The following is a 72,089-nucleotide window of genomic DNA, read 5'->3' as shown; positions in this document are numbered from 1 at the left end:
CCACTATAAATCAAGATTGACCTAATAAGAAAATTTTATATGAATATGTAATGAATTATAAGACATAATACTTGTTAGTGAATAGGAAATAGAAATATGAATTTGTTTGTTTTTATGTGAATATGTTAGGGTCTCCTGCCCTGTGCTGCCACGTCGTCATGGCAACCGGGAGACAAGTGCTAGCGGAGTAACCTGAGCGCAGCTGATACTCCGGTTCGGGTCTTTTGCTGTGCAGTGGTTACAGGCAGGGGATCCGGTGCTGGTTTTTGTGCTCACAGTCTGTGAGGTCTGAGTGGGGCGTGGACAGCACCTGCTTTATAAGGCCTCTTCTCAGATTAAGCAGATGCTGCTGAATCTTTGTTGGTTAGTCAGTTCCTGAAAGTTAGCCAGTACTGTGTAGCTTTGTATTTGTTGTTGCTTACTGCAAATAGGCCTGGGGATTTGGTACTACACTCTGCCAATCCAGACCTAGCAGTAAGACTGGAGTCAGTCATTTAGCCTGCTGAGGTTCTTTTGCTATTCTGTGAACCCAGCAGGTTTGTGGCTGTACTTTCAGACCTGCATGCTTAATCCTCTCTCACTGTGCAGGGCGTCCATGTGTCAGTTTAGTGGCAGTAAGCTGAACCTGTGCCCTGCAAGTGAGAATTAGGATTGTGGAGACTCTCCTTGTGTCTACTATTCCATATCTGACCAAGGAGTTTACTGCCACACCCGTTGGTAACCCTTTAGGGTTTTGCTGTTGCCCTTAGCAACAGCATTTCGGGTTCTCTACGTATTAAAACACAACATCTTGCTTTTTCCATCTGAGCATTTCTAATACTAGGGAGACACCCAGTTTCTTAGCCTCTGGGCTTCTCTGTTCACTTTGTGTTGGTTTTGTTACCCTATCACCTCCTGTGTACGTAATGTCATATTTCCCAGTCTGTCTGTGAGTTCATTTGTTTTGCATCCCTCTCTGTTCAGACACCAGTACATTCCTGCAGGCACTGGTGTGCATAACAGTTCAAATACCAGTACATTCCTGCAGGCACTGGTGTGCATAACATATTCAGCAGCCCAATACTCCTGTTGAAATTTTGTGGGAATATGGAGCATACCCCTCAAAATACGTTGCAACAGGTGGTCGATCAGGTGCAGGTCCTGACTCAACAATTTAATGATTTGTCCATTAAAATGCACACCTCCCAGGCCGCTGGCGGAGCTCCCGCAGCAGCAGCACCTTCAGGGGTTAAGGAGCCGAAAGTAAATCTTCCGGATCGTTTTTCTGGAGATCGCTCGCAGTTCTTTTGTTTCAAGGAGAGCTGCAAGCTATATTTCCAGCTTAGGCCTCAGTCTTCTGGGTTGGAGATTCAGCGGGTGGGCATAGTGATTTCCTTGCTACAAGGAGACCCACAGGTCTGGGCATATGGGTTGCAGCCTGACTGTCCGTCGCTTAAAAGTGTTGATGTTTTTTTACGGCACTGGGCATGATGACCCTGACAAGACAGCCTCAGCCGAGGCTCAGATTTCGATCCTTAAGCAAGGGCGAAGGCCAGTTGAGGTTTACTGTACGGAGTTTCGGAGGTTGGCCCATGATACCCAGTGGAATGACCCAGCCCTGAGACACCAGTACCAAAGAGGTCTTTCTAACCAGATAAAAGACCAACTGGTACAATATCCCTTGCCTGATAGCTTGGATCAGCTCATGCAGTTATCCATCCGGGTGGATAGACGGCTGAGAGAGCGTAGGCTTGAAAGGGAGACCGAGGTTTCCTTCTTTCCCAAGGGAACCTCAGACTCTGAGGAATTTTCCGAGGAGCCTATGCAGATTGGGGCTACCCGCCTCTCCTCGCGTGAGAACACGCGGAGGAGACAGCAGGGGTTGTGTTTGTACTGTGGGAATAAGGGTCATGTGGTAGTATCATGCCCAGAAAAGCCGGAAAACTTCAGGGCCTGAGGGTGATGGGAAATATCCTGTCAAGTCTTCCCAAGAAGACTTTTATCATTCCGGTGACCTTGAAGATCCTCGGTCAAACTGTCAAGACTGAGGCCTTTGTGGACAGTGGGGCCGACGGGGTTTTTATGGACCGCCAATTCGCCCTGAAACACTCTGTTTCCATAGTACCCTTGGCGTCGGAAATTGAGATCTGTGGGTTAAACGGGGAACCATTATCCCAGGGTAAAATTACCTCTTGCACTAGCCAGATTTCTTTGTTTATTGGAGCCACACACTTTTATGTGACTGTCTGTACTTTTGCCCCATTGGTGTTGGGGTTACCCTGGTTAAGGGCCCACAATCCTCAATTTGACTGGGTCTCTGGGGAGATTCTTAGTTGGGGTACTGATTGTTTCAGGAGTTGCTTGAGCCTTCCAGTCAGGCTCTCGCAGCTAAGTTTGCCAGGATTGCCAGGGTGTTATGCAGATTTTGCGGACGTGTTCTCCAAAAAAGTTGCAGAGGTACTACCTCCCCATCGCCCCTATGACTGTGCCATTAATTTGTTGCCGAATGCTAAGCTTCCCAAGAGCAGGTTGTACTCCCTGTCGCGTCCTGAGACTCAGGCTATGGCAGAGTACATTCAGGAGAACTTGGCTAAAGGATTTATCAGACCTTCACAGTCTCCAGTTGGGTCGGGGTTCTTCTTCGTGGGTAAAAAGGACGGTTCATTGCGACCCTGCATCGACTTCAGGGAATTGAACCGTATCACGATTAAAAACTCATACCCACTGCCTCTTATTTCGGTCTTGTTTGACCAGCTTCGTACTGCCACCATTTTTTCTAAGATTGACCTACGCGGTGCGTACAATCTAATCCGAATAAGAGAGGGGGATGAATGGAAGACTGCCTTTAATACCCACTCAGGGCATTATGAATATTTGGTGATGCCTTTTGGGCTCTGTAATGCCCCGGCAGTCTTCCAGGATTTCATGAACGATGTGCTCAGGGAATATTTGGATAGATTCTTAGTCGTATTCTTAGATGACATCCTAATCTTCTCCCATTCCCTGGAGGAACATCGGAAGCATGTACGCTTAGTCCTCCAGAAACTCAGAGACCACCGGCTTGGGGCGAAGCTGGAGAAGTGCAAATTTGAAGTTCAGCAAATCGCATTTCTAGGATATATTATCTCCCCAGAAGGTTTCCAAATGGAGGGTTCCAAGGTACAGGCAGTCCTGGATTGGGTGCAGCCCACTAGTTTGAAGGCGCTTCAGCGTTTCCTGGGCTTTGCAAATTTTTATAGACGATTTATCGCTGGATTTTCGTCTATAGTGGCGCCCTTGGTGGCACTCACTAAGAAAGGGGCGGATGTTGCTCACTGGTCTCGTGAGGCCAAATCGGCTTTTGCCCGTCTCAAAAGGGCATTTGTCTCGGCCAAGGTGCTGCGACACCCAGATCCAGAGCGTCCTTTTGTGGTGGAGGTGGATGCCTCTGAGATGGGTATTGGGGCAGTGCTCTCTCAGATGGGAGTGTCTGATAATCGGCTTCATCCTTGTGCTTACTTTTCCCGTAAATTTTCGCCTGCCGAGATGAATTATGACGTGGGTAACCGGGAATTGTTGGCTATTAAGGATGCACTCGAGGAGTGGAGACACTGGCTTGAGGGGGCTAAGTTTGTGGTCTCAATTCTCACCGACCATAAGAATTTGGCATATTTAGAGTCAGCGAAGCGTCTCAATGCCAGGCAGGCACGATGGGCTTTGTTTTTTGCTCGCTTTAATTTTTTGATAACATATCGCCCTGGGTCAAAAAACATCAAGGCTGATGCGCTCTCGCAGAGTTTTGCTCCAATCCAAGAGACCACGAGGAGCCGTTGCCCATTGTGTCCCCATCATGTATTAAAGTGGGCATTACCCAGGACCTCTTGTCATTATTCCTTAGAGCACAGGAGCAGGCTCCTCCAGACCTTCCGGTAGGTCTTTTGTTTGTGCTTCCTAGGTTAAGACAGCGAGTGTTCCTGGAATTCCATGCCAAGAAGTCGGCAGGTCACCCGGGTATTGCCAGAACTCGGGAGTTGCTATCTAGGGCGGTGTGGTGGCCCTCTGTGGCTAAGGATGTGGATCAGTGGGTTTGGGCATGTGACATCTGTGCCCAAAATAAGACTCCTAGAGGGGTTCCTGTTGGCCCATTACATCCACTCTCTATTCCATCTAAGCCATGGACCCACATTTCAATGGATTTTGTGGTGGACTTGCCCAAATCCTCGGGGATGACAGCCATCTGGGTTGTCGTTGACAGGTTTTCGAAGATGGCGCACTTCGTTCCACTGGTTGGGATGCCATCGGCCAGACGCCTGTCTGAATTATTTATGCTGCATGTTGTGCGTCTCCACGGGTTGCCACTTGATGTGGTCTCTGACCGCGGATCCCAGTTTGTGGCCAAATTCTGGAGGCATTTTGTTCCGATCTCCAGATTTCTGTCAGCTTGTCGTCAGGCTACCATCCGCAGTCTAATGGGCAGACTGAAAGGGTGAACCAGTCCTTGGAGCAGTTCCTCAGGTGTTATGTCTCCAAGTGTCAGACTGACTGGGTTGCTCATCTGTCCATGGCGGAGTTTGCCTATAACAACGCGGCTCACTCTGCTACAGGGATATCTCCCTTCCTTTGTGTATGGGCATCATCCTAAGGCGAATTCTTTTGACCCCCTGGACTCCACGCCTGGTGGTTCCTCTGTCGTTTCGGTCCTTAGAGGTATTTGGAGGAAAGTGAAGAAAGCCCTTGTGTCTGTGTCATTAGTGACCAAAAGGGTTTTTGATAAGCGGAAAAGACCCTGCAGCTTCAAATTAGGAGACTTCGTCTGGTTGTCTACCAAGAATTTGAAGTTGAGACAGCCATCTCATAAGTTAGGCCCCCGGTTCATCGGCCCTTATAAGATCACCAGGGTTATCAATCCGGTGGCATTTCAGTTAGATCTGCCCCGTTCTTTGGGTATCAATAAAACATTTCATTGTTCCCTTTTAAAACGGGCGATTAGTAATCCTTCTTCCAGAGGAAGACCTTCCCCTCTTCTGATACGTGGCCAGAGGGAGTTTGTTGTTGAAAGGATTCTTGACTCCAAGATGGTTCGGGGTCGGCTGTCATTTTTGTGCACTGGAAGGGGTATGGCCCGGAGGAGCGGTCATGGGTGCGCAGTTGTGATCTTCATGCCCCCAGACTGATACGCTCTTTCTTCTCGCAGTTCCCCGATAAACCCGGTGGTAGGGGTTCTTTGACCCCTCGTCAGAGGGGGGGTACTGTTAGGGTCTCCTGCCCTGTGCTGCCACGTCGTCATGGCAACCGGGAGACAAGTGCTAGCGGAGTAACCTGAGCGCAGCTGATACTCCGGTTCGGGTCTTTTGCTGTGCAGTGGTTACAGGCAGGGGATCCGGTGCTGGTTTTTGTGCTCACAGTCTGTGAGGTCTGAGTGGGGCGTGGACAGCACCTGCTATATAAGGCCTCTTCTCATATTAAGCAGATGCTGCTGAATCTTTGTTGGTTAGTCAGTTCCTGAAAATTAGCCAGTACTGTGTAGCTTTGTATTTGTTATTGCTTACTGCAAATAGGCCTGGGGATTTGGTACTACACTCTGCCAATCCAGACCTAGCAGTAAGACTGGAGTCAGTCGTTTAGCCTGCTGAGGTTCTTTTGCTATTCTGTGAACACAGCAGGTTTGTGGCTGTACTTTCAGACCTGCATGCTTAATCCTCTCTCACTGTGCAGGGCGTCCATGTGTCAGTTTAGTGGCAGTAAGCTGAACCTGGGCCCTGCAAGTGAGAATTAGGATTGTGGAGACTCTCCTTGTGTCTACTATTCCATCTCTGACCAAGGAGTTTGCTGCCACACCCGTTGGTAACCCTTTAGGGTTTTGCTGTTGCCCGTAGCAACAGCATTTCGGGTTCTCTACGTATTAAAACACAACATCTTGCTTTTTCCATCTGAGCATTTCTAATACAAGGGAGACACCCAGTTTCTTAGCCTCTGGGCTTCTCTGTTCACTTTGTGTTTGGTTTTGTTACCCTATCACCTCCTGTGTACGTAATGTCATATTTCCCAGTCTGTCTGTGAGTTCATTTGTTTTGCATCCCTCTCTGTTCAGATACCAGTACATTCCTGCAGGCACTGGTGTGCATAACAGTTCAAACACAAGTACATTCCTGCAGGCACTGGTGTGCATAACAGAATACTTTTAATTTGGGACATCGGAAATTGATGTTTCACTTCTGGGTTAATTTTAGTATCAAAAAGGCATGCAGGTAGGGATCATTCTGCCCTGAGGAAGAGTTTACCATAACTCGAAACGCGTTGGCGGCTAATTGATCCATCTACCTGCATCCACATCTGGAAAGGAACTTACCTGGTCCGGCTACCGGTGTTTAGCCTGGAAGGAGTAAGGAGGAATTCCGGAGACTCCAATTTTTTGCTCTTTCAATTGCTCCATGCTAGGAGCTTGGCACGGTACGGTTCCAATCATATTTATATAAAGTGAAGGACCACACTTTTAATTGGATGAAAGAAAAAGTTTTTATATATTTTTTTGCCATATGAAATAAATGTGACTTTTTTTATACAAAATACTACACTATGTTATTTTTCTCTCTATTTGCATGGATATATACTTATAAGGAATTTCACGGTCTGAAGAATTTTGGAGGAAAGCAAGAGAAACGATCTGGGACATTTGAATAGACTTTATTACTACTCCTCCATATCATAATTGATATGTGTTATTTCAATCCTTTCTCTGCAACTTAACATAAGGTGGTAGCGCCAAAGATATCTTCAAATATTTGTCTTTTTACTGTTTTGTTTATAGTGATTGGGAATCACTAGAATATATCTAGGCTGCTTCTTTCCACCAAGCGCTATTTTCTAATCCATATATTTATTTGTATCATGGACTGGCTCCTGCCACACCAAACAAAAAACTGATTTGCCTGAGCCAGGAGGTGGGGATATATGGATGGGCCCACTGCATGCTGGGAGGCCAAAAGCTTTGACCGTTTGGTGCCCACCATCGATAGTAGCTGTGTAGATACTGTGTTCCAAATCACTCAGTCACAGTGGTAGATGAAAAACCAACAATGGTTTATTGAACAGAATGTATTATAAACAGCTCAGCACACCTCTGTAATCCAATTCCACATGACAATTCCCACCACAAACTCCTGACACAACATCACTTCTTAGTCAAGGAGCATAGAATCTCTTTCAGCTCTCTGGTTAGCTCTACTTATACCCCCAGAAGCTTGATATTACATGGGGTGTGTGTGACTTCTTTGACTAAGGATCTTACAGCATTGGAATACAATACATATTCTAATCAAGGTTATTACGTCAGCCAGAGAGCAACCATGTCTGGTCAGATCACTGTTGGACAATAGGGAGCAAACAAAAAGGGACAATGGTACCTTATATGACTCACCCTTTGAGTGTCCACTGTGGTGGTAGTAAACAATAGAAAACTAGGTCTAACTTGAATACATTATCTAAAGGGTAACAGATAACGTAACACAATTGCATATATTATTAAGGTTGATTTAAACACAATATTAGGTGAGCAGTAATGGACATGTTACGGAGAATGAGCAAACAGATGAATTGAATGTATAGGGATATGAGGATAAAAAGTACATATTTGACATGAGAAATGAGGCATAGCTATATTGTAACAGACCTCTCATTTTCTCACAGTAGCCATGGGCCAGATGTTATTTCCCATCATTTACAGACTTCTGCCGCTGCACCAAGATAATAGGCTGTCAGCCAGTAGCCCTGCTCCGCTCCGGCTCTTACAAATAGTGTGCTCTTTCAGCTGGGAATGGGATACCCCATCCACCTCACTGATGTGACAGGCTCAGCTGTCAGTGATGCAGCCCCACTGCGCCCACTCTCTCCGTACTCATACATACATGCCTTTCTGGGAGTGTCTCATCCTGGTTATCAGTGAGACAGTATCTCTGGCACAGCTGTGTAATCATGATGTGTGTGTGCTGAGTAGTGAGTAATGCTAGCAGCAAGCCTCACAGCTTAACTGCAGTGAAGCAGTGTGGTAGGGGTGGGTGGACCAAGGGGGTTGCTACACCAATGAGTAAAGGAATGGAGTAGTTAAATGGGACTCACAGAGCAGGTGGTGTAAAGCTTAAAAAGTAGGAGTGGTTGGAAGGGGAAGGATCTGGTAGGTTCAGAAGGGATTAGTGAGGGTAAGGACTCTCAAGGAAAATTAGAGTGGGATCCCACAGGTATCAAACTGGGTAAAGAGCAGCTTTTAGGAAGGAAATTGGTGAGCCAGTCCCTCTGGTTGACCCTTCTCTGCCTCATGTGGGGTGGATCCTTGGACTTTCCAGATCCTGGGGATTCTTCTTGCCCTCTACCTGGTGGTTCTGTGGTCATCTCAGGCCATAAACCTCCCAGATGCCTGGCGTCCAGATAAACATGAAATGGTCATGGAGACGGTCCTGGGCTCTGTGAAGGAGGAGGTGGAACAAGCAAAGGAAAGTTGTGTCCCTTCTGAAGGGGCAATGTTGTACATTGTGAATGGTGAAGGGAATGTTTTTGTGGGCAAAGAGGGAGTTATGCCGTATATCCCAGAAGCATGGGTCTTCAGCCTATATGATGTGCCACCATTAATGTGGCTTCTGTCTTGTGCAACCAAGCTTGATTTATGGGCATTGTTATTTTTTTAAGCAGGATAAAGGCTGATTTTTTTATTTTTGCAGTAGACTAGAATAAGCCCAGACAGTCCCACTTCCATTATACGTATACAGATGTGGATAAATCCACCGGGAACTAGCGCTCAAACCCTATTTGTAGTGGTGAATGATACGGTTATAAAGTGAAACTAAAATCAATAATGAAAAAGCAGGTAATATACTTAAGGTTGTTTAGTCTAAGATGCTGAGATACTTTCTTTCCCAAAAGGTATAAATTCGGTTTAAAAGACAATTAGTGATTGGAGCACGCTCCTGGTTTGAGCTTAAATTCTGAAGTGCAAGGTTCAATTGAAAGAACAAATGCTGTACTCTTTGTAAAGTCGAAAAAAAGAAAAAGAAAAATGCCACAAAAAAATAATAATGATAACATGTACTAAAGTCCAAACGGTTTACAAGTCTATACAGACTGCGGTATCCCGCTAATCTGTGCTCTGAAGTGAAGGATTCTCTTGTGAAGTGATGAACAGTTCACAGCGGTAGTGTATGCTTTGGTTAGAGTGGAGAATAAGGACCCTGGACTGGCGCTATTCCTCCTGCAGCACGTCCCACAGTAGAGTGCCCGAATAAGGCCCTCTCGCGGGGCCGCTGACCTGGGGTGTGCGCCTGTCATGGAGGTGAAGTGGACCATGCCGGAGCTCTCCGAGCGGCTGGCCGCGCCTCTCCTCCTCCTACAGGGACTTACCTTCTCCCTTCCCCTCCGCCTTCCACTCTACGCTGTCTCGGGCTTCTTCCGTCGCCTGGCAACCGGTTGCTTCCGAAACTCCGGATCACGTGACCGGATGGTTTGCGGAAAGGATTAGCAGTACTGTCCTTCTTTGCAGTGAACATTCATCCTCAGTCCAATGTAGTATAGATGGGTAGCTCCAACGCATTTCGACCTGTTAGGGTCTTCCTCTGGGAGTCATTTGTGTGTTTAGGTTGCAGGAATTTAAGGTGTCCTGATAGGGTGGGATCAATTCCCATTGGTCCTCTGATCTGGCTTTGAATCATCATGCACAGTTCTCATGTGTAGGTTGTAAGGTAACCAATTCCAGGAGTACTACACCAACATATAGCATAATATCTGAGGCGAATACACATGAGTATAAGATAAGGGATAGGTTGACATGCCACAGCAAGGGCATTATATACATCCTCCAATGCCCATGTGTTAAACAATACGTAGGAAGAACAATACGACCACTGAAAGTCAGAATTGGGGAACACGTACGCAACATTAGGAACGGCACAGAAGACCACCCATTATCCCAACATTTCAAAGAGTTTCACAACTCAAACCCTGCTCTACTTAAGTTCACTGGTGTAAAAGAGGTCAAAAAGAACTGGAGAGGAGGTGATTACATCTCCAGAATCAATAAGTAAGAACTGTGCATGATGATTAATTTAGGGACACTGGCCCCCAAAGGGCTCAACATGGACAACGAAATTAGGTCTGTCATATGCAAATGAAGACATATCCCATTTCAAGTCAATGCAACAGCAGCTACATTCACTATTCTATGATATCTTACACCAAAGTAGTGGCAGGCATTGGTTAATGCTGTAGAGGGTTAATCATTATTCTCATGCATTTGAACATAGCATCAAAATATCCCAAGGTTCATTATTTTGAGCATTAACACCATTCTGCAAGATTGATTCATATAACTGCTATATTGTAACTTTATATATATCCTTTTCACTACGGATATATTTTTCCATTATTTTCCTATTTTTAATACTGGGCACACTCTAAAGCACTGTGATGATGTCACATCCTCCCATAAACTTCGATTGACAAGCTGTGAGCCAATCACAAAGCCAGATCAGAGGACCAATGGGAATTGATCCCACCCTATCAGGACACCTTAAATTCCTGCAACCTAAACACACAAATGACTCCCAGAGGAAGACCCTAACAGGTCGAAATGCGTTGGAGCTACCCATCTATACTACATTGGACTGAGGATGAATGTTCACTGCAAAGAAGGACAGTACTGCTAATCCTTTCCACAAACCATCTGGTCACGTGATCCGGAGTTCCGGAAGCAACCGGTTGCCAGGCGACGGAAGAAGCCCGAGACAGCGTAGAGTGGAAGGCGGAGGGGAAGGGAGAAGGTAAGTCCCTGTAGGAGGAGGAGAGGCGCGGCCAGCCGCTCGGAGAGCTCCGGCAGGGTCCACTTCGCCTCCATGACAGGCGCACACCCCAGGTCAGCGGCCCCGCAGAGAGGGCCTGATTAGGGCGCTCTACTGTGGGACGTGCTGCAGGAGGAATAGCGCCAGTCCAGGGTCCTTATTCTCCACTCTAACCAAAGCATACACTACCGCTGTCAACTGTTCATCACTTCACAAGAGAATCCTTCACTTCAGAGCACAGATTAGCGGGACGCCGCAGTCTGTATAGACTTGTAAACCGTTTGGACTTTAGTACATATTATCATTATTATTTTTTTGTGGCATTTTTCTTTTTCTTTTTTTCGACTTACAAAGAGTACAGCATTTGTTCTTTCAATTGAACCTTGCACTTCAGAATTTAAGCTCACACCAGGAGCGTGCTCCAATCACTGATTGACTTTTAAACCGAATTTATACCTTTTAGGAAAGAAAGTATCTCAGCATCTTAGAATAAACAACCTTAAGTATATTACCTGCTTTTTCATTATTGTTTCTAGTTTAACTTTATAACCGTATCATTCACCACTACAAATAGGGTATGAGCTCTGGTTCCTGTGGATTTATCCACATCTGTATACTTACCATTTAAGGGGGGGTGGGACACCCCTCATTACCAGCAGCACACCCCGCCTCAGACTAACAGAGAACAAATTTCTGTACACTTCCATTATACCACCTGAATGTGACGGACAGTGACTACCGTGCCATCACTTACCTGTATGCTTACACGAAACAGAATGATGGAACACTTACACGGTTTCTTTACATCTTCTGGGGTCCACTCCGAGATTAGACATTATGGTGTAATTACTCTGACGGGAATATAAAACAGATAAAAAAATAAAAGCTTTAATGTAATAATTAGATGCAAACAAAAGCTTTTATTATGAAATCATACAGGGGAGTATCCGCACCATATAGATGTAACATACAACAAACCACTGCAGATGGAACCTGGGTGACTCTAATGCACATGGTAATGTACAGGGTATATATGGATAGGATCTTGTATCAGAAAACACTCAACACTCCTTATCAAGATGAGTGTCAGCAACAAGTTAGGCAAACTAGAAGAAGTGAAAACACATTCCAATGGTCACCATATTGTCGTGCAGCAATACAGATTGTGGAAACTGGTATTAGACATTCACATTTACACAAAGCACAAGATACAAAATAAACAGCAGAAAAAAGACCTAAGCATTTGGGATGTATTATTTAGGAAGTAAATAGAGGTACATTAATGAAAAGCGTGAGTAACAGTCACCAGTCTGCTTGTGAAGGTCTCTAGAGTGGAGGCCTCTTGGACTGTGCAAGGCAGTGAGTTCCATGGTCAGGGCTGCAAAACTAAACATTCAACCCTTAAATGAATGACAGGAGATTCTTGGTACTGCTGGTAACAGTCCTTCATCTGTAGAAGCAAGCAAGCAGGGCAGTAAGGAGGCAGAAGCTGCTTCTAGTACCTTGGACCATGTAATGTTGGGCTGGGAAGGTCAGTTAGCCAATTATGAAATAGATTTGTCATCTTACAGGCAGCCGGTGAAGGGAGTAGAGAATGGGTGTTATGCGGCAGGAACGGGTTAGGTAACAGCTTGGCTGCTGCATTCTGTACTAGCTGCAAGCTCTGTAATTCTTTTGCTGGGTGACCCAGGTAGATGGCATTGCAGTAGTCTATGAACTTCTGAGGGAATCAAGAGCTTGATTCTGGCTATGGTCCACAGATGGAAGAATGAGTATTTGTATGTGGCGGATACCTGATGTCTGTGTCAGCCACATACCAGGACAACACAAAGATTCAGCACATGTTCAGTATTTTGCAATTCTGAACACCAAAGCATAAATCCAGATGGTTGGTAAAGCTGTAGTCTTGTCCTTTGTTGGGGAGCTTCTATTATGTTTCACAAAGACTGAATCACAGCCAACTGGCATCATCCACCCCTGGCGCTCAGCTAGACAACCATTTAGGATTGGTATTAGGTTCTCAGTACATGGAGCAAAAAGCAGGTAATCAGCATAGCAGTGGTAGACCAGGCTATGACGTCTGATTATATCACCCAGTGGTAGCATTTATATTTTATAAAGCTTAGGAGATAGGATTGACCCTTGAGGAACATTGCATGACAGTGATAATTATACTACAGAAGATTTAAATAGTTCCGTACTTGGGTAATGTCTAATATGTTCAACAAGAGCGGATTTATTTCTCTCACGGCATGAAAATGGCTTCTCACCTGTGTGACTCCTCTGATGTGTAACAAGATGTGATTTTGATGAAAAACATTTCCCACACTCAGAACATGGAAATGGCTTCTCACCTGTGTGACTTCTCTGATGTGTAACAAGAGCTGATTTATATGCGAAACATTTCTCACACTCAGAACAGGAAAATGGCCTCTCACCTGTGTGAGCATGCTGATGAGTAACAAAATGTGATCTCTGTGCAAAACATTTCCCACACTCAGAGCAGGAAAATGGCTTCTCACCTGTGTGACTTCTCTGATGTGTAACAAGAGCTGATGTCTGTGAGAAACATTTCCCACACTCAGAACAGGAATATGGCTTCTCACCTGTGTGACTTCTCTGATGTGTAACAAGAGCTGATTTATGTGAGAAACATTTCCCACACTCAGAACAGGAATATGGCTTCTCACCTGTGTGACTTCTCTGATGTGTAACAAGAGCGGATTTATGTGCGAAATATTTCCCACACTCAGAACAGGAAAATGGCCTCTCACCTGTGTGAGCATGCTGATGAGTAACAAAATGTGATCTCTGTGCAAAACATTTCCCACACTCAGAGCAGGAATATGGCTTCTCACCTGTGTGACTTCTCTGATGTGTAACAAGAGCTGATGTCTGTGAGAAACATTTCCCACACACAGAACAGGAATACGGCTTCTCACGTGTGTGACTTCTCTGATGTGTAACAAGATGTGATTTCGATGAAAAACATTTCCCACACTCAGAACATGGAAATGGCTTCTCACCTATGTGACTTCTCTGATGTCTAACAAGAGCTGATTTATATGCGAAACATTTCTCACACTCAGAACAGGAAAATGGCCTCTCACCTGTGTGAGCATGCTGATGAGTAACAAAATGTGATCTCTGTGCAAAATATTTCCCACACTCAGAGCAGGAAAATGGCTTCACACCTGTGTGACTTCTCTGATGTGTAACAAGAACTGATTTATGTGCGAAACATTTCCCACACTCAGAACAGGAAAATGGCCTCTCACCTGTGTGACTTCTCTGATGTGTAACAAGAGCTGATTTATGTGCGAAACATTTCCCACACTCAGAACAGGAAAATGGCCTCTCACCTGTGTGAGCATGCTGATGAGTAACAAAATGTGATCTCTTTGCAAAACATTTCCCACACTCAGAGCAGGAAAATGGCTTCTCACCTGTGTGACTTCTCTGATGTGTAACAAGAGCTGATGTCTGTGAGAAACATTTCCCACACTCAGAACAGGAATATGGCTTCTCACCTGTGTGAATTCTCTTATGTACAACAAGAGCTGATTTGTGTGTAAAACATTTCCCACACACAGAACATGGAAATGGCTTCTCACCTGTGTGACTTCTCTGATGTGTAACAAGATTTGATTTATATGTAAAACATTTCCCACATTCAGAGCAAGAAAATGGCCTGTCACCTGCCTTAGCTGGCTGATGAGTAATAAGGTTTGTGTTCTGTGTAAAACATTTGGCATCTATAGAACAGGGAAACACTGTATCTACTCTCAGAGCTCTAACAGATGCACCAATATCAGAGTGATCAGGAGAACATTTCCCAGGATCAGAGGGACCAGCTGATAGAGCTGGATGTATAATTGGGATAATGAGATTAGTTCCTGGAGAATCCTGTCTACTGTCATCTTTTATGTCACAATCCGGGGATAACATTAGATGTCCTTCTGAGATATTCCTGCTTGTGTGTCCATCTGCTGGAAATAAAATACATTAATAAATATAAAATGAGTCGACAAGACACAGGGTGTTACAGGATACAATATATAATTCTATAACTGACATGTTTTACCTGTAATCATTGCTTTTATGTTTATTAAAAAAAACAAAAAAAAGATAGGATGCTTAGACTGGAGCTTGATCAACACTGAATCCTCACGTGGGATTACTAGAGGTGACATGGGCGCTCATGTGGGATTACTAGAGGTGACATGGGCGCTCATGTTTGATTACTAGAGGTGACATGGACACTCATGTGGGATTACTAGAGGTGACATGGACGCTCATGTGGGATTACTAGAGGTGACATGGGCGCTCATGTGGGATTACTAGAGGTGACATGGACGCTCATGTGGGATTACTAGAGGTGACATGGACGCTCATGTGGGATTACTAGAGGTGACATGGACGCTCATGTGGGATTACTAGAGGTGACATGGACGCTCATGTGGGATTACTAGAGGTGACATGGACGCTCATGTGGGATTACTAGAGGTGACATGGACGCTCATGTGGGATTACTAGAGGTGACATGGACGCTCATGTGGGATTACTAGAGGTGACATGGACGCTCATGTTTGATTACTAGAGGTAACATGGACGCTCATGTGGGATTACTAGAGGTGACATGGACGCTCATGTTTGATTACTAGAGGTGACACGGACGCTGATGTGGGATTACTAGAGGTGACATGGACGCTCATGTGGGATTACTAGAGGCGACATGGACGCTCATGTGGGATTACTAGAGGCGACATGGGCGCTCATGTTTGATTACTAGAGGTGACATGGACGCTCATGTGGGATTACTAGAGGTGACATGGACGCTCATGTGGGATTACTAGAGGTTACATGGACGCTCATGTGGGATTACTAGAGGTGACACGGACGCTCATGTGGGATTACTAGAGGTGACATGGACGCTCATGTGGGATTACTAGAGGTGACATGGACGCTCATTTAGTATTACTAGAGGTGACACGGACGCTCTTGTGGGATTACTAGAGGTGACACGGGCGCTCATGTGCGATTACTAGATGTGACACGGACGCTCATGTGGGATTACTGGAGGAGACATGGACGCTCGTGTGGGATTACTAGAGGTGACATGGATGCTCATGTGGGATTACTAGAGGAGACATGGGCGCTCATGTGGGATTACTAGAGGTAACATGGACGCTCATGTGGGATTACTAGAGGTAACATGGACGCTCATGTGGGATTACTAGAGGTGACCTGGACGCTCATGTGGGATTACTAGAGGTGACATGGACGCTCATGTTTGATTACTAGAGGTAACATGGACGCTCATGTGGGATTACTAGAGGTGACACGGACGCTCATGTGGGATTACTAGAGGTGACATGGACGCTCATGTGGGATTTCTAGAGGCGCCATGGACGCTCATGTGGGATTACTAGAGGCGACATGGGTGCTCATGTTTGATTACTAGAGGTGACATGGACGCTCATGTGGGATTACTAGAGGTGACATGGACGCTCATGTGGGATTACTAGAGGTGACATGGACGCTCATGTTTGATTACTAGAGGTAACATGGACGCTCATGTGGGATTACTAGAGGTGACACGGACGCTCATGTTTGATTACTAGAGGTGACACGGACGCTCATGTGGGATTACTAGAGGTGACATGGACGCTCATGTGGGATTACTAGAGGCGTCATGGACGCTCATGTGGGATTACTAGAGGCGACATGGGCGCTCATGTTTGATTACTAGAGGTGACATGGACGCTCATGTGGGATTACTAGAGGTGACATGGACGCTTATGTGGGATTACTAGAGGTTACATGGACGCTCATGTGGGATTACTAGAGGTGACACGGGCGCTCATGTGGGATTACTAGAGGTGACACGGACGCTCATGTGGGATTACTAGAGGTGACATGGACGCTCATTTGGTATTACTAGAGGTGACACGGACGCTCTTGTGGGATTACTAGAGGTGACACGGGCGCTCATGTGGGATTACTAGAGGTGACACGGACGCTCATGTGGGATTACTGGAGGAGACATGGACGCTCGTGTGGGATTACTAGAGGTAACATGGACGCTCATGTGCGATTACTAGATGTGACACAGACGCTCATGTGGGATTACTGGAGGAGACATGGACGCTCGTGTGGGATTACTAGAGGTGACATGGACGCTCATGTGGGATTACTGGAGGTGACATGGACGCTCGTGTGGGATTACTAGAGGTGACATGGACACTCATGTGGGATTACTAGAGGTGACATGGACGCTCATGTGGGATTACTAGAGGTGACATGGACGCTCATGTGGGATTACTAGAGGTGACATGGACGCTCATGTGGGATTACTAGAGGTGACATGGACGCTCATGTGGGATTACTAGAGGCGACATGGACGCTCATGTGGGATTACTAGAGGAGACATGGGCGCTCATGTGGGATTACTAGAGGTAACATGGACGCTCATGTGGGATTACTAGAGGTGATGTGGGCGCTCATGTGGGATTACTAGAGGTAACATGGACGCTCATGTGGGATTACTAGAGGTAACATGGACGCTCATGTGGGATTACTAGAGGTGACCTGGACGCTCATGTGGGATTACTAGAGGTGACATGGACGCTCATGTTTGATTACTAGAGGTAACATGGACGCTCATGTGGGATTACTAGAGGTGACACGGACGCTCATGTGGGATTACTAGAGGTGACATGGACGCTCATGTGGGATTTCTAGAGGCGCCATGGACGCTCATGTGGGATTACTAGAGGCGACATGGGTGCTCATGTTTGATTACTAGAGGTGACATGGACGCTCATGTGGGATTACTAGAGGTGACATGGACGCTCATGTGGGATTACTAGAGGTGACATGGACGCTCATGTTTGATTACTAGAGGTAACATGGACGCTCATGTGGGATTACTAGAGGTGACACGGACGCTCATGTTTGATTACTAGAGGTGACACGGACGCTCATGTGGGATTACTAGAGGTGACATGGACGCTCATGTGGGATTACTAGAGGCGTCATGGACGCTCATGTGGGATTACTAGAGGCGACATGGGCGCTCATGTTTGATTACTAGAGGTGACATGGACGCTCATGTGGGATTACTAGAGGTGACATGGACGCTTATGTGGGATTACTAGAGGTTACATGGACGCTCATGTGGGATTACTAGAGGTGACACGGGCGCTCATGTGGGATTACTAGAGGTGACACGGACGCTCATGTGGGATTACTAGAGGTGACATGGACGCTCATTTGGTATTACTAGAGGTGACACGGACGCTCTTGTGGGATTACTAGAGGTGACACGGGCGCTCATGTGGGATTACTAGAGGTGACACGGACGCTCATGTGGGATTACTGGAGGAGACATGGACGCTCGTGTGGGATTACTAGAGGTGACATGGACGCTCATGTGGGATTACTGGAGGTGACATGGACGCTCGTGTGGGATTACTAGAGGTGACATGGACACTCATGTGGGATTACTAGAGGTGACATGGACGCTCATGTGGGATTACTAGAGGTGACATGGACGCTCATGTGGGATTACTAGAGGTGACATGGACGCTCATGTGGGATTACTAGAGGTGACATGGACGCTCATGTGGGATTACTAGAGGCGACATGGACGCTCATGTGGGATTACTAGAGGAGACATGGGCGCTCATGTGGGATTACTAGAGGTAACATGGACGCTCATGTGGGATTACTAGAGGTGATGTGGGCGCTCATGTGGGATTACTAGAGGTAACATGGACGCTCATGTGGGATTACTAGAGGTAACATGGAAGCTCATGTGGGATTACTAGAGGTGACATGGACGCTCATGTGGGATTACTAGAGGTGACATGGACGCTCATGTTTGATTACTAGAGGTAACATGGACGCTCATGTGGGATTACTAGAGGTGACATGGACGCTCATGTTTGATTACTAGAGGTGACACGGACGCTCATGTGGGATTACTAGAGGTGACATGGACGCTCATGTGGGATTACTAGAGGCGACATGGACGCTCATGTGGAATTACTAGAGGCGACATGGGCGCTCATGTTTGATTACTAGAGGTGACATGGACGCTCATGTGGGATTACTAGAGGTGACATGGACGCTTATGTGGGATTACTAGAGGTTACATGGACGCTCATGTGGGATTACTAGAGGTGACACGGACGCTCATGTGGGATTACTAGAGGTGACATGGGCGCTCATGTTTGATTACTAGAGGTGACATGGACGCTCATGTGGGATTACTAGAGGTGACATGGACGCTTATGTGGGATTACTAGAGGTTACATGGACGCTCATGTGGGATTACTAGAGGTGACACGGACGCTCATGTGGGATTACTAGAGGTGACATGGACGCTCATTTGGTATTACTAGAGGTGACACGGACGCTCTTGTGGGATTACTAGAGGTGACATGGACGCTCATTTGGTATTACTAGAGGTGACACGGACGCTCTTGTGGGATTACTAGAGGTGACACGGACGCTCATGTGCGATTACTAGATGTGACACGGACGCTCATGTGGGATTACTGGAGGAGACATGGACGCTCGTGTGGGATTACTAGAGGTGACATGGACGCTCATGTGGGATTACTGGAGGAGACATGGACGCTCGTGTGGGATTACTAGAGGCGACATGGATGCGCACTAATAAATAATAGGATTTTAATACCTACCGGTAAATCCTTTTCTCTGAGTCCGTAGAGGATGCTGGGGTCATCAATAGAACCATGGGGTATAGACAGGATCCGCAGGAGACATGGGCACTTTAAGACTTTAATAAGGGCGTGAACTGGCTCCTCCCTCTATGCCCCTCCTCCAGACCTCAGTTATAGGAACTGTGCCCAGGGAGACGGACATTTTGAGGAAAGGATTTATGATTTATTTTTAAGGTGAGATACATACCAGCTCACACCACAACCATGCCGTACAACGTGGCATTCCATAGAACACAAGCCAACAGCACCAACAATGTCAGCAACAGGCTGAACATAACTAGAACACAACTAGATGTGTGTAACCAGAACAAACAAACAAACAAACAAACCAGATAACTTCCCAAAAAAACTAAGTGTATATACAGGCAGGCACCTAACATCAGTAGTGCCTTGGTAAGGGGCGCAATACCCCCAGTGAAATCTCTTCCTACTATTAAATCAAAAGGGTTTTTCCGCTGCGGCACGTGCATGGGATGCCGAACCATAAGGGGTGACGGCAGCAGCAAGATTAGTGTATTGACAATAAATGGAAAAAAAAGATCACCGTGAGGGAATTCATTACTTGTAACACCAAGAATGTGGTGTATGCTGTAGAATGCACGTGCGGCCTCTTTTACATAGGGAGGACCTCGAGACCCTTGAAGGTCCGGATAAGTGAACATGTAAGAAATATTAGGAACGGGCTGACAATACACGCCCTATCCGACCATTTTCGCTTAATTCATAATAAGTGTCCATCTGCGATTAAAAGGTTTATAGGAATCCAATGGATAAAAGGACATTAGAGACAGAGGGATCCGTCTACCCAATGTTAGGGTCTCCTGTCCTGTGCTGCCACATCGTCATGGCAACCGGGAGGCAAGTGCTAGCGGAGTAACCTGAGCGCAGCTGATACTCCGGTTCGGGTCTTTTGCTGTGCAGTGGTTACAGGCTCTGTGCACGGCAGGGGATTCGGTGCTGGTGTTTGTGCTCACAGTCTGCGAGGTTTGAGTGGGGTGTGGACAGCACCTGCTTTATAAACCCTCTTCTCAGGTTAAGCAGATGCTGCTGAATCTTTGTTGGTTAGTCAGTTTCTGAAAGTTAGCCAGTACTGTGTAACTTTGTATTTGTTTGTTGCTTACTGCAAATAGGCCTTGGGATTTGGTACTACACTCTTTCAATCCAGACCTAGCAGTAAGACTGGAGTCAGTCGTTTAACTTGCTGGGGTTCTTTTGCTACTCTGTGAACTTAGCAAGTTTGCGGCTGTATTCTCAGACTTGCCTGCCAAAATCCTTTCTCACTGTGCAAGGTGTTCAGGTGTCAGCTTAGTGGCAGTAAACTGAACCAGTGCACTACAAGTGAGGACTAGGATTGTGGAGACTCTCCTTGTGTCTATTATTCCATCTCTGACCAAGGAGTTTACTGCCACACCCGTTGGTAACCCTTTAGGGTTTTGCTGTTGCCCTTAGCAACAGCATTTCGGGTTCTCTACGTATTAAAACACAACATCTCGCTTCATTCCATCTGAGCATTTCTAATACTAGGGAGACACCCAGTTTCTTAGCCTCTGGGCTTCTCTGTTCACTTTGTGTTTATTTTGTTACCCTATCACCTTCTGTGTACGTAATGTCATATTCCCCCGTCTGTCTGTGAGTTCATTTGTTTTGCATCCCTCTCCGTTAAGACACCAGTACATTCCTGCAGGCACTGGTGTGCATAACAGTTCAGACACCAGTACATTCCTGCAGGCACTGGTGTGCATAACATATTCAGCAGCCCAAATACTCCTGTTGAAATTTTGTGGGAATATGGAGCATACCCCTCAAAATACTTTGCAACAGGTGGTTGATCAGGTGCAGGTCTTGACTAGACAATTTAATGATTTGTCCATTAAAATGCACACCTCCCAGGCCGCTGGTGGAGCTCCCGCAGCAGCAGCACATTCAGGGCTTAAGGAGCCGAAAGTAAATCTCCCAGATCGTTTTTCTGGAGATCGCTCGCAGTTCTTTTGTTTCATGGAGAGCTGCAAGCTATATTTCCAGCTTAGGCCTCAGTCTTCTGGGTCGGAGATTCAGCGGGTGGGCATATGATTTTCTTGCTACAAGGAGACCCACAGGTCTGGGCATATGGGTTGCAGCCTGACTGTCCGTCGCTTAAAAGTGTTGATGCTTTTTTTACGGCACTGGGCATGTTGTATGATGACCCTGACAAGACGGCCTCAGCCGAGGCTCAGATTTCGATCCTTAAGCAAGGGCAAAGGCCAGTTGAGGTTTACTGTACGGTGTTTCGGAGGTTGGCCCATGATACCCAGTGGAATGACCCAGCCCTGAGACACCAGTACCGAAGAGGTCTTTCTAACCAGATAAAAGACCAACTGGTACAATATCCCTTGCCCTATAGCTTGGATCAGCTCATGCAGTTATCCATCCGGGTGGATAGACGGCTGAGAGAGCGTAGGCTTGAAAGGGAGACTGAGGTTTCCTTCTTTCCCAAGGGAACCTCAGACTCTGAGGATTTTCCGAGGAGCCTATACAGATTGGGGCTACTCGCCTCTCCTCGCGTGAGAAGACAGCAGGGGTTGTGTTTGTACTGTGGGAATAAAGGTCATGTGGTAGTATCATGCCCAGAAAAGCCGGAAAACTTCAGGGCCTGAGGGTAATGGGAAATATCCTGTCAGGCCAGAAGTCAGAATTTCCCAAGAAGACTTTTATCATTCCGGTGACCTTGTAGATCCTCGGTCAAACTGTCAAGACTGAGGCCTTTGTGGACAGTGGGGCCGACAGGGTTTTTATGGACCGCCAATTCGCCCTGAAACACTGTTCCCTTAGTACCCCTGGCATCGGAAATTGAGATCTGTGGGTTAAACGGGGAACCATTATCCCAGGGTAAAATTACCTCTTGCACTAGCCAGATTTCTTTGTTTATTGGAGCCACACACTCTGAAGAATTGTCCTTTTATGTGACTGTCTGTACTTTTGCCCCATTGGTGTTTGGGTTACCCTGGTTAAGGGCCCACAATCCTCAATTTGACTGGGTCTCTGGGGAGATTCTTAGTTGGGGTACGGATTGTTTCAGGAGTTGCTTGAGCCTTCCAGTCAGGCTTTTGCAGCTAAGTTTGCCAGGATTGCCAGGATGTTATGCAGATTTTGCGGACGTGTTCTCCAAAAAGTTGCAGAGGTACTACCTCCCCATCGCCCCTATGACTGTGCCATTGATTTGTTGCCGAATGCTAAGCTTCCCAAGAGCAGGTTGTACTCCCTGTCACGTCCTGAGACTCAGGCTATGGCAGAGTACATTCAGGAGAACTTGGCTAAGGGATTTATCAGACCTTCACAGTCTCCAGTTGGGTCGGGGTTCTTCTTCGTGGGTAAAAAGGACGATTCGTTGAACCGTATCACGATTAAAAACTCATACCCACTGCCTCTCATTTCGGTCTTGTTTGACCAGCTTCGTACTGCCACCATTTTTTCTAGGATTGACCTACGCGGTGCGTACAATCTAATCCGAATAAGAGAGGGGGGTGAATGGAAGACTGCCTTTAATACCCACTCAGGGCATTAGGAATATTTGGTGATGCCTTTTGGGCTCTGTAATGCCCCGGCAGACTTCCAGGATTTCATGAACGATGTGCTCAGGGAATATTTGGGTAGATTCTGAGTTGTATACTTAGATGACATCCTAATCTTCTCCCATTCCCTGGAGGAACATCGGAAGCATGTACGCTTAGTCCTCTAGAAACTCAGAGACCACCGGCTTGGGGCAAAGCTGGAGAAGTGCGAATTTGAAGTTCAGCAAATCGCATTTCTAGGATATATTATCTCCCCAGAAGGTTTCCAAATGGAGGGTTCCAAGGTACAGGCAGTCCTGGATTGGGTGCAGCCCACTAGTTTGAAGGCGCTTCAGCGTTTCCTGGGCTTTGCAAATTTTTATAGACGATTTATCGCTGGATTTTCATCTATAGTGGCGCCCTTGATGGCACTCACTAAGAAAGGGGCGGATGTTGCTCACTGGTCTTGTGAGGCCAAAGCGGCTTTTGCCCGTCTCAAAAGGGCATTTGTCGTCTCGGCCAAGGTGCTGCGACACCCAGATCCAGAGCGTCCTTTTGTGGTGGAGGTGGATGCCTCTGAGATGGGTATTGGGGCAGTGCTCTCTCAGATGGGAGTGTCTGATAATCGCCTTCATCCCTGTGCTTACTTTTCCCATAAATTTTCGCCTGCCGAGATGAATTATGACGTGGGTAACCAGGAATTGTTGGCTATTAAGGATGCACTCGAGGAGTGGAGACACTGGCTTGAGGGGGCTAAGTTTGTGGTCTCAATTCTCACCGACCATAAGAATTTGGCATATTTAGAGTCAGCGAAGCGTCTCAATGCCAGGCAGGCACGATGGGCTTTGTTTTTTGCTTGCTTTAATTTTTTGATAACATTTCGCCCTGGGTCAAAAAACATCAAGGCTGGTGCGCTCTCGCTGAGTTTTTCTCCAATCCAGGAGACCACCGAGGAGCCATTGCCCATTGTGCATTACCCAGGACCTCTTGTCATTAGTCCTTAGAGCACAGGAGCAGGCTCCTCCAGACCTTCCGGTAGGTCTTTTGTTTGTGCCTCCTAGGTTAAGACAGCGAGTGTTCCTGGAATTCCATGCCAAGAAGTCGGCAGGTCACCCGGGTATTGCCAGAACTCGGGAGTTGCTATCTAGGGCGGTGTGGTGGCCCTCGGTGGCTAAGAATGTGGATCAGTGGGTTCGGGCATGTGACATCTGTGCCCAAAATAAGACTCCTAGAGGGGTTCCTGTTGGCCCATTACATCCACTCTCTATTCCATCTAAGCCATGGACCCACATTTCAATGGATTTTGTGGTGGACTTGCCCAAATCCTCGGGGATGACAGCCATCTGGGTTGTCGTTGACAGGTTTTCGAAAATGGCGCACTTCGTTCCACTGGTTGGGCTGCCATCGGCCAGACGCCTGTCTGAATTATTTATGCTGCATGTTGTGCGCCTCCACGAGTTGCCACTTGATGTGGTCTCTGACCGCGGATCCCAGTTTGGGGCCAATTCTGGAGGGCATTTTGTTCCGATCTCCATATTTCTGTCAGCTTGTCGTCAGGCTACCATCCGCAGTCTAATGGGCAGACTGAAAGGGTGAACCAGTCCTTGGAGCAGTTCCTCAGGTGTTATGTCTCCAAGTGTCAGACTGACTGGGTTGCTCATCTGTCCATGGCGGAGTTTGCCTATAACAACGCGGCTCACTCTGCTACAGGGATCTCTCCCTTCCTTTGTGTGTATGGGCATCATCCTAAGGCCAAAGCTGTAATGCTGAGACCCCTCGGGCAGCCGCTCAGGATGAGCCCACCTTCCTAGTGGAATGGGCCTTTACCGATTTTGGCAACGGCAATCCAGCCGTTGAATGAGCCTGCTGAATCGTATGACAGATCTAGCGTGCAATAGTCTGCTTGGAAGCAGGACACCCAATCCTGTTGGGAGCATACAGGACAACTAGAGCCTCTGTTTTCCTAATCTGAGCCGTTCTGGCGACATAGATTTTTAAAGCTCTGACCACACCCAGAGACTTTGACTCCGCTAAAGTGTCAGTAGCCACTGGCACCACAATAGGTTGCTTTATATGAAAAGAGGAAACCACCTTCGGCAGAAACTGTTGACGAGTTCTCAACTCTGCTCTATCTTCATGGAAGATCAAATAAGGGCTCTTGTGAGACAAGGCCGCCAATTCAGACACCCGCCGTGTGGATGCCAAGGCCAATAAAATGACCACTTTCCAAGTGAGGAATTTCAAATCCACCTTTTGTAAAGGTTCAAACCAATGAGATTGAAGGAACTGTAACACCATGTTAAGGTCCCAAGGTGCCACAGGAGGCACAAAAAGAGGTTGGATGTGTAACACCCCCTTTACAAACGTTTGCACCTCAGGAAGTGAGGTCAATTGTTTCTGAAAGAAAACTGACAATGCAGAAATCTGTACTTTAATTGATCCTAATTTAAGGCCCGCATCCACTCCAGCTTGTAAAGAGTGGAGAAAACGTCCAAGTAAAATTTTTTCCGCATAAGCCTTCTTGGACTCGCACCAGGAAATATATTTCCTCCAAATACGGTGATAGTGTTTTGACGTAACACCCTTTCTAGCCTGAATAAGAGTGGGAATGACTTCACTGGGAATACCCTTCTGGGTTAGAATCTGGCGTTCAACCGCCATGCCGTCAAACGTAGCCGCGGTAAATCTTGATACTGACATGGCCCCTGCTGTAACAGGTCCTCTCGTAGAGGAAGCGTCCAGGGATTTCCTATGCGTAAATCCTGAAGATCAGGATACCAAGCCCTCCTTGGCCAATCTGGAACAATGAGGATCGTCTGAACCTTTCTTCTTCTTATAATTTTTAACACTCTCGGAATGAGAGGAAGTGGAGGGAACACATACCGACTGAAACACCCACGGTGTCACCAGAGCTGGCGCAATAATTTTGGAGTTTCTTGTTGAGACGAGACGCCATCATGTCTACTTCGGGAGTACCCCAGCGACTTGTCACTTCTGTGAAGACTTCTGGATGAAGTCTCCACTCTCCTGGATGGAGATCGTGTCTGCTGAGGAAGTCTGCTTCCCAGTTGTCCACTCCTGGAATGAAGATAGCTGACAGAGCGCTTAGATGTTTCTCCGCCCAGCGGAGAATCCTTGTGGCTTCTGCCATTGCTGCTCTGCTTTTTGTTCCGCCCTGGCGGTTGATGTAAGCTGCTGCTGTTACATTGTCCGACTGGATGAGGACGGGTCGACTTTGAAGAAGGCGTTCCGTTTGTAGAAGGCCATTGTAAATGGCCCTTAATTCCAGAACGTTTATGTGGAGACAAGTCTCCTGACTTGACCATCTTCCTTGGAAGTTTTCCCTGTGTGACTGCACCCCAACCCCGGAGACTTGCATCCATGGTCACTAGAATCCAATCCTGAATTCCGAACCTGCATCCCTCGAGGAGGTGAGAACTGTGCAGCCACCACAGGAGTGATATCCTTGTCTTTGAGGACAGGACTATCGTCCGTTGCATGTGTAGATGGGAACCGGACCACTTGTCCAACAGGTCCCTCTGGAATACTTTGGCATGGAATCTGCAACTGAATGGCCTCATAGGCCGCCACCATCTTTCCCAGCAAGCGAGTGCATTGATGGATCGACACTGGTTGATTTTAAGATTTGTTTTACCAGAGTCTGAAGTTCCCAAGCTTTTTCTTCTGGAAGAAAAACTCTCTGTCCAGATTCATCCCCAGAAACGACAGGCGGGTCGTAGGGATCAACGGAGATTTCGGCAGGTTGAGTAGCCAGCCATGTTGTTGCAACACCTTCAGGGACAGTGCAATTTTCTCTAACAACTTGTCCCTGCATCTGGCTTTCATCAGGAGATCGTCCAAGTATGTGATAATCATGACACCTTGCATGCAAAGAAGAATCATCATCTCCGCCACCACTTTGGTGAAAATCCTCGGAGCCGTGGACAGCCCAAACGGCAACGTCTGAAATTGGTAATGACAATCCTGAACCGCAAAGCGCAGGAAGGCCTGATGAGGAGGATAAATGGGAACATGTAGGTAGGCATCCTTTATGTCTAAGGAGACCATAAAGTCCCCTTCCTCCAGACTGGAGATCACTGCTCTGAGAGACTCCATCTTGAATTTGAATTTCTGCAGAAAGAAATTTAGGTCTTTTAGGTTGAGGATCGGTCTGACCGAGCCGTCCGGCTTCGGAACCACGAATAAGCTGGAATAAAAGCCTTGGCCCTGTTGCGCAGGGGGAACTGTGATAATGACCTGGTTCTGACACAATTTTTGTATTGCGTCGCACACTACCTCTCTGCCAGTCAGAGAAGCTGGCAAGGCTGATTTGAAAAATAGGCGAGGGGGAATGTCTTAAAATTCTAGTTTGTACCCTTGTGACACAATTTTTTAAATCCAAGGTTCCAGGCCCGAGCGAACCCAGACCTGGCTGAAGAGCTTGAGATGTGCCCCAACCGGCGAGGACTCCCGCAGGGGAGCCCCAGCGTCATGCGATGGACTTGGCAGAAGCCGTGGAGGACTTCTGTTCTTGGAAGGCAGAGAAGCCTGGGTTTCTTTTACCTCTTCCCCTGCCTCTAGCAGCAAGGAAGGCAGAGCCTCTTCCTCTTCGGTATCTATTGGGCCGAAAGGACTGCATTTGATAATAATGCATTTTCTTATGTTTTGGGGGAACATAAGGTAAAAATGACAATTTTCCTGCGGTAGCTGTAGAGACGAGGTCTGTAAGGTCGTCCCCAAACAACGCACCTCCTTTATAAGGCAAAGATTCCATATTTCTTTTGGAATCAGAATCCGCATTCCACTGGTGAATCCACAATGCTCGCCTAGCAGCTACCGCCATTGCATTGGCTTTTGCTCCCAGCGTCCTTGATGTAACCCAGCGTCAGCATTATGCTGTTTCTGTCTAGGGTATCTATATCCGTTAACAAGGAATCTGCCCATTTCTCAATAGCACTACTGACCCACGCAGAAGCAATGACCGGCCTGAGTTGTGTACCCGTGGTCGCATAGATGGATTTAAGAGTAGCTTCCTGCTTACGATCCGCAGGGTCTTTAAGGGTCGTTGTACCAGAGGACGATAAAGCCACCTGTTTTGATAAATGCGACAGGGCCTTATCAACCGCAGGGACCGATTCCCATTTTTCCCGATCAGCAGTGGGGAAAGGATATGCCACTGGAATTCTTTTGGGAATCTGAAATTTCTTGTCAGGAGTGTCCCATATCTTCTCAAAAAGAGCGTTCAGTTCATGAGAAGGGGGAAACGTTACCTCAGTTTTCTTCCCCTTATACATACAGACCCTAGTATCAGGAACAGTCGGGTCGTCTTTTATATGTAAAATATCTTTAACAGCAACAATCATGTACTGAATGCTCTTAGCTAATTTTGGATCCAATCTAGAATCAGCATAATCGACACTGGAGTCAGTATCCGTGTCGGTATTGGCATCAGCTAACTGGTCAAATGTACGCTTACGTGACCCCGCAGAGTCCTGAACCTGAGACAATACATCATCCACAGATTTCTTATAAGCTTGGGTCTGAGCCTCAGCCTTATCCAACCTCTTATTAATAAGAGCCATATTCACATTTAAAGCATTCAAGACATTATTAGCCCAGTCAGGAGTCGGCTGTGTCGACGGGGCCACCCCTAATGTTATCTGTGCTCCCAGTACAGGCTCTTCCTGGGAAGAGCATTCAACCTCAGACATTTTCACCACACGTGTACAAACACCTCCTTCTTGCTTGAACTTCCATATTACTCTGGGCAGGAGTGACACCGGAGGGAACATGTACGGCAGCCGAAAGTTCCATGAAATTGCCAGAGCATCCACGAACGCTGCTTGAGGATCCCTCGGCCTTGCTCCGAAGACCGGAACCTTGTGATTGTGTCGAGACGCCATCAGGTCTACATCTGGTAGGTCCCACTTGTCCACTATGAGTTGAAATACTACCGAATGAAGGCTCCACTCTACGGCGTGTACGTCACGACGACTGAGATAGTTGGCTTCCCAGTTGAGGACTCCCGGAATGAACACTGCGGATATGGCCGGCAGATGGCGTTCTGCCCACTGAAGAATCCATGATACATCCCTCATTGCCATGCGGCTTCAAGTGCCGCCTTGATGATTTATGTAGGCCACCGTGGTGGCGTTGTCCGACTGTACTTGAACAGGCCTGTTCTGTACCAAATACTGGGCCAGGTTCAGTACATTGGACACTGCCTGCATTTCCAGAATGTTGATCGGGAGGAGAGACTCCTCCTTGGTCCACCGACCCTGAAGGGGGTGTTGCTCCAACACCACGCTCCCAACCTCTCAGACTGGCATCAGTCGTCAGCAGGACCCAGCTGGATATCCAGAAGGGACGACCCCTGCTCAATCGTTGGTCCTGAAGCCACCAGCTCAGTGACATACAGACCTCCAGAGACAAGGAGATATCATTTGAGATCTGATCCGGTGAGGAAGGCGTCCCACTTGGCAAGAATCAGCCTCTGCAGAGAGCGAGAATGGAATTGAGCGTACTCCACCATGTCGAATGCCGACACCATGAGACCTAGTGCTTGCATTGCCGAATGTATCGACACTTGCGGATAGGAAGCAACGAATCTTATCCTGAAGTTTCAGGGCTTTCTCCTGAGACAAGAACAACCGCTGGTTGTGAGTGTCCAATAACGCTCCCAGGTGCACAGGAGAACTTCTGGAGAATTTGCTAGGATCAACAAATCGTCCAAATACGGCAGGATCCTGACTCCTTGACGGCGGAGTGCAGCCATCATCACCGCCATAACTTTGGTGAAAACACGAGGAGCCGTTGTCAAACCAAAAGGCAACACCCGAAATTGGTAATGGAGGTTGCCCACTGCAAACCGCAGGCACTGCTGATGTGACAGTGCAATAGGAATATGGAGGCAGGCATCCTGTATGTCCAGGAAGACCATATAGTCCCCAGGCTCCAAGGCCAGAACAATAGAGCGGAGAGTTTCCATACGAAACTTGGAGACTTCCACATACTTGTTTAATGCCTTGAGATTGAGAATGGGCAGAGAGGACCCATTCGGTTTCGGGACTAGGAACAGTGGTGAATAGTACCCCTTGCCTCTGAGTCAGAGGCACCTGTACCCACCACTCCTGTAGTCAGGAGGGAATGTACTACCTAATGAAGAGTGTTTGCTTTTACCGGATCCAGAGGGACATCTGTCAGGCAAAATCATTGAGGGGGATGTTTCTTGAAGGATACGGCGTAACCTCGAGTGACGAATTCCCAGACCCAGGCATCTGAAGTGGTCTTCAACCATTCCTGGGCAAAACCTAGAAGTCAGTCCCCTACTCTGGGATCCCCCAGGGGGAGGCCCGCCCCGTCATGCGGCCAGCTTGTCAGTCTTGGAAGCAGGCTGATGGGCAGGCCCGCTTAGGTCCGGGCTTGGCAGGTTTGGAAGCACAAGCTTGTTTCGGGTATGCCTGACCTTTTGCTTTTCCTGGAGGATGAAAGGGATGAGGGAAAAGTACTTTTAGCCTTCGGAGCAGTACTAAGTAGGCAGGCTGTTTGTGCGGAAGCCAGATCAGCCACAATCTTATTGAGGTCTCCAAAGAGAATGTCTCCCTTTGGAAGCACCGCCAGGGTTTTCTTGGAATCCATATCCACCAACTAGGATCTCAACCAAAGGATACGTCTGGCCAAGACGGACGTAGTAGTAGCCTTGGCCGCCAGCACCCTGGCATCGGAGGCCGCCTCCTTAAGGTACCGAGAAGCCGTGGCAATATAAGAGAGACATTGTCGAGCATGCTCAGATGCGTTGGAAGGCAGCTCCGCTTCTAGTTCTGGAGCCCACGCCTCAACTTTAGCAGCCCATGTTGCTGCAATGGTTGGCCTATGCACAGCCCCCGTTCTGGTGTAAATCGCTTTTAAACAACCCTCCACACGTCTATCCTTTGGTGCCCTCAGAGAGGAGACGGTAGTTACTGGCAGAGCAGAGGAAACTACCATGCGTGCCACATGAGAATCTACAGGCGGAGGAATTTCCCAATTTTTACATAGCTCTGCAGAGAGAGGATAGCGAGCCAACAGTCTCTTATGCAGTGTGAATTTTGTTCCCGGCTTTTCACAGGATTCCTGAAGTATGTCAGCCAAGTGTTGAAAAAGAGGTAAAACCTGTTTAACCATTTTCATACGTTTAAATCTGTCCGGATTTTTAGAGACAGCCACAGGCCCAGGTTCATCAGAGACCTAAGAATGAGCCCGAAAGCCTCCACAAATCAGGGACATCCACCATAGACTTTCCTACCCCATCAGAAGCATCTGAGTCAGTGTCTGTGGGATCAGTATATGCACCATCCTCCTCAGAGGATGTGTACAGGACAGCGGTGGATTGGGAGGAGGTAATAACCCGTTTAGAAGGCGTCTTAGGTGGGCGAGAGTGAGATTTAGATCTAGTCAGTGATCGGTTCAAGTGCTGTAACTGAGTTGAGATTCGATCCGCCCATGGCATATAGACTGCAGGGACCATAAACTGCTGCACTGGCACAGGTGGTCCCACAGGGGGCGCCCGTTTAGTTACCAGCGTATGTAACAACGTGTACCACTACTGCACCCATCCTGCACCTATCTTACCCCCTGCTACCACTACTGCACCCATCCTGCACCTATCTTACCCCCTGCTACCACTACTGCACCCATCCTGCCCCCTGCTACTACCACTACTGCACCCATCCTGCCCCCTACCACTGCTGCACCTATCCTATCCCCTGCTACCATTACTGCACCCATCCTGCCCCCTGCTACCACTACTGCACCTATCCTATCCCCTGCTACCACTACTGCACCTATCCTATCCCCTGCTACCACTACTGCACCTATCCTATCCCCTGCTACCACTACTGCACCCATCCTGCACCTATCTTACCCCCTGCTACCACTACTGCACCTATCCTATCCCCTGCTACCACTACTGCACCCATCCTGCACCTATCTTACCCCCTGCTACCACTACTGCACCCATCCTGCACCTATCTTACCCCCTGCTACCACTACTGCACCCATCCTGCCCCCTGCTACTACCACTACTGCACCCATCCTGCCCCCTACCACTGCTGCACCTATCTTACCCCCTGCTACCATTACTGCACCCATCCTGCCCCCTGCTACCACTACTGCACCTATCCTACCCCCTGCTACCACTACTGCACCTATCCTACCCCCTACCACTACTGCACCTATCCTGCCCCCTACCACTGCTGCACCCATCCTACCCCCTGCTACCACTACTGCCCCTATCCTACCCCCTGCTACCACTACTGCACCTATACTACCCCCTGCTACCACTACTGCACCTATCCTACCCCATACCACTACTGCACCTATCCTGCCCCCTGCTACCACTACTGCACCTATCCTGCCCCCTACCACTACTGCACCTATCCTACCCCCTACCACTACTGCACCTATCCTGCCCCCTACCACTGCTGCACCTATCTTACCCCCTGCTACCATTACTGCACCCATCCTGCCCCCTGCTACCACTACTGCACCTATCCTACCCCCTGCTACCACTACTGCACCTATCCTACCCCCTGCTACCACTACTGCACCCATCCTACCCCCTGCTACCACTACTGCCCCTATCCTACCCCCTACTACCACTACTGCACCTATCCTACCCCCTGCCACTACTGCACCCATCCTGCTACCACCACTACTGCACCTATCCTACCCCCTACCACTACTGCACCTATCCTACCCCATACCACTACTGCACCTATCCTACCCCCTGCTACCACTACTGCACCTATCTTACCCCCTACCACTACTGCACCTATCCTACCCCATACCACTACTGCACCTATCCTGCCCCCTGCTACCACTACTGCACCTATCCTACCCCCTGCTACCACTACTGCACCTATCCTACCCCCTGCTACCACTACTGCACCTATCCTGCCCCCTACCACTGCTGCACCTATCCTACTCCCTGCTACCACTACTGCACCTATCCTGCCCCCTACCACTGCTGCACCTATCTTACCCCCTGCTACCATTACTGCACCCATCCTGCCCCCTGCTACCACTACTGCACCCATCCTGCCCCCTGCTACCACTACTGCACCTATCCTACCCCCTGCTACCACTACTGCACCTATCCTACCCCCTGCTACCACTACTGCACCCATCCTACCCCCTGCTACCACTACTGCCCCTATCCTACCCCCTACTACCACTACTGCACCTATCCTACCCCCTGCCACTACTGCACCCATCCTGCTACCACCACTACTGCACCTATCCTACCCCCTACCACTACTGCACCTATCCTACCCCATACCACTACTGCACCTATCCTACCCCCTGCTACCACTACTGCACCTATCTTACCCCCTACCACTACTGCACCTATCCTACCCCATACCACTACTGCACCTATCCTGCCCCCTGCTACCACTACTGCACCTATCCTACCCCCTGCTACCACTACTGCACCTATCCTACCCCCTGCTACCACTACTGCACCTATCCTGCCCCCTACCACTGCTGCACCTATCCTACTCCCTGCTACCACTACTGCACCTATCCTGCCCCCTACCACTGCTGCACCTATCTTACCCCCTGCTACCATTACTGCACCCATCCTGCCCCCTGCTACCACTACTGCACCCATCCTGCCCCCTGCTACCACTACTGCACCTATCCTACCCCCTGCTACCACTACTGCACCTATCCTACCCCCTGCTACCACTACTGCACCCATCCTACCCCCTGCTACCACTACTGCCCCTATCCTACCCCCTACTACCACTACTGCACCTATCCTACCCCCTGCCACTACTGCACCCATCCTGCTACCACCACTACTGCACCTATCCTACCCCCTACCACTACTGCACCTATCCTACCCCATACCACTACTGCACCTATCCTACCCCCTGCTACCACTACTGCACCTATCTTACCCCCTACCACTACTGCACCTATCCTACCCCATACCACTACTGCACCTATCCTGCCCCCTGCTACCACTACTGCACCTATCCTACCCCCTGCTACCACTACTGCACCTATCCTACCCCCTGCTACCACTACTGCACCTATCCTGCCCCCTACCACTGCTGCACCTATCCTACTCCCTGCTACCACTACTGCACCTATCCTGCCCCCTACCACTGCTGCACCTATCTTACCCCCTGCTACCATTACTGCACCCATCCTGCCCCCTGCTACCACTACTGCACCCATCCTGCCCCCTGCTACCACTACTGCACCTATCCTACCCCCTGCTACCACTACTGCACCTATCCTACCCCCTGCTACCACTACTGCACCCATCCTACCCCCTGCCACTACTGCACCCATCCTGCTACCACCACTACTGCACCTATCCTACCCCCTACCACTACTGCACCTATCCTACCCCATACCACTACTGCACCTATCCTACCCCCTGCTACCACTACTGCACCTATCTTACCCCCTACCACTACTGCACCTATCCTACCCCATACCACTACTGCACCTATCCTGCCCCCTGCTACCACTACTGCACCTATCCTACCCCCTGCTACCACTACTGCACCTATCCTACCCCCTGCTACCACTACTGCACCTATCCTGCCCCCTGCTACCACTACTGCACCTATCCTACCCCCTGCCACTGCTGCACCCGTCCTACCCCCTGCTACCACTACTGCCCCTATCCTACCCCCTACTACCACTACTGCACCTATCCTACCCCCTGCTACCACTACTGCACCTATCCTACCCCCTGCTACCACTGCTGCACCTATCCTACTCCCTGCTACCACTACTGCACCTATCCTGCCCCCTACCACTGCTGCACCTATCTTACCCCCTGCTACCATTACTGCACCCATCCTGCCCCCTGCTACCACTACTGCACCCATCCTGCCCCCTGCTACCACTACTGCACCTATCCTACCCCCTGCTACCACTACTGCACCTATCCTACCCCCTGCTACCACTACTGCACCCATCCTACCCCCTGCTACCACTACTGCCCCTATCCTACCCCCTACTACCACTACTGCACCTATCCTACCCCCTGCCACTACTGCACCCATCCTGCTACCACCACTACTGCACCTATCCTACCCCCTACCACTACTGCACCTATCCTACCCCATACCACTACTGCACCTATCCTACCCCCTGCTACCACTACTGCACCTATCTTACCCCCTACCACTACTGCACCTATCCTACCCCATACCACTACTGCACCTATCCTGCCCCCTGCTACCACTACTGCACCTATCCTACCCCCTGCTACCACTACTGCACCTATCCTACCCCCTGCTACCACTACTGCACCTATCCTGCCCCCTACCACTGCTGCACCTATCCTACTCCCTGCTACCACTACTGCACCTATCCTGCCCCCTACCACTGCTGCACCTATCTTACCCCCTGCTACCATTACTGCACCCATCCTGCCCCCTGCTACCACTACTGCACCCATCCTGCCCCCTGCTACCACTACTGCACCTATCCTACCCCCTGCTACCACTACTGCACCTATCCTACCCCCTGCTACCACTACTGCACCTATCCTACCCCATACCACTACTGCACCTATCCTGCCCCCTGCTACCACTACTGCACCTATCTTACCCCCTACCACTACTGCACCTATCCTACCCCCTGCTACCACTACTGCACCTATCCTGCCCCCTGCTACCACTACTGCACCCATCCTACCCCCTGCCACTACTGCACCCATCCTGCTACCACCACTACTGCACCTATCCTACCCCCTACCACTACTGCACCTATCCTACCCCCTGCTACCACTACTGCACCTATCTTACCCCCTACCACTACTGCACCTATCCTACCCCATACCACTACTGCACCTATCCTGCCCCCTGCTACCACTACTGCACCTATCCTACCCCCTGCTACCACTACTGCACCTATCCTACCCCCTGCTACCATTACTGCACCCATCCTGCCCCCTGCTACCACTACTGCACCCATCCTGCCCCATGCTACCACTACTGCACCTATCCTACCCCCTACCACTACTGCACCTATCCTGCCCCCTACCACTGCTGCACCTATCTTACCCCCTGCTACCATTACTGCACCCATCCTGCCCCATGCTACCACTACTGCACCTATCCTACCCCCTACCACTACTGCACCTATCCTGCCCCCTACCACTGCTGCACCTATCCTGCCCCCTGCTACCATTACTGCACCCATCCTGCCCCCTGCTACCACTACTGCACCCATCCTGCCCCATGCTACCACTACTGCACCTATCCTACCCCCTACCACTACTGCACCTATCCTGCCCCCTACCACTGCTGCACCTATCTTACCCCCTGCTACCATTACTGCACCCATCCTGCCCCCTGCTACCACTACTGCACCTATCCTACCCCCTACCACTACTGCACCTATCCTGCCCCCTACCACTGCTGCACCTATCTTACCCCCTGCTACCATTACTGCACCCATCCTGCCCCCTGCTACCACTACTGCACCTATCCTACCCCCTGCTACCACTACTGCACCTATCCTGCCCCCTACCACTGCTGCACCTATCCTGCCCCCTGCTACCATTACTGCACCCATCCTGCCCCCTGCTACCACTACTGCACCCATCCTGCCCCATGCTACCACTACTGCACCTATCCTACCCCCTGCTACCACTACTGCACCTATCCTACCCCCTGCTACCACTACTGCACCCATCCTACCCCCTGCTACCACTACTGCCCCTATCCTACCCCCTACTACCACTACTGCACCTATCCTACCCCCTGCCACTACTGCACCCATCCTGCTACCACTACTGCACCTATCCTACCCCCTACCACTACTGCACCTATCCTACCCCATACCACTACTGCACCTATCCTACCCCCTGCTACCACTACTGCACCTATCTTACCCCCTACCACTACTGCACCTATCCTACCCCATACCACTACTGCACCTATCCTGCCCCCTGCTACCACTACTGCACCTATCCTACCCCCTGCTACCACTACTGCACCTATCCTACCCCCTGCTACCACTACTGCACCTATCCTACCCCATACCACTACTGCACCTATCCTGCCCCCTGCTACCACTACTGCACCTATCCTACCCCATACCACTACTGCCCCTATCCTGCCCCCTGCTACCACTACTGCACCTATCCTGCCCCCTGCTACCACTACTGCACCTATCCTACCCCCTGCTACCACTACTGCACCTATCCTACCCCATACCACTACTGCACCTATCCTGCCCCCTGCTACCACTACTGCACCTATCTTACCCCCTACCACTACTGCACCTATCCTACCCCCTGCTACCACTACTGCACCTATCCTACCCCCTGCTACCACTACTGCACCTATCCTACCCCCTGCTAACACTACTGCACCTATCTTAACCCCTGCTACCACTACTGCACCTATCCTACCCCATACCACTACTGCACCTATCCTGCCCCCTGCTACCACTACTGCACCTATCCTGCCCCCTGCTACCACTACTGCACCTATCCTACCCCCTACCACTACTGCACCCATCCTGCCCCCTGCTACTACCACTACTGCACCCATCCTGCCCCCTACCACTGCTGCACCTATCTTACCCCCTGCTACCATTACTGCACCCATCCTGCCCCCTGCTACCACTACTGCACCTATCCTACCCCCTGCTACCACTACTGCACCTATCCTACCCCATACCACTGCTGCACCTATCCTGCCCCCTGCTACCACTACTGCACCTATCCTGCCCCCTGCTACCACTACTGCACCTATCCTACCCCCTGCTACCACTACTGCACCTATCCTACCCCATACCACTACTGCACCTATCCTGCCCCCTGCTACCACTACTGCACCTATCCTGCCCCCTGCTACCACTACTGCACCTATCCTACCCCCTACCACTGCTGCACCTATCCTACCCCCTGCTACCACTACTGCCCCTATCCTACCCCCTACTACCACTACTGCACCTATCCTACCCCCTACCACTACTGCACCCATCCTGCACCTATCTTACCCCCTGCTACCACTACTGCACCCATCCTGCCCCCTGCTACTACCACTACTGCACCCATCCTGCCCCCTACCACTGCTGCACCTATCTTACCCCCTGCTACCATTACTGCACCCATCCTGCCCCATGCTACCACTACTGCACCTATCCTACCCCCTGCTACCACTACTGCACCTATCCTGCCCCCTACCACTGCTGCACCTATCTTACCCCCTGCTACCATTACTGCACCCATCCTGCCCCCTGCTACCACTACTGCACCTATCCTACCCCCTGCTACCACTACTGCACCAATCCTACCCCCTGCTACCACTACTGCACCCATCCTACCCCCTGCTACCACTACTGCCCCTATCCTACCCCCTACTACCACTACTGCACCTATCCTACCCCCTGCCACTACTGCACCCATCCTGCTACCACCACTACTGCACCTATCCTACCCCCTACCACTACTGCACCTATCCTACCCCCTACCACTACTGCACCTATCCTACCCCATACCACTACTGCACCTATCCTACCCCCTGCTACCACTACTGCACCTATCTTACCCCCTACCACTACTGCACCTATCCTACCCCATACCACTACTGCACCTATCCTGCCCCCTGCTACCACTACTGCACCTATCCTACCCCCTGCTACCACTACTGCACCTATCCTACCCCCTGCTACCACTACTGCACCTATCCTGCCCCCTACCACTGCTGCACCTATCCTACTCCCTGCTACCACTACTGCACCTATTCTGCCCCCTACCACTGCTGTACCTATCTTACCCCCTGCTACCATTACTGCACCCATCCTGCCCCCTGCTACCACTACTGCACCTATCCTACCCCCTGCTACCACTACTGCACCTATCCTACCCCCTGCTACCACTACTGCACCCATCCTACCCCCTGCCACTACTGCACCCATCCTGCTACCACCACTACTGCACCTATCCTACCCCCTACCACTACTGCACCTATCCTACCCCATACCACTACTGCACCTATCCTACCCCCTGCTACCACTACTGCACCTATCTTACCCCCTACCACTACTGCACATATCCTACCCCATACCACTACTGCACCTATCCTGCCCCCTGCTACCACTACTGCACCTATCCTACCCCCTGCTACCACTACTGCACCTATCCTACCCCCTGCTACCACTACTGCACCTATCCTACCCCCTGCTACCACCACTGCACCTATCCTGCCCCCTACCACTGCTGCACCTATCCTGCCCCCTGCTACCACTACTGCCCCTATCCTACTCCCTGCTACCACTACTGCACCTATCCTGCCCCCTACCACTGCTGCACCTATCTTACCCCCTGCTACCATTACTGCACCCATCCTGCCCCCTGCTACCACTACTGCACCCATCCTACCCCTGCTACCACTACTGCACCTATCCTACCCCCTGCTACCACTACTGCACCTATCCTACCCCCTGCTACCACTACTGCACCCATCCTACCCCCTGCTACCACTACTGCCCCTATCCTACCCCCTACTACCACTACTGCACCTATCCTACCCCCTGCCACTACTGCACCCATCCTGCTACCACCACTACTGCACCTATCTTACCCCCTACCACTACTGCACCTATCCTACCCCATACCACTACTGCACCTATCCTGCCCCCTGCTACCACTACTGCACCTATCCTACCCCCTGCTACCACTACTGCACCTATCCTACCCCCTGCTACCACTACTGCACCTATCCTACCCCATACCACTACTGCACCTATCCTGCCCCCTGCTACCACTACTACACCTATCCTGCCCCCTGCTACCACTACTGCACCTATCCTACCCCCTGCTACCATTACTGCACCTATCCTACCCCATACCACTACTGCACCTATCCTGCCCCCTGCTACCACTACTGCACCTATCTTACCCCCTACCACTACTGCACCTATCCTACCCCCTGCTACCACTACTGCACCTATCCTACCCCCTGCTACCACTACTGCACCTATCCTACCCCCTGCTACCACTACTGCACCTATCCTACCCCCTGCTACCACTACTGCACCTATCTTACCCCCTGCTACCACTACTGCACCTATCCTACCCCATACCACTACTGCACCTATCCTGCCCCCTGCTACCACTACTGCACCTATCCTGCCCCCTGCTACCACTACTGCACCTATCCTACCCCCTACCACTACTGCACCCATCCTGCCCCCTGCTACTACCACTACTGCACCCATCCTGCCCCCTACCACTGCTGCACCTATCTTACCCCCTGCTACCATTACTGCACCCATCCTGCCCCCTGCTACCACTACTGCACCTATCCTACCCCATGCTACCACTACTGCACCTATCCTACCCCATACCACTACTGCACCTATCCTGCCCCCTGCTACCACTACTGCACCTACCCTGCCCCCTGCTACCACTACTGCACCTATTCTACCCCCTGCTACCACTACTGCACCTATCCTACCCCATACCACTACTGCACCTATCCTGCCCCCTGCTACCACTACTGCACCTATCCTGCCCCCTGCTACCACTACTGCACCTATCCTACCCCCTACCACTGCTGCACCTATCCTACCCCCTGCTACCACTACTGCCCCTATCCTACTCCCTACTACCACTACTGCACCTATCCTACCCCCTACCACTACTGCACCCATCCTGCACCTATCTTACCCCCTGCTACCATTACTGCACCCATCCTGCCCCCTGCTACCACTACTGCACCTATCCTACCCCCTGCTACCACTACTGCACCTATCCTACCCCCTGCTACCACTACTGCACCCATCCTACCCCCGCTACCACTACTGCCCCTATCCTACCCCCTACTACCACTACTGCACCTATCCTACCCCCTGCCACTACTGCACCCATCCTGCTACCACCACTACTGCACCTATCCTACCCCCTACCACTACTGCACCTATCCTACCCCATACCACTACTGCACCTATCCTACCCCCTGCTACCACTACTGCACCTATCTTACCCCCTACCACTACTGCACCTATCCTACCCCATACCACTACTGCACCTATCCTGCCCCCTGCTACCACTACTGCACCTATCCTACCCCCTGCTACCACTACTGCACCTATCCTACCCCCTGCTACCACTACTGCACCTATCCTGCCCCCTACCACTGCTGCACCTATCCTACTCCCTGCTACCACTACTGCACCTATTCTGCCCCCTGCTACCACTACTGCCCCTATCTTACCCCCTACTACCACTACTGCACCTATCCTACCCCCTGCTACCACTACTGCACCTATCCTACCCCCTGCTACCACTACTGCACCCATCCTACCCCCTGCCACTACTGCACCCATCCTGCTACCACCACTACTGCACCTATCCTACCCCCTACCACTACTGCACCTATCCTACCCCATACCACTACTGCACCTATCCTACCCCCTGCTACCACTACTGCACCTATCTTACCCCCTACCACTACTGCACCTATCCTACCCCATACCCCTACTGCACCTATCCTGCCCCCTGCTACCACTACTGCACCTATCCTACCCCCTGCTACCACTACTGCACCTATCCTACCCCCTGCTACCACTACTGCACCTATCCTACCCCCTGCTACCACTACTGCACCTATCCTGCCCCCTACCACTGCTGCACCTATCCTGCCCCCTGCTACCACTACTGCCCCTATCCTACTCCCTGCTACCACTACTGCACCTATCCTGCCCCCTACCACTGCTGCACCTATCTTACCCCCTGCTACCATTACTGCACCCATCCTGCCCCCTGCTACCACTACTGCACCCATCCTGCCCCCTGCTACCACTACTGCACCTATCCTACCCCCTGCTACCACTACTGCACCTATCCTACCCCCTGCTACCACTACTGCACCCATCCTACCCCCTGCTACCACTACTGCCCCTATCCTACCCCCTACTACCACTACTGCACCTATCCTACCCCCTGCCACTACTGCACCCATCCTGCTACCACCACTACTGCACCTATCTTACCCCCTACCACTACTGCACCTATCCTACCCCATACCACTACTGCACCTATCCTACCCCCTGCTACCACTACTGCACCTATCCTACCCCCTGCTACCACTACTGCACCTATCCTACCCCCTGCTACCACTACTGCACCTATCCTACCCCCTGCTACCACTACTGCACCTATCCTACCCCCTGCTACCACTACTGCACCTATCCTACCCCATACCACTACTGCACCTATCCTGCCCCCTGCTACCACTACTGCACCTATCCTGCCCCCTGCTACCACTACTGCACCTATCCTACCCCCTGCTACCATTACTGCACCTATCCTACCCCATACCACTACTGCACCTATCCTGCCCCCTGCTACCACTACTGCACCTATCTTACCCCCTACCACTACTGCACCTATCCTACCCCCTGCTACCACTACTGCACCTATCCTACCCCCTGCTACCACTACTGCACCTATCCTACCCCCTGCTACCACTACTGCACCTATCCTACCCCCTGCTACCACTACTGCACCTATCTTACCCCCTGCTACCACTACTGCACCTATCCTACCCCATACCACTACTGCACCTATCCTGCCCCCTGCTACCACTACAGCACCTATCCTGCACCCTGCTACCACTACTGCACCTATCCTACCCCCTACCACTACTGCACCCATCCTGCCCCCTGCTACTACCACTACTGCACCCATCCTGCCCCCTACCACTGCTGCACCTATCTTACCCCCTGCTACCATTACTGCACCCATCCTGCCCCCTGCTACCACTACTGCACCTATCCTACCCCCTGCTACCACTACTGCACCTATCCTACCCCATACCACTACTGCACCTATCCTGCCCCCTGCTACCACTACTGCACCTATCCTGCCCCCTGCTACCACTACTGCACCTATCCTACCCCCTGCTACCACTACTGCACCTATCCTACCCCATACCACTACTGCACCTATCCTGCCCCCTGCTACCACTACTGCACCTATCCTGCCCCCTGCTACCACTACTGCACCTATCCTACCCCCTACCACTGCTGCACCTATCCTACCCCCTGCTACCACTACTGCCCCTATCCTACCCCCTACTACCACTACTGCACCTATCCTACCCCCTACCACTACTGCACCCATCCTGCACCTATCTTACCCCCTGCTACCACTACTGCACCCATCCTGCCCCCTGCTACTACCACTACTGCACCCATCCTGCCCCCTACCACTGCTGCACCTATCTTACCCCCTGCTACCATTACTGCACCCATCCTGCCCCCTGCTACCACTACTGCACCTATCCTACCCCCTGCTACCACTACTGCACCTATCCTGCCCCCTACCACTGCTGCACCTATCTTACCCCCTGCTACCATTACTGCACCCATCCTGCCCCCTGCTACCACTACTGCACCCATCCTGCCCCCTGCTACCACTACTGCACCTATCCTACCCCCTGCTACCATTACTGCACCTATCCTACCCCCTGCTACCACTACTGCACCTATCCTACCCCCTGCTACCACTACTGCACCCATCCTACCCCCTGCTACCACTACTGCCCCTATCCTACCCCCTACTACCACTACTGCACCTATCCTACCCCCTGCCACTACTGCACCCATCCTGCTACCACCACTACTGCACCTATCCTACCCCCTACCACTACTGCACCTATCCTACCCCATACCACTACTGCACCTATCCTACCCCCTGCTACCACTACTGCACCTATCTTACCCCCTACCACTACTGCACCTATCCTACCCCATACCACTACTGCACCTATCCTGCCCCCTGCTACCACTACTGCACCTATCCTACCCCCTGCTACCACTACTGCACCTATCCTACCCCCTGCTACCACTACTGCACCTATCCTACCCCCTGCTACCACTACTGCACCTATCCTGCCCCCTACCACTGCTGCACCTATCCTGCCCCCTGCTACCACTACTGCCCCTATCCTACTCCCTGCTACCACTACTGCACCTATCCTGCCCCCTACCACTGCTGCACCTATCTTACCCCCTGCTACCATTACTGCACCCATCCTGCCCCCTGCTACCACTACTGCACCCATCCTGCCCCCTGCTACCACTACTGCACCTATCCTACCCCCTGCTACCACTACTGCACCTATCCTACCCCCTGCTACCACTACTGCACCCATCCTACCCCCTGCTACCACTACTGCCCCTATCCTACCCCCTACTACCACTACTGCACCTATCCTACCCCCTGCCACTACTGCACCCATCCTGCTACCACCACTACTGCACCTATCCTACCCCCTACCACTACTGCACCTATCCTACCCCATACCACTACTGCACCTATCCTACCCCCTGCTACCACTACTGCACCTATCTTACCCCCTACCACTACTGCACCTATCCTACCCCATACCACTACTGCACCTATCCTGCCCCCTGCTACCACTACTGCACCTATCCTACCTCCTGCTACCACTACTGCACCTATCCTACCCCCTGCTACCACTACTGCACCTATCTTACCCCCTGCTACCACTACTGCACCTATCTTACCCCCTACCACTACTGCACCTATCCTACCCCATACCACTACTGCACCTATCCTGCCCCCTGCTACCACTACTGCACCTATCTTAGCCCCTACCACTACTGCACCTATCCTACCCCCTGCTACCACTACTGCACCTATCCTACCCCCTGCTACCAATACTGCACCTATCCTACCCCCTGCTACCACTACTGCACCTATCCTACCCCCTGCTACCACTACTGCACCTATCTTACCCCCTGCTACCACTACTGCACCTATCCTACCCCATACCACTACTGCACCTATCCTGCCCCCTGCTACCACTACTGCACCTATCCTGCCCCCTGCTACCACTACTGCACCTATCCTACCCCCTACCACTACTGCACCCATCCTGCCCCCTGCTACTACCACTACTGCACCCATCCTGCCCCCTACCACTGCTGCACCTATCTTACCCCTGCTACCATTACTGCACCTATCCTGCCCCCTGCTACCACTACTGCACCTATCCTGCCCCCTGCTACCACTACTGCACCTATCCTACCCCCTGCTACCACTACTGCACCTATCCTACCCCATACCACTACTGCACCTATCCTGCCCCCTGCTACCACTACTGCACCTATCCTGCCCCCTGCTACCACTACTGCACCTATCCTACCCCCTACCACTGCTGCACCTATCCTACCCCCTGCTACCACTACTGCCCCTATCCTACCCCCTACTACCACTACTGCACCTATCCTACCCCCTACCACTACTGCACCCATCCTGCACCTATCTTACCCCCTGCTACCACTACTGCACCCATCCTGCCCCCTACTACCACTACTGCACCCATCCTGCCCCCTGCTACCACTACTGCACCCATCCTGCCCCCTGCTACCACTACTGCACCTATCCTACCCCCTGCTACCACTACTGCACCTATCCTACCCCCTGCTACCACTACTGCACCCATCCTACCCCCTGCTACCACTACTGCACCTATCCTACCCCCTGCCACTACTGCACCCATCCTGCTACCACCACTACTGCACCTATCCTACCCCCTACCACTACTGCACCTATCCTACCCCATACCACTACTGCACCTATCCTACCCCCTGCTACCACTACTGCACCTATCTTACCCCCTACCACTACTGCACCTATCCTACCCCATACCACTACTGCACCTATCCTGCCCCCTGCTACCACTACTGCACCTATCCTACCCCCTGCTACCACTACTGCACCTATACTACCCCCTGCTACCACTACTGCACCTATCCTACCCCATACCACTACTGCACCTATCCTGCCCCCTGCTACCACTACTGCACCTATCCTGCCCCCTGCTACCACTACTGCACCTATCCTACCCCCTGCTACCACTACTGCACCTATCCTACCCCCTGCTACCACTACTGCACCTATCCTGCCCCCTGCTACCACTACTGCACCTATCTTACCCCCTACCACTACTGCACCTATCCTACCCCCTGCTACCACTACTGCACCTATCCTACCCCCTGCTACCACTACTGCACCTATCCTACCCCCTGCTACCACTACTGCACCTATCCTACTCCCTGCTACCACTACTGCACCTATCTTACCCCCTGCTACCACTACTGCACCTATCCTACCCCATACCACTACTGCACCTATCCTGCCCCCTGCTACCACTACTGCACCTATCCTGCCCCCTGCTACCACTACTGCACCTATCCTACCCCCTACCACTACTGCACACATCCTGCCCCCAGCTACTACCACTACTGCACCCATCCTGCCCCCTACCACTGCTGCACCTATCTTACCCCCTGCTACCATTACTGCACCCATCCTGCCCCCTGCTACCACTACTGCACCTATCCTGCAACCTGCTACCACTACTGCACCTATCCTCACCCCTGCTACCACTACTGCACCTATCCTACCCCCTACTACCACTACTGCACCTATCCTACCCCCTGCTACCACTACTGCACCTATCCTACCCCCTGCCACTACTGCACCCATCCTGCTACCACCACTACTGCACCTATCCTACCCCCTACCACTACTGCACCTATCCTACCCCCTGCTACCACTACTGCACCTATCCTGCCCCCTGCTACCACTACTGCACCTATCCTGCCCCCTGCTACCACTACTGCACCTATCCTACCCCCTACCACTGCTGCACCTATCCTACCCCCTGCTACCACTACTGCCCCTATCCTACCCCCTACTACCACTACTGCACCTATCCTACCCCCTACCACTACTGCACCCATCCTGCACCTATCTTACCCCCTGCTACCACTACTGCACCCATCCTGCCCCCTGCTACTACCACTACTGCACCTATCCTGCCCCCTACCACTGCTGCACCTATCTTACCCCCTGCTACCATTACTGCACCCATCCTGCCCCCTGCTACCACTACTGCACCTATCCTACCCCCTGCTACCACTACTGCACCTATCCTACCCCATACCACTACTGCACCTATCCTGCCCCCCGCTACCACTACTGCACCTATCCTGCCCCCTGCTACCACTACTGCACCTATCCTACCCCCTACCACTACTGCACCCATCCTGCCCCCTGCTACTACCACTACTGCACCCATCCTGCCCCCTACCACTGCTGCACCTATCTTACCCCCTGCTACCATTACTGCACCCATCCTGCCCCCTGCTACCACTACTGCACCTATCCTACCCCCTGCTACCACTACTGCACCTATCCTACCCCATACCACTACTGCACCTATCCTGCCCCCTGCTACCACTACTGCACCTATCCTGCCCCCTGCTACCACTACTGCACCTATCCTACCCCCTGCTACCACTACTGCACCTCTCCTACCCCATACCACTACTGCACCTATCCTGCCCCCTGCTACCACTACTGCACCTATCCTACCCCCTACCACTGCTGCACCTATCCTACCCCCTGCTACCACTACTGCACCTATCCTACCCCATACCACTACTGCACCTATCCTGCCCCCTGCTACCACTACTGCACCTATCTTACCCCCTACCACTACTGCCCCTATCCTACCCCCTACTACCACTACTGCACCTATCCTACCCCCTACCACTACTGCACCCATCCTGCCCCCTGCTACTACCACTACTGCACCCATCCTGCCCCATACCACTGCTGCACCTATCTTACCCCCTGCTACCATTACTGCACCCATCCTGCCCCCTGCTACCACTACTGCACCCATCCTGCCCCCTGCTACTACCACTACTGCACCCATCCTGCCCCCTGCTACCACTACTGCCCCTATCCTACCCCCTACCACTGCTGCACCTATCCTACCCCCTGCTACCACTACTGCCCCTATCCTACCCCCTACTACCACTACTGCACCTATCCTACCCCCTACCACTACTGCACCCATCCTGCACCTATCTTACCCCCTGCTACCACTACTGCACCCATCCTGCCCCCTGCTACTACCACTACTGCACCCATCCTGCCCCCTGCTACTACCACTACTGCACCCATCCTGCCCCCTACCACTGCTGCACCTATCTTACCCCCTGCTACCATTACTGCACCCATCCTGCCCCCTGCTAAAAATACTGCACCCATCCTGCCCCCTGCTACTACCACTACTGCACCCATCCTGCCCCCTACAACTGCTGCACCTATCTTACCCCATGCTACCATTACTGCACCCATCCTGCCCCCTGCTACCACTACTGCACCTATCCTACCCCCTGCTACCACTACTGCACCTATCCTACCCCATACCACTACTGCACCTATCCTACCCCCTACCACTACTGCACCTATCCTGCCCCCTGCTACCACTACTGCACCTATCCTACCCCCTACCACTGCTGCACCTATCCTACCCCCTGCTACCACTACTGCCCCTATCCTACCCCCTACTACCACTACTGCACCTATCCTACCCCCTACCACTACTGCACCCATCCTGCACCTATCTTACCCCCTGCTACCACTACTGCACCCATCCTGCCCCCTGCTACTACCACTACTGCACCCATCCTGCCCCCTGCTACTACCACTACTGCACCCATCCTGCCCCCTACCACTGCTGCACCTATCTTACCCCCTGCTACCATTACTGCACCCATCCTGCCCCCTGCTACTACCACTACTGCACCCATCCTGCCCCCTGCTACCATTACTGCACCCATCCTGCCCCCTGCTACCACTACTGCACCTATCCTACCCCCTGCTACCACTGCTGCACCTATCCTACCCCATGCTACCACCACTACTGCCCCTATCCTACCCCCTACCACTACTGCACCTATCCTACCCCTTACCACTACTGCACCTATTCTACCCCCTGCTACCACTACTGCCCCTATCCTACCGCCTGCTACCACTACTGCACCTATCCTACCCCCTACCACTACTGCACCTATCCTACCCCTTACCACTACTGCACCTATCCTACCCCCTGCTACCACTACTGCCCCTATCCTACCCCCTACTACCACTACTGCACCTATCCTGCCCCCTGCTACCACTACTGCACCTATCCTACCCCCTGCTACCACTACTGCACCTATCCTACCCCCTGCTACCACTACTGCACCTATCCTACCCCCTGCTACCACTACTGCACCTATCCTACCCCCTACCACTACTGCACCTATCCTACCCCTTACCACTACTGCACCTATCCTACCCCCTGCTACCACTACTGCCCCTATCCTACCCCCTGCTACCACTACTGCACCTATCCTACCCCCTACCACTACTGCACCTATCTTACCCCTGCTACCACTACTGCACCTATCCTACCCCCTACCACTACTGCACACATCCTGCCCCCTGCTACTACCACTACTGCACCCATCCTGCCCCCTACCACTGCTGCACCTATCTTACCCCCTGCTACCATTACTGCACCCATCCTGCCCCCTGCTACCACTACTGCACCTATCCTACCCCCTGCTACCATTACTGCACCCATCCTGCCCCCTGCTACCACTACTGCACCTATCCTACCCCCTGCTACCACTACTGCACCTATCTTACCCCCTGCTACCACTACTGCACCTATCCTACCCCTTACCACTACTGCACCTATCCTACCCCCTGCTACCACTACTGCCCCTATCCTACCCCCTACTACCACTACTGCACCTATCCTACCCCCTGCTACCACTACTGCACCTATCCTACCCCCTACCACTACTGCACCTATCCTACCCCTTACCACTACTGCACCTATCCTACCCTCTGCTACCACTACTGCCCCTATCCTACCCCCTACTACCACTACTGCACCTATCCTACCCCCTACCACTACTGCACCTATCTTACCCCTGCTACCACTACTGCACCTATCCTACCCCCTACCACTACTGCACCCATCCTGCACCTATCTTACCCCCTGCTACCACTACTGCACCCATCCTGTCCCCTGCTACTACCACTACTGCACCCATCCTGCCCCCTACCACTGCTGCACCTATCTTACCCCCTGCTACCATTACTGCACCTATCCTGCCCCCTGCTACTACCACTACTGCACCCATCCTGCCCCCTGCTACCATTACTGCACCCATCCTGCCCCCTGCTACCACTACTGCACCTATCCTACCCCCTGCTACCACTACTGCACCTATCTTACCCCCTGCTACCATTACTGCACCCATCCTGCCCCCTACCACTGCTGCACCTATCTTACCCCCTGCTACCATTACTGCACCCATCCTGCCCCCTGCTACCACTACTGCACCTATCCTACCCCCTACTACCACTACTGCACCTGTCCTACCCCCTGCTACCACTACTGCACCTATCCTACCCCATACTACCACTACTGCACCTATCCTACCCCCTGCTACCACTACTGCACCTATCCTACCCCTTACCACTACTGCACCTATCCTACCCCCTGCTACCACTACTGCCCCTATCCTACCCCCTACTACCACTACTGCACCTATCCTACCCCCTACCACTACTGCACCCATCCTGCTACCACCACTACTGCACCTATCCTACCCCCTACCACTACTGCACCTATCCTACCCCTTACCACTACTGCACCCATCCTACCCCCTTCTACCACTACTGCCCCTATCCTACCCCCTGCTACCACTACTGCACCTATCATACCTCCTACCACTACTGCACCTATCTTACCCCTGCTACCACTACTGCACCTATCCTACCCCCTACCACTACTGCACCTATCTTACCCCCTGCTACCACTACTGCACCTATCCTACCGCCTGCTACCACTACTGCACCTATCTTACCCCCTGCTACCACTACTGCACCTATCTTACTCCCTGCTACCACTACTGCACCTATCCTACCCCCTGCTACCACTACTGCACCTATCTTACCCCCTGCTACCACTACTGCACCTATCCTACCGCCTGCTACCACTACTGCACCTATCTTACCCCCTGCTACCACTACTGCACCTATCTTACTCCCTGCTACCACTACTGCACCTATCCTACCCCCTGCTACCACTACTGCACCTATCTTACCCCCTGCTACCACTACTGCACCTATCCTACCCCCTGCTACCACTACTGCACCTATCCTACCCCCTACTACCACTACTGCACCCATCCTGATATCACTACTGCACCTATCCTACCCCCTACCACTACTGCACCTATCCTACCCCCTGCTACCACTACTGCACCTATCCTACCCCCTGCTACCACTACTGCACCTATCCTGCCCCCTGCTACCACTACTGCACCCATCCTGCCCCCTGCTACCATTACTGCACCAATCCTGCCCCCTGCTACCACTACTGCACCTATCCTACCCCCTGCTACCACTACTGCACCTGTCCTACCCCCTGCTACCACTACTGCACCTATCCTACCCCATACCACTACTGCACCTATCCTACCCCTTACCACTACTGCACCTATCCTACCCCTTACCACTACTGCGCCTATCCTACCCCCTGCTACCACTACTGCCCCTATCCTACCCCCTACTACCACTACTGCACCTATCCTACCCCCTACCACTACTGCACCCATCCTGCTACCACCACTACTGCACCTATCCTACCCCCTACCACTACTGCACCTATCCTACCCCTTACCACTACTGCACCCATCCTACCCCTTACCACTACTGCACCCATCCTACCCCCTTCTACCACTACTGCCCCTATCCTACCCCCTGCTACCACTACTGCACCTATCATACCTCCTACCACTACTGCACCTATCTTACTCCCTGCTACCACTACTGCACCTATCCTACCCCCTGCTACCACTACTGCACCCATCCTGCCCCCTGCTACCATTACTGCACCCATCCTGCCCCCTGCTACCACTACTGCACCTATCCTACCGCCTGCTACCACTACTGCACCTATCCTCCCCCCTGCTACCACTACTGCACCTATCCTACCCCCTGCTACCACTACTGCACCTATCCTACCCCATACCACTACTGCACCTATCCTGCCCCCTGCTACCACTACTGCACCTATCCTGCCCCCTGCTACCACTACTGCACCTATCCTACCCCCTACCACTGCTGCACCTATCCTACCCCCTGCTACCACTACTGCCCCTATCCTACCCCCTACTACCACTACTGCACCTATCCTACCCCCTACCACTACTGCACCCATCCTGCACCTATCTTACCCCCTGCTACCACTACTGCACCCATCCTGCCCCCTGCTACTACCACTACTGCACCTATCCTGCCCCCTACCACTGCTGCACCTATCTTACCCCCTGCTACCATTACTGCACCCATCCTGCCCCCTGCTACCACTACTGCACCTATCCTACCCCCTGCTACCACTACTGCACCTATCCTACCCCATACCACTACTGCACCTATCCTGCCCCCTGCTACCACTACTGCACCTATCCTGCCCCCTGCTACCACTACTGCACCTATCCTACCCCCTACCACTACTGCACCCATCCTGCCCCCTGCTACTACCACTACTGCACCCATCCTGCCCCCTACCACTGCTGCACCTATCTTACCCCCTGCTACCATTACTGCACCCATCCTGCCCCCTGCTAACACTACTGCACCTATCCTACCCCCTGCTACCACTACTGCACCTATCCTACCCCATACCACTACTGCACCTATCCTGCCCCCTGCTACCACTACTGCAGCTATCCTGCCCCCTGCTACCACTACTGCACCTATCCTGCCCCCTACCACTGCTGCACCTATCCTACCCCCTGCTACCACTACTGCACCTATCCTACCCCCTGCTACCACTACTGCACCTATCCTACCCCATACCACTACTGCACCTATCCTGCCCCCTGCTACCACTACTGCACCTATCCTACCCCCTACCACTGCTGCACCTATCCTACCCCCTGCTACCACTACTGCACCTATCCTACCCCATACCACTACTGCAGCTATCCTGCCCCCTGCTACCACTACTGCACCTATCTTACCCCCTACCACTACTGCCCCTATCCTACCCCCTACTACCACTACTGCACCTATCCTACCCCCTACCACTACTGCACCCATCCTGCACCTATCTTACCCCCTGCTACCACTACTGCACCCATCCTGCCCCCTGCTACTACCACTACTGCACCCATCCTGCCCCATACCACTGCTGCACCTATCTTACCCCCTGCTACCATTACTGCACCCATCCTGCCCCCTGCTACCACTACTGCACCCATCCTGCCCCCTGCTACTACCACTACTGCACCCATCCTGCCCCCTGCTACCACTACTGCCCCTATCCTACCCCCTACCACTGCTGCACCTATCCTACCCCCTGCTACCACTACTGCCCCTATCCTACCCCCTACTACCACTACTGCACCTATCCTACCCCCTACCACTACTGCATCCATCCTGCACCTATCTTACCCCCTGCTACCACTACTGCACCCATCCTGCCCCCTGCTACTACCACTACTGCACCCATCCTGCCCCCTGCTACTACCACTACTGCACCCATCCTGCCCCCTACCACTGCTGCACCTATCTTACCCCCTGCTACCATTACTGCACCCATCCTGCCCCCTGCTAAAACTACTGCACCCATCCTGCCCCCTGCTACTACCACTACTGCACCCATCCTGCCCCCTACAACTGCTGCACCTATCTTACCCCATGCTACCATTACTGCACCCATCCTGCCCCCTGCTACCACTACTGCACCTATCCTACCCCCTGCTACCACTACTGCACCTATCCTACCCCATACCACTACTGCACCTATCCTACCCCCTACCACTACTGCACCTATCCTGCCCCCTGCTACCACTACTGCACCTATCCTACCCCCTACCACTGCTGCATCTATCCTACCCCCTGCTACCACTACTGCCCCTATCCTACCCCCTACTACCACTACTGCACCTATCCTACCCCCTACCACTACTGCACCCATCCTGCACCTATCTTACCCCCTGCTACCACTACTGCACCCATCCTGCCCCCTGCTACTACCACTACTGCACCCATCCTGCCCCCTGCTACTACCACTACTGCACCCATCCTGCCCCCTACCACTGCTGCACCTATCTTACCCCCTGCTACCATTACTGCACCCATCCTGCCCCCTGCTACTACCACTACTGCACCCATCCTGCCCCCTGCTACCATTACTGCACCCATCCTGCCCCCTGCTACCACTACTGCACCTATCCTACCCCCTGCTACCACTGCTGCACCTATCCTACCCCATGCTACCACCACTACTGCCCCTATCCTACCCCCTACCACTACTGCACCTATCCTACCCCTTACCACTACTGCACCTATCCTACCCCCTGCTACCACTACTGCCCCTATCCTACCGCCTGCTACCACTACTGCACCTATCCTACCCCCTACCACTACTGCACCTATCCTACCCCTTACCACTACTGCACCTACCCTACCCCCTGCTACCACTACTGCCACTATCCTACCCCCTACTACCACTACTGCACCTATCCTGCCCCCTGCTACCACTACTGCACCTATCCTACCCCCTGCTACCACTACTGCACCTATCCTACCCCCTGCTACCACTACTGCACCTATCCTACCCCCTGCTACCACTACTGCACCTATCCTACCCCCTGCTACCACTACTGCACCTATCCTACCCCCTGCTACCACTACTGCACCTATCCTACCCCCTACCACTACTGCACCTATCCTACCCCTTACCACTACTGCACCTATCCTACCCCCTGCTACCACTACTGCCCCTATCCTACCCCCTACTACCACTACTGCACCTATCCTACCCCCTACCACTACTGCACCTATCTTACCCCTGCTACCACTACTGCACCTATCCTACCCCCTACCACTACTGCACCCATCCTGCCCCCTGCTACTACCACTACTGCACCCATCCTGCCCCCTACCACTGCTGCACCTATCTTACCCCCTGCTACCATTACTGCACCCATCCTGCCCCCTGCTACCACTACTGCACCTATCCTACCCCCTGCTACCATTACTGCACCCATCCTGCCCCCTGCTACCACTACTGCACCTATCCTACCCCCTGCTACCACTACTGCACCTATCTTACCCCCTGCTACCACTACTGCACCTATCCTACCCCTTACCACTACTGCACCTATCCTACCCCCTGCTACCACTACTGCCCCTATCCTACCCCCTACTACCACTACTGCACCTATCCTACCCCCTGCTACCACTACTGCACCTATCCTACCCCCTACCACTACTGCACCTATCCTACCCCTTACCACTACTGCACCTATCCTACCCTCTGCTACCACTACTGCCCCTATCCTACCCCCTACTACCACTACTGCACCTATCCTACCCCCTACCACTACTGCACCTATCTTACCCCTGCTACCACTACTGCACCTATCCTACCCCCTACCACTACTGCACCCATCCTGCACCTATCTTACCCCCTGCTACCACTACTGCACCCATCCTGTCCCCTGCTACTACCACTACTGCACCCATCCTGCCCCCTACCACTGCTGCACCTATCTTACCCCCTGCTACCATTACTGCACCTATCCTGCCCCCTGCTACTACCACTACTGCACCCATCCTGCCCCCTGCTACCATTACTGCACCCATCCTGCCCCCTGCTACCACTACTGCACCTATCCTACCCCCTGCTACCACTACTGCACCTATCTTACCCCCTGCTACCATTACTGCACCTATCCTGCCCCCTACCACTGCTGCACCTATCTTACCCCCTGCTACCATTACTGCACCCATCCTGCCCCCTGCTACCACTACTGCACCTATCCTACCCCCTACTACCACTACTGCACCTGTCCTACCCCCTGCTACCACTACTGCACCTATCCTACCCCATACTACCACTACTGCACCTATCCTACCCCCTACCACTACTGCACCTATCCTACCCCTTACCACTACTGCACCTATCCTACCCCCTGCTACCACTACTGCCCCTATCCTACCCCCTACTACCACTACTGCACCTATCCTACCCCCTACCACTACTGCACCCATCCTGCTACCACCACTACTGCACCTATCCTACCCCCTACCACTACTGCACCTATCCTACCCCTTACCACTACTGCACCCATCCTACCCCCTTCTACCACTACTGCCCCTATCCTACCCCCTGCTACCACTACTGCACCTATCATACCTCCTACCACTACTGCACCTATCTTACCCCTGCTACCACTACTGCACCTATCCTACCCCCTACCACTACTGCACCTATCTTACCCCCTGCTACCACTACTGCACCTATCCTACCGCCTGCTACCACTACTGCACCTATCCTACCCCCTGCCACTACTGCACCTATCTTTCCCCCTGCTACCACTACTGCACCTATCTTACCCCCTGCTACCACTACTGCACCTATCCTACCCCCTACCACTACTGCACCTATCTTACTCCCTGCTACTACTACTGCACCCATCCTGATATCACTACTGCACCTATCCTACCCCCTACCACTACTGCACCTATCTTACTCCCTGCTACCACTACTGCACCTATCCTACCCCCTGCTACCACTACTGCACCTATCCTGCCCCCTGCTACCACTACTGCACCCATCCTGCCCCCTGCTACCATTACTGCACCCATCCTGCCCCCTGCTACCACTACTGCACCTATCCTACCCCCTGCTACCACTACTGCACCTGTCCTACCCCCTGCTACCACTACTGCACCTATCCTACCCCATACCACTACTGCACCTATCCTACCCCTTACCACTACTGCACCTATCCTACCCCTTACCACTACTGCACCTATCCTACCCCCTGCTACCACTACTGCACCTATCCTACCCCCTACTACCACTACTGCACCTATCCTACCCCCTACCACTACTGCACCCATCCTGCTACCACCACTACTGCACCTATCCTACCCCCTACCACTACTGCACCTATCCTACCCCTTACCACAACTGCACCCATCCTACCCCTTACCACTACTGCACCCATCCTACCCCCTTCTACCACTACTGCCCCTATCCTACCCCCTGCTACCACTACTGCACCTATCATACCTCCTACCACTACTGCACCTATCTTACTCCCTGCTACCACTACTGCACCTATCCTACCCCCTGCTACCACTACTGCCCCTATCCTACCCCCTACTACCATTACTGCACCCATCCTGCCCCCTGCTACCACTACTGCACCTATCCTACCGCCTGCTACCACTACTGCACCCATCCTGCCCCCTGCTACCATTACTGCACCCATCCTGCCCCCTGCTACCACTACTGCACCTATCCTACCGCCTGCTACCACTACTGCACCTATCCTACCCCCTACCACTACTGCACCTATCTTACCCCCTGCTACCACTACTGCACCTATCTTACCCCCTGCTACCACTACTGCACCTATCCTACCCCCTACCACTACTGCACCTATCTTACTCCCTGCTACCACTACTGCACCTATCCTACTCCCTGCTACCACTACTGCACCTATCCTGCACCCTGCTACCACTACTGCACCCATCCTGCCCCCTGCTACCATTACTGCACCCATCCTGCCCCCTGCTACCACTACTGCACCTATCCTACCCCCTGCTACCACTACTGCACCTGTCCTACCCCCTGCTACCACTACTGCACCTATCCTACCCCATACTACTACTACTGCACCTATCCTACCCCATACTACCACTACTGCACCTATCCTACCCCCTGCTACCACTACTGCACCTATCTTACCCCATACTACTACTACTGCACCTATCCTACCCCATACTACCACTACTGCACCTATCCTACCCCATACTACCACTACTGCACCTATCCTACCCCATACCACTACTGCACCTATCCTACCCCCTGCTACCACTACTGCCCCTATCCTACCCCCTACTACCACTACTGCACCTATCCTACCCCCTACCACTACTGCACCCATCCTGCTACCACCACTACTGCACCTATCCTACCCCCTACCACTACTGCACCTATCCTACCCCTTACCACTACTGCACCCATCCTACCCCTTACCACTACTGCACCCATCCTGCCCCCTTCTACCACTACTGCCCCTATCCTACCCCCTGCTACCACTACTGCACCTATCATACCTCCTACCACTACTGCACCTATCTTACTCCCTGCTACCACTACTGCACCTATCCTACCCCCTGCTACCACTACTACACCTATCCTACCCCCTGCTACCACTACTGCACCTATCCTACCCCCTACCACTACTGCACCTATCCTACCCCCTGCTACCACTACTGCACCTATCCTACCCCATGCTACCACTACTGCACCTATCCTACCCCCTGCTACCACTACTGCACCTATCCTACCCCCTGCTACCACTACTGCACCTATCTTACCCCCTGCTACCACTACTGCACCTATCCTACCCCCTGCTACCACTACTGCACCTGTCCTTCCCCTGCTACCACTACTGCACCCATCCTGCCCCCTGCTACCACTACTACACCTATCCTACCCCCTGCTACCACTACTGCACCTATCCTACCCCCTGCTACCACTACTGCACCCATCCTGCCCCCTGCTACCACTACTGCACCTATCCTACCCCCTGCTAACACTACTGCACCTGTCCTACCCCCTGCTACCACTACTGCACCTATCCTACCCCATACTACTACTACTGCACCTATCCTACCCCATACTACCACTACTGCACCTATCCTACCCCTTACCACTACTGCACCTATCCTACCCCCTGCTACCACTACTGCACCTATCCTACCCCCTGCTACCACTACTGCCCCTATCCTACCCCCTACTACCACTACTGCACCTATCCTACCCCCTACCACTACTGCACCCATCCTGCTACCACCACTACTGCACCTATCCTACCCCCTACCACTACTGCACCTATCCTACCCCTTACCACTACTGCACCCATCCTACCCCTTACCACTACTGCACCCATCCTACCCCCTTCTACCACTACTGCCCCTATCCTACCCCCTGCTACCACTACTGCACCCATCCTGCACCTATCTTACCCCTGCTACCACTACTGCACCTATCCTACCCCCTACCACTACTGCACCTATCTTACCCCCTGCTACCACTACTGCACCTATCCTACCCCCTGCTACCACTACTGTACCTATCCTACCCCCTGCTACCACTACTGTACCTATCCTACCCCCTGCTACCAATACTGCACCTATCCTACCCCCTGGTACCACTACTGCACCTATCTTACCCCCTGCTACCACTACTGCACCTATCCTACCCCCTGCTACCACTACTGCACCTATCTTACCCCCTGCTACCACTACTGCACCTATCTTACCCCCTGCTACCACTACTGCACCTATCCTACCCCCTGCTACCACTACTGCACCTATCCTACCCCCTGCTACCACTACTGCACCTATCCTACCCCCTGCTACCACTACTGCACCTATCCTACCCCCTGCTACCACTACTGCACCTATCTTACCCCCTGCTACCACTACTGCACCTATCCTACCCCCTGCTACCACTACTGCACCCATCCTACCCCCTTCTACCACTACTGCCCCTATCCTACCCCCTGCTACCACTACTGCACCTATCATACCTCCTACCACTACTGCACCTATCTTACCCCTGCTACCACTACTGCACCTATCCTACCCCCTACCACTACTGCACCTATCTTACCCCCTGCTACCACTACTGCACCTATCCTACCGCCTGCTACCACTACTGCACCTATCCTACCCCCTACCACTACTGCACCTATCCTACCCCCTACCACTACTGCACCTATCTTACCCCCTGCTACCACTACTGCACCTATCCTACCCCCTGCTACCACTACTGCACCTATCATACCTCCTACCACTACTGCACCTATCTTACCCCTGCTACCACTACTGCACCTATCCTACCCCCTACCACTACTGCACCTATCTTACCCCCTGCTACCACTACTGCACCTATCCTACCCCCTGCTACCACTACTGCACCTATCCTACCCCCTACCACTGCTGCACCTATCTTACCCCCTGCTACCATTACTGCACCTATCCTGCCCCCTGCTACTACCACTACTGCACCCATCCTGCCCCCTGCTACCATTACTGCACCCATCCTGCCCCCTGCTACCACTACTGCACCTATCCTACCCCCTGCTACCACTACTGCATCTGTTCTACCCCCTGCTACCACTACTGCACCTATCCTACCCCATACTACCACTACTGCACCCATCCTGTCCCCTGCTACTACCACTACTGCACCCATCCTGCCCCCTACCACTGCCTCACCTATCCTACCCCCTGCTACCACTACTGCACCTATCCTACCCCCTGCTACCACTACTGCACCTATCCTACCCCCTACCACTGCTGCACCTATCTTACCCCCTGCTACCATTACTGCACCCATCCTGCCCCCTACCACTGCTGCACCTATCTTACCCCCTGCTACCATTACTGCCCCTATCCTACCCCCTGCTACTACCACTACTGCACCCATCCTGCCCCCTACCACTGCTGCACCTATCTTACCCCCTGCTACCACTACTGCACCTATCCTACCCCCTACCACTACTGCACCCATCCTGCCCCCTACCACTGCTGCACCTATCTTACCCCCTGCTACCACTACTGCACCTATCCTACCCCCTGCTACCACTACTGCACCTATCCTACCCCCTACCATTACTGCACCCATCCTGCCCCCTGCTACCACTACTGCACCTATCCTACCCCCTACTACCACTACTGCACCTATCCTACCCCCTACCACTACTGCACCTATCCTACCCCCTGCTACCACTACTGCACCTATCCTACCCCCTACCACCACTGCACCCATCCTGCTACCACCACTACTGCACCTATCCTACCCCCTGCTACTACCACTACTGCACCCATCCTGCCCCCTGCTACTACTACTACTGCACCCATCCTGCTACCACCACTACTGCACCTATCTTACCCCCTGCTACCACTACTGCACCCATCCTGCACCTATCCTACCCCCTGCTACCACTACTGTACCTATCCTACCCCCTGCTACCAATACTGCACCTATCCTACCCCCTGGTACCACTACTGCACCTATCCTACCCCATACTACCACTACTGCACCTATCCTACCCCCTGCCACTACTGCACCTATCCTACCCCCTACCACTGCTGCACCTATCCTACCCCCTGGTACCACTACTGCACCTATCTTACCCCCTACCACTACTGCACCTATCCTGCCCCCTGCTACCACTACTGTACCTATCCTACCCCCTGGTACCACTACTGCACCTATCTTACCCCCTGCTACCACTACTGCACCTATCCTACCCCCTGCTACCACTACTGCACCTATCTTACCCCCTGCTACCACTACTGCACCTATCCTACCCCCTGCTACCACTACTGCACCTATCCTACCCCCTGCTACCACTACTGCACCTATCCTACCCCCTGCTACCACTACTGCACCTATCCTACCCCCTGCTACCACTACTGCACCTATCCTACCCCCTGCTACCACTACTGCACCTATCCTACCCCCTGCTACCACTACTGCACCTATCCTACCCCCTGCTACCACTACTGCACCTATCCTACCCCCTGCTACCACTACTGCACCTATCCTACCCCCTGCTACCACTACTGCACCCATCCTGCACCTATCTTACCACCTGCTACCACTACTGCACCCATCCTGCACCTATCTTACCCCCTGCTACCACTAGTGCACCTATCCTACCCCCTGCTACCACTACTGCACCTGTCCTTCCCCTGCTACCACTACTGCACCTATCCTACCCCCTGCTACCACTACTGCACCTATCCTACCCCCTGCTACCACTACTGCACCTATCTTACCCCCTGCTACCACTACTGTACCTATCCTGCCCCCTGCTACCACTACTGTACCTATCCTACCCCCTGCTACCACTACTGTACCTATCCTACCCCCTGCTACCAATACTGCACCTATCCTACCCCCTGGTACCACTACTGCACCTATCCTACCCCCTGGTACCACTACTGCACCTATCTTACCCCCTGCTACCACTACTGCACCTATCCTACCCCCTGCTACCACTACTGCACCTATCTTACCCCCTGCTACCACTACTGCACCTATCCTACCCCCTGCTACCACTACTGCACCTATCCTACCCCCTGCTACCAATACTGCACCTATCCTACCCCCTGCTACCACTACTGCACCTATCCTACCCCCTGCTACCACTACTGCACCTATCTTACCCCCTGCTACCACTACTGCACCTATCCTACCCCCTGCTACCACTACTGCACCTGTCCTTCCCCCTGCTACCACTACTGCACCTATCCTGCCCCCTACCACTACTGCACCTATCCTACCCCCTGCTACCACTACTGCACCTATCCTACCCCCTGCTACCACTACTGCACCTATCCTACCCCCTGCTACCACTACTGCACCTATCCTGCCCCCTACCACTACTGCACCTATCCTACCCCCTGCTACCACTACTGCACCTATCTTACCCCCTACTACCACTACTGCACCTATCTTACCCCCTGCTACCACTACTGCACCCATCCTGCCCCCTGCTACTACCACTACTGCACCCATCCTGCTACCACCACTACTGCACCTATCTTACCCCCTGGTACCACTACTGTACCTATCCTGCCCCCTGCTACCACTACTGTACCTATCCTGCCCCCTGCTACCACTACTGTACCTATCCTACCCCCTGCTACCAATACTGCACCTATCCTACCCCCTGGTACCACTACTGCACCTATCCTACCCCCTGGTACCACTACTGCACCTATCCTACCCCCTGCTACCACTACTGCACCTATCCTACCCCCTGCTACCACTACTGCACCTATCCTACCCCCTGCTACCACTACTGCACCTATCCTACCCCCTGCTACCACTACTGCACCTATCCTACCCCCTGCTACCACTACTGCACCTATCCTACCCCATGCTACCACTACTGCACCTATCCTACCCCCTGCTACCACTACTGCACCTATCCTACCCCCTGCTACCACTACTGCACCTATCCTACCCCCTGCTACCACTACTGCACCTATCCTACCCCCTGCTACCACTACTGCACCTGTCCTTCCCCTGCTACCACTACTGCACCTATCCTACCCCCTGCTACCACTACTGCACCTATCCTGCCCCCTACCACTACTGCACCTATCCTACCCCCTGCTACCACTACTGCACCTATCTTACCCCCTACTACCACTACTGCACCTATCTTACCCCCTGCTACCACTACTGCACCTATCTTACCCCCTGCTACCACTACTGCACCTATCCTACCCCCTGCTACCACTACTGCACCTGTCCTTCCCCTGCTACCACTACTGCACCTATCCTGCCCCCTACCACTACTGCACCTATCCTACCCCCTGCTACCACTACTGCACCTATCTTACCCCCTACTACCAATACTGCACCTATCCTACCCCCTGGTACCACTACTGCACCTATCCTACCCCCTGGTACCACTACTGCACCTATCTTACCCCCTGCTACCACTACTGCACCTATCCTACCCCCTGCTACCACTACTGCACCTATCTTACCCCCTGCTACCACTACTGCACCTATCCTACCCCCTGCTACCACTACTGCACCTATCCTACCCCCTGCTACCACTACTGCACCTATCCTACCCCCTGCTACCACTACTGCACCTATCTTACCCCCTGCTACCACTACTGCACCTATCTTACCCCCTGCTACCACTACTGCACCTATCCTACCCCCTGGTACCACTACTGCACCTGTCCTTCCCCTGCTACCACTACTGCACCTATCCTACCCCCTGCTACCACTACTGCACCCATCCTGCCCCCTACCACTACTGCACCTATCCTACCCCCTGCTACCACTACTGCACCTATCTTACCCCCTGCTACCACTACTGCACCTATCTTACCCCCTGCTACCACTACTGCACCTATCCTACCCCCTACCACTACTGCACCTATCTTACCCCCTGCTACCACTACTGCACCTATCCTACCCCCTGCTACCACTACTGCCCCTATCCTACCCCCTACTACCACTACTGCACCTATCCTACCCCCTGCTACCACTACTGCACCTATCCTACCCCCTGCTACCACTACTGCACCTATCTTACCCCCTGCTACCACTACTGCACCTATCCTACCCCCTGGTACCACTACTGCACCTATCTTACCCCCTACTACCACTACTGCACCTATCTTACCCCCTGCTACCACTACTGCACCTATCCTACCCCCTGCTACCACTACTGCACCTATCTTACCCCCTACTACCACTACTGCACCTATCTTACCCCCTGCTACCACTACTGCACCTATCCTACCCCCTGCTACCACTACTGCACCTATCCTGCCCCCTGCTACCACTACTGCACCTATCCTACCCCCTGCCACTACTGCACCTATCCTGCCCCCTGCTACCACTACTGCACCTATCCTGCCCCCTGCTACCACTACTGCACCTATCCTACCCCCTGGTACCACTACTGCACCTGTCCTTCCCCTGCTACCACTACTGCACCCATGCTGCTACCACCACTACTGCACCTATCTTACCCCCTGCTACCACTACTGCACCTATCCTACCCCCTGCTACCATTTCACCTATCCTACCTCCTACCACTACTGCACCTATCCTACCCCCTACCACTACTGCACCTATTCTACCCCCTGCTACTACTACTGCACCTATCCTACCCCCTGCTACCACTACTGCACCTATCCTACCCCCTGCTACCACTACTGCACCTATCTTACCCCCTGCTACCAATACTGCACCTATCCTACCCCCTACCACTACTGCACCTATTCTACCCCCTGCTACTACTACTGCACCTATCCTACCCCCTGCTACCACTACTGCACCTATCCTACCCCCTGCTACCACTACTGCACCTATCTTACCCCCTGCTACCACTACTGCACCTATCCTGCCCCCTGCTACCACTACTGCACCTATCCTGCCCCCTGCTACCACTACTGCACCTTTCCTACCCCCTACCACTACTGCACCTATCCTACCCCCTACCACTACTGCACCTATCCTGCCCCCTGCTACCACTACTGCACCTATCCTACCCCCTGCTACCACTACTGCACCCATCCTACCCCCTTCTACCACTACTGCACCTATCCTACCCCCTGCTACCACTACTGCACCTATCCTACCCCATACTACCACTACTGCACCTATCCTACCCCCTGCTACCATTACTGCACCTATCTTACCCCCTACTACCACTACTGCACCTATCTTACCCCCTACCACTACTGCACCTATCTTACCCCTGCTACCACTACTGCACCTATCCTACCCCCTGCTACCACTTCACCTACCCTACCTCCTTCCACTACTGCACCTATCCTACCACCTTCCACCTCTACTGCACCCATTCTACCCCACATACCCACACAGTGCCCATTATAAACACCCCCATACCCACATAGTGCTCTGTATTCACACCCCCATAGTGACCATCATCTGCACACCCCTATACCACACAGTGCCTATTATACACCCCCACAGCTCTCAGAACACTCTATACCCACACAGTACTCATTATACACACTTACAATGCTCATAGCACCCTCTATACCCACACACCTGCACAGTGGCCATCATACGCACAACCCATACCCACACAGTGCTCATTATACACCCTAGTATATGGGTACTCAATACCCACAGTGCCCAGGATACATCCCACCATACACAGTGCCCAGCATACTCACCAACCCCATACTCAGTGCCCAGCATACTCACCAACCCCATACTCAAACAGTGCCCAGCATACTCACCAACCCCATACTCAGACTGTGCCCAGCATACTCACCAACCCCATACTCAGACAGTGCCCAGCATACTCACCAACCCCATACTCAGACAGTGCCCAGCATACTCACCAACCCCATACTCAGACTGTGCCCAGCATACTCACCAACCCCATACTCAGTGCCCAGCATACTCACCAACCCCATACTCAAACAGTGCCCAGCATACTCACCAACCCCATACTCAGACTGTGCCCAGCATACTCACCAACCCCATACTCAGACAGTGCCCAGCATACTCACCAACCCCATACTCAGACAGTGCCCAGCATACTCACCAACCCCATACTCAGACTGTGCCCAGCATACTCACCAACCCCATACTCAGACAGTGCCCAGCATACTCACCAACCCCATACTCAGTGCCCAGCATACTCACCAACCCCATACTCAGACAGTGCCCAGCATACTCACCAACCCCATACTCAGACAGTGCCCAGCATACTCACCAACCCCATGCTCAGACTGTGCCCAGCATACTCACCAACCCCATACTCAGACTGTGCCCAGCATACTCACCAACCCCATACTCATACAGTGCCCAGCATACTCACCAACCCCATACTCAGTGCCCAGCATACTCACCAACCCCATACTCAAACAGTGCCCAGCATACTCACCAACCCCATACTCAGACTGTGCCCAGCATACTCACCAACCCCATACTCAGACTGTGCCCAGCATACTCACCAACCCCATACTCAGACTGTACCCAGCATACTCACCAACCCCATACTCAGACTGTGCCCAGCATACTCACCAACCCCATACTCAGACTGTGCCCAGCATACTCACCAACCCCATACTCATACAGTGCCCAGCATACTCACCAACCCCATACTCAGTGCCCAGCATACTCACCAACCCCATACTCAGACAGTGCCCAGCATACTCACCAACCCCATACTCATACAGTGCCCAGCATACTCACCAACCCCATACTCAGACTGTGCCCAGCATACTCACCAACCCCATACTCAAACAGTGCCCAGCATACTCACCAACCCCATACTCATACAGTGCCCAGCATACTCACCAACCCCATACTCAGACTGTGCCCAGCATACTCACCAACCCCATACTCAGACTGTGCCCAGCATACTCACCAACCCCATACTCAAACAGTGCTCAGCATACTCACCAACCCCATACTCAGACAGTGCCCAGCATACTCACCAACCCCATACTCAGACTGTGCCCAGCATACTCACCAACCCCATACTCACACAGTGCCCAGCATACTCACCAACCCCATACTCATACAGTGCCCAGCATACTCACCAACCCCATACTCGGACTGTGCCCAGCATACTCACCAACCCCATACTCAGACAGTGCCCAGCATACTCACCAACCCCATACTCAGACAGTGCCCAGCATACTCACCAACCCCATACTCAGACTGTGCCCAGCATACTCACCAACCCCATACTCAGACTGTGCCCAGCATACTCACCAACCCCATACTCAGACTGTACCCAGCATACTCACCAACCCCATACTCAGACTGTGCCCAGCATACTCACCAACCCCATACTCAGACTGTGCCCAGCATACTCACCAACCCCATACTCAGACTGTGCCCAGCATACTCACCAACCCCATACTCAAACAGTGCCCAGCATACTCACCAACCCCATACTCAGACAGTGCCCAGCATACTCACCAACCCCATACTCAGACTGTGCCCAGCATACTCACCAACCCCATACTCAGACAGTGCCCAGCATACGCACACACCTCGTGTTATAGCGGTAGGGCTTCAAGAAGGACACGGAGAAGCTGATCTTAAAAGTTGACGGGGAGCAGGAAGCACCGAATCCTGGGTACTGATGCCTCCCTACCCCTAACACTGCCTACAGCACTACCTGCACCTAACCCCCTACTTGCCTCCCAATACTGCCATAACTGCTATCAACCATGTTGGGTGGTCTAATGCTATGTGGAGAGGCATAAGGGGAGCTCAAAAGCATACACTGCTATCGGACCCAGAAACTGTGACGTAAGACCCCAATTTTTTAAAGTGAGGGGTCCCCGGGACCCACAATTTTTCCTGCTCGGCGCGATCACTGTATGCAGCTCCAGGGCAGGAACATTTACCCAAATGGCGCCCTGGGGCTGGGGGAGGGGCTGCAGGTTAGGCCTTATCCCCCTGCTGACATCCCCACCGGGCACTGTGGACTGTTAAAAACTGGATTTTTATAGGAGAAAAACCCCCACCTGTGCCCTGTGTCCCGGTGATTAGTGGAGCGCCCGCCCCTAAAAGTGTCCACACCAGCGCGCGCAGCCCCCCTCCCACGGCCGCGCCGGATAGCGATTACAGCGGGCCGAAGAGACCCCTTACCTCCCCTTCTACCAGCGGCCACGCGATCCCGGAGGGCAGCGGTGAGTGTGTGTGACTAGAGAAGAACACCGGAGTCTCTGCTGTAGTTACCCGGCAACCAGGGCATGGGAGTATACAGCGCCGCTGGTGGAGTGATGGAGCTGCAGCAGGGGATGTCTGACTGACATTCAACACTGCTGCATCCCCTGAGGTCTTCAAAGTTCTTCTTTCTTCAAATAAACGCTTATAATCCGGACTGCTGGAGCAGCCCTACCTGTTAGCTGCCTGCACTGCAGGCACCAACTTACAAACTGAGCTCCTGTGCACGGAGGCGGGGGGGATATAGGAGGCGGCGCTGAGCATCTTGGGAAGAATGTCAAAGCTTTGAGCCTGTTGGTGCCTCGGATCAAGATCCTACTCTACACCCCAATGTTATTCCTTGTGGAGCCCAGTGTACCCCGCAGCAGAAAATAGAGGTATTATTTGTATCTTTGCTCTTGTGTGTCCTGTGTGATCTGTAGGACTTGGAGAAGCAACCAGGGTGCCAGTTTGGCACATACATAGACCTAGGACCGTCACATTTGGTGGCAATCAGTGGGTATTGCACAACTACACCTTCCCATTTACTGATATGGAAGATGGACACCTATTAACCAGCTGGCAGGAGGATCTATGAGGACTGTGTCCAAGAGGAGATAACCATGGATGGGGTATTATTGTCCTACTTCCTGACCACCAGTCGAGGGTGGCATCATGCCCCAGGCTGACCAGCATATTCAGCTGACAAGACAATTATGAATTATTGTTCCCACTTAGCAATTTGGAGAGTGAGGAGCTGAAATCTGAGAGCTGGTCTGTACCTTGTGGATTAGAAAGGACACGTGTATCAGAGGCTGATAACCCAAGCTGCTTCCCTATTGTCAGGCCGGGATTTAGCAAGTATGCAATAAAGTGACTGTGCATTTGAAATCTGGTGAGTGCTCCTTCACTCTTCTCTACATTTGGTCACCACTGTTTGGGGCTCCTTGGATGACACCCTGGTGGAAGCTTTTCATGGAGGATGTGAGCGCGGCTTTAAAACAGATATAAATAAATAAAGTTCAACGACACGGGACGTGCACATGCGTGTAGATGGTGACACTAAAACTACTGGATGATCATTGTGGATGTCTGAGGTATTGATACAATGCAAATTTGTTGAGATATTGTTTCTTTTTTAGATGGAACCATGGGTCGTGCACATGATGCAACTGGCAAAGGGGAGCCATTGGTTTTGGCCGAGACCATGGCCATAGCCTGGAGGAGGTGGCGGCATTTGTTTGTTGGTGATCCCTCGTAGACAGTGAGTAGTATCCATCTACAGTGGAAGAAGCATGGACACCAAGAATCTCAGCGGCAGAACAGTGGGCGAAATCGGGATAACAGGAATTTAAGGCGCCCAGCAACCACCAATCGTTCCAAACGCATCAGGAACTGCACCAACAAAACAATGCCGGACCCAGCCAAACAGTACCACAGTCCCAGATCTGGTGAATAGGAGTGCCACGTGAGATGTGGTGGCACGTCAGACTGGTGCTCTAAAAAACAATTCAAGCCTTTCAGCCACTGTTCCACCGCTGAGAGCATACCTAAAGTTTAACACTAATGTGATTGCTGTTTTTATGGTTATTATTTTGAGCAATAGAGTAGGACCTGCAGTATAGTGAGGTCCCTTGTCGGGGGCTGCAGGCTTAAATGCACTGAGCAATACATGAACTAAAACTCCACTGTTTATTATTGTTAGTTAATAGAGTGAGTGCAAGACACATTTATGTATGTAGTAAGGCTACTGGGAGACCTTAGATTGAGCAATATTGGATCTGACCATTACATTCCCTAAAGTCATAACCTCAGAACTGCACAGAGCAGGAACTATTATTCACAAGTAATTAGGAATGTGTTCATCATGAACAAGTCCACAATTACCGTCTGAAGGTTACACAATTATTTCAAGTCTACACAATTGATATTTGAGGATAAAGCCTTTAACAGAAAACACCCCTGAAGAAGTCACTATTGATGAAACGCATTGGGTGACACGCAATTTGGATTTAGAGTGAATTGGAGTGGTTAAGAACAAGCCCGCCCATGCAAGGGTGACAACAAGTGCAAAACGCTTGTCTTATGATTATACAGATATGTACTTGTGATAAGCTTTTAATCTGTTTTACTTGAAGTTCTAGATTCAAATTTCATTTCATTTCTGAATCTTATACGAATTGTATTTGGTGAGCTCAGGTCTACTGCATAGTAGGAAATATTTCATACCTGCATCATCTAACATAAATTAGGCACTCCACAAAAAACAATACTAATTATATTATATACATACATATATACACATTTATATATAATCACTAATAATAAACTTCTGCTTGTTACTTTTAATAACATTATAGTGTTGTGTGTAATAACTCTCTACATGTGATATTTGTCATGGATAGCCTTGTGTTAGAAACACCCAACTGAGAACAGGGCTGATGGCGGAGGAGGGTGTAGGATAAGAGATTGCTGTAGTGAGTGAGCAATGAGAATATGTGACTTCTGTATTAAGTGTTTATTACTCACCTGTGCTGATATCTGTAGGGATCTCCTCCTCCTTACACTGCTGATCACCCCTCACATACGTCTCTTCTTCTCCCACTACATCTTCTGCCTTCATATCAGTCATATACGTCTCTTCTTCTCCATCTATATCTTCTGCCTTTATATCAGTCACATACGTCTCTTCTTCTCCCTCTATATCTTCTGCCTTCATATCAGTCACATACGTCTCTTCTTCTCCCTCTATATCTTCTGCCTTTATATCAGTCACATACGTCTCTTCTTCTCCCTCTATATCTTCTGCCTTTATATCAGTCACATACGTCTCTTCTTCTCCCTCTGTATCTTCTGCCTTTATATCAGTCACATACGTCTCTTCTTCTCCCTCTATATCTTCTGCCTTCATATCAGTCACATACGTCTCTTCTTCTCCCTCTATATCTTCTGACTTTATATCAGACAGACGTTCTTCCTAAATAACCCAAAAAATAATACAATGGCATTTGCATAGTGTTAGATTAAACAGAGGTAAAACAGTATAATATCAGTGTATAAGACACACAGCTCCTCTACAGATCATATAGTGACAGTCACTTTGGTATATTGGGGATACCCTAAATCCCACCTACCTGATCCTCCTGTGGGATCCTGTGATTCTCCTCTGTACAGTCCTGGGAATACAGAGGACGGGGACATCTCTCTGGGGTATCTCTGTTACTGGGCCAATCTGTAGGAGACACACAGTGACTGAGTACAGTGTATATATGTGATTATCAGGTGATGTGTGTATATAGGGGCCCCCATCCCTGCTCTGCCCTGTACAATACATGACAGTCTCCTCTTACCCAGTGATGTGAGGGGCCGGTGATTCTCCATCATCACGTCCTTGTACAGACCGCTGTGTTCCTCTATATACTCCCCCTTCTGCATGGAGACATAGACAGTGACATCTTGACACCTTATAGGAACCTGACACAAACAGTGATACAGTCATCACCCAGACACATGGTGTTACTGTATAATGTCCCGTTCCCGGCAGTCTACTCTCCAGTCATCACTCAGACACTTTCCCCGGTGTTACTGTATAATGACCCATTCACGGCAGTCAACTCTCCAGTCATCACCCAAACACATCCCCCGGTGTTACTGTATAATGCCCCATTCCCAGCAGTCACCTCTCCAGTCATCACCCAGACACATCCCCCGGTGTTACTGTATAATGTCCCATTCCCAGCAGTCACCACCCAGACACGTCCCTCGTGTTACTGTATAATGTCCCATTCCCAGCAGTCAACTCTCCAGTCATCACCCAGA

The 72,089-nt window shown here is 51.7% G+C and overlaps 1 protein-coding gene across 1 annotated transcript; it reads right to left on the bottom strand.

The window, feature by feature from the left end:
* Nucleotides 1-11,678: 11,678 nt before the first annotated feature.
* Nucleotides 11,679-71,088, bottom strand: LOC135005524 (zinc finger protein 260-like). The gene is made up of 2 exons (XM_063951941.1): nucleotides 70,800-71,088; nucleotides 11,679-14,764 (listed from the first exon to the last, which is right to left on the bottom strand). The coding sequence occupies exons 1-2, from the start codon at nucleotides 70,987-70,989 to the stop codon at nucleotides 12,948-12,950; spliced, it is 2,007 nt and encodes a 668-aa protein (XP_063808011.1). The 5' UTR covers nucleotides 70,990-71,088; the 3' UTR covers nucleotides 11,679-12,947.
* Between the last annotated feature and the right edge of the window lie 1,001 nt (nucleotides 71,089-72,089).

The sequence above is a fragment of the Pseudophryne corroboree genome, unplaced genomic scaffold (assembly GCF_028390025.1).
Source record: "Pseudophryne corroboree isolate aPseCor3 unplaced genomic scaffold, aPseCor3.hap2 scaffold_2037, whole genome shotgun sequence".
NCBI lineage: Eukaryota > Metazoa > Chordata > Amphibia > Anura > Myobatrachidae > Pseudophryne > Pseudophryne corroboree.
The sequence above is the reverse complement of the archived record's forward strand: the minus strand, read 5'-3'. Positions and strand labels throughout refer to the sequence as shown.

Excerpts from the sequence above, each read along its gene's own strand:
- LOC135005524 (XM_063951941.1), bottom strand. The coding sequence starts at position 70,989 with ATGAAGGCAGAAGATATAGAGGGAGAAGAAGAGACGTATGTGACTGAT. Across the intron at positions 14,765-70,799 it reads CCCTACAGATATCAGCACAG|ATGGACACACAAGCAGGAAT; the intron begins GTGAGTAATAAA and ends TATTTCCAGCAG.